The sequence below is a fragment of the Hippichthys cyanospilos genome, chromosome 6 (assembly GCF_059441005.1).
Source record: "Hippichthys cyanospilos isolate Australia breed blue-spotted pipefish chromosome 6, RoL_Hcya_1.0, whole genome shotgun sequence".
Lineage (NCBI taxonomy): Eukaryota > Metazoa > Chordata > Actinopteri > Syngnathiformes > Syngnathidae > Hippichthys > Hippichthys cyanospilos.
In genome coordinates this window covers 9,148,298-9,220,386 of record NC_142374.1, presented here as the reverse complement: position 1 = coordinate 9,220,386, position 72,089 = coordinate 9,148,298, and the positions used below count along the sequence as shown (strand labels likewise).

The following is a 72,089-nucleotide window of genomic DNA, read 5'->3' as shown; positions in this document are numbered from 1 at the left end:
GACTCTAATGTCGAGGTGGGCGAACGCATGAAGGGATGGGAAAGAATACATCTGGATGGGAAAAAAAGTCTGAGAAAAGCCGGCCTCCACAATGGCAGTCACATACAGAATCGTCAGCTATGTGTTTGGAAAAGAATGTACAACTAAAGGATTTTTATTGTTTTTGTTTTTTTTGTAGACATTATCTTAAATATGAAGGTAAATGAAAAATTGTAAAAATTTAGGACATATAGGAAACATATAGGACCAATCAAAAATTTTGAAAACATCTTGAAAATGGGTCTCGAAAACAGTAGGAGTTCAAGAAATTTAAGCTATTAATTCAAAAATGAACAGTGAAAGTCATTCCAGGTGATAAAAGCATCATCCACACCATAAAGCTGACTGAGGGAATACTAAGATGTACAATAAAGTTAACTTGTCAAAAAGTGCGTACTTTGAAGAATCTTATTTTTCCTGTGTATCGTTATCTCGTTATAAAACATTTTGTTTAACATATTTCTTTATATGTTATTTCCATCGTTAATTCTTCACAATGTCGTGGAAAATTCAGAAAAGTTTTTAAATCATGAAAAAATTGTGGGCTGCAGTATTTTACTCTTTGATAGGTGTATTGAAGAAGACGTTTTGCTGTCCGTTTAAATTTTCTGCCTACGGGGATATGTTGAGATGCTGTGGGTGCCCCAACCCAGGTTCGCCATCATGCTGTAACGGGATGAGGTCCAAGCGTCACCGCCATGTTCATTACTGAATTGACTCCGAATGAAAAGTCACGAAAGACAAACTTCTGGCAGATGTACTCTTCTCCAACTGTGTTCCATTGTAAAACTGATCAAGAAAGGACACCATCCAGCAAGTTGAAGCCACCCACTCTGTTCAAGCATTGTGTTTGTCCAAGAAATTTGAACGGTCGGTTCGCTGATTTTGCCTCATGCTGCGGTACCCCAGGATATCAGAGAAGGTTCCACAGAGCACCCCACTGAATGACAAAAGCATTGGCAGTGTCAGCCAGGCCCAAAATCTTTTAGAGACCCATCTTCTTCACTGGAGTGTGAAATTATTTGAGCTCCCTGCTCATTATAGGATTTTAGAATGCATTATAGTTAGAGCTTTTATGGTGTGCCGCAGCATTAATTCAATTTGCCCCATTCACGCTTTCGTATTATCACGCTCAGTTCACGCTACAGGGGGAGGAAGTCGCTGAGCAGTGCACACTGGCCTTATCTCTAAGGGATATAAACTACACTACCCAGCTCAATCAGCTCCTTTTAACCATTCGTCCACCATTCCTCTTCCTTTCCTCCACACGCCGTTTCCTGTGGCAACTTCCATCTCTTTCAACCCTCTATCTCGCTCTTCATTTCCCTCTGAGCTGATGATTGATGGCGGTTGTGCTCAAAGCCCTTTCGATATCTTTCCATAGAAACATAAACGGGCGCGCAAACATGCAAGCCTGTGCACGTTCAGACACACACAGCCAGACCAAGGCTAAACAGACGTTTAATAGAAAACAATGTACGACTGAGGCAGAATGGATCTATCACTGTAAGCAGAACTTTGTTCTTTGTTTCTTCAGTGCGCCAAGGAATGTGCCAATCCGCGTGCACCCCGACAATGCGTGTGCCATTGTGCAAATGCGCAGTTGTGTGCTGAACATTGCAAACGCATCGGAGTGGAGCAGCAGCAGGAGTGCAGACTCTGACAGTGTTGCTTCAACTTAAATACCGCATGCTTGCATGAATGCACAGTGACAAAACGCACAGGAACACCGTTTAGCCATTGTCTGCGCTTGACTATACAGTACACAAAGCATGACGCACTCTACTTAAGTTGCGTGCATTGTGCTTTACATCAGCATGTGACTGATGTGTGGCTTATGGGAAATGGCAGAGGGACTGAGGCGGCGAGGATGGGGATAACGTCCTCATTTAGACAACTAATCCACTGAGCAGCCTGTGCTACGAGGACCATCATCTCCTGTCATTAGCGGCCAGCAAGATTAAACAAGATCAATGTTTATGACCCCGTGAGCAAGAGACAAATGTACTATTAAGACAGCTGGATCATTATTTTTGGTATTATCTGTCACCACAACTATGGCTATGCATGGTAATATTGAACATATGTATGTGAAAGCTATTTCATCAACTTCAGGACAGCACCAAATCTATGATCATAGAGTTTCAATGGACATGTTATGTAAAGTTCTATTGCATAAAACAGATGAAAAAATTCTCAGATTTATGTAGTTATTCTGCCTTGCTTGTCTGTTTCCATTCTAGGGGTGCTGTTCGCAAGTCACGCTGAGTTGCTGGCCGACGTAGCAAATGCTCACACGACCAACAGCACCCATGAGCCTGCACAAACATGAATCGGGGATATCACAAGTGCTCCTCACACCTTGTGTGCAGTGCGCTGGGCTTCCTACCCTCACAACTACCTGCGCTTCCCCTACCTCCATTTTCGACCTGACCACCTGCAATATGATTGGATGGCACATTGCTGGAAGTATATGACAAGCCACTGTAGCGCTTGTGGTTACACCAACCAGTTTACTTCAGTATATATATATATATATATATATATATATATATATATATATATATATATATATATATATATATATGTAGGTGGGGAACGAGGGATTGCCCTCGGCGTAATGGCCCTGGGACGCCAACACAGAGTGGAGCCCGTAGCTGACCAAACACGATAACAGATTTATCAAATTAATATCAAATTAATTACAACCTCCCAATACTCTTGTTTTCACCATATTCCTCATGCCGTGCTTTCTCACACTTATGTGTGAGGTGGAAACTGCTGCTGGCAGTACAGTCAAACAGTTTGAACAAGACTGGCGAGACAATCAGTCAGTCAGCTCACGGCCACTCCTACAGGACACCTGACTGGCTCTCGGTGCAACATCGACCAATGAGGACGGGAGTGGATTACAACTCGCGGGCAGGTATGGATTACAACTTTTTGGGATACGGCTTCCGATCAATGCATGACAGGCAGAAAGATGATAATGAAAACCAAGGTATGCATGTTTGTACATGGAATTACTGAAATAATTTACAGTTCTGCAGCAGAAAGGGCAGAAGTAATTATAGTCAATACTGTGCAAATGAAGAAAAACCGAGCAGATTCCAATCCTTCACAATGAATAAGTGGAAACGTGAAAAGCTTGCCGTTTTCTTCTTCCTTTGTTTCGTTTCAAGTAAACGAGTTTGAGAGGACTGCAGCAGGCTTTGTCCTCAGCTCCAGGTCTTGATCGTTAATGTGGGGCAGTGGCGCGTGTCTATGTGTTTCTACGGCAAAGCTGGCACGGCTAACGACACAGTGGCATCCAAATTCCATCCTTCTCAGCACATCATAGGGCACTACAGACCATATGGTGTGATTGGATCACAGAATTAAAGCCCTACTCTGTCGAGGCAAAGAAGCAGAAAACCACTGATGTTCACCAGCTAAAACCAGAAACAAATTTAGAATTGACTGTGCCAAAAAAAAAAAAAGACATTACCACAAACAGGGATGGGCATATAATTTTAACATCATATCACAAGGCAAATCCAAAGCCAATTTTGTCCACCTTCCTTTTTCACGAATAGCATTGTCTATATCCCTGCCCGGCAAACTGTCTTTTACAAGTACCCAAGAACATGCTGTCTCCTAGATGTTGTTCATCAGCTCTGAGAGGTTGTACATTATGTCTGCTTCAAATACATGCACTCTTCTAATCAGCAGTCATCTGGCTGTGAGGCAGCAGCCGACAGTGTCTCTGTAACCCAAAATGGATTAAATTGCTGAGGCGAGAGATGGACGGCATCTTCAAACACAATCCTTTTGCTTTCTTCATTTTGGTCCTGATTATCAGTCAGTGAACTTTAGCGAGAGCCTTTATCGTGACTCTGCATGGCAGTTTTATCTGTTCAACAAAAGCTGCATCACAGTGGAGTCATTATGTATCACACAATTAAGAGCACTTTTGCTCTTTCTGCAATTTCCGTCCTTTCCTCTTCAACAACATTTGTGGCATGTCAAACGTTACTGCTTTACGAGCATGCTTGGTCAAAGTTCAATTGGAAAAGCTTTGAAAATGGCTCTCTCTCTCTATGTTTAACAGTCAGCCTCTGGACCCCTGAGAGCACAGCACCAACCGTTCTCAAGCTCACTTAATTGGACCTTTGGGGTACGAAAGGTTGCAAAATGCAACCCCAAATAGATAAATAAGCACAAGATATCCCAACACAAGCTTCAATTTGCCATCAGTGCATTCTGGCTGAAAGGTGGGCAGAGTGGTTGATTCATTGCAGTGCTTAAGGATGGTCCTATCAGCCCGTGGACTCGTGCACACCTCTCTCTCTCAGACTTTGGAAACTGACAGCAACAGTATGTCACAGCCCATTCTGTGACATACAAATTGTTGTTTAAAATGTTGTTTTGTGAGCAGAGGCAAAACAGCTCTCAGTTTAATCGATACGGCAAAATCAATGCAGCTCCACTGGGAAATGCCACCGAAAGGCCGTCCAGCAAGCAACGATAAAGTAAAAGAAAAGTTGTATATGGAAAAAGGAAGGACGTTGAGGGGACATTCTACCTATGAAATCAATCCAATTTCTTTGTTCGTTACAAATCTTCCAATCCAAGCAAAAAAGGATGCAAAATATTAGGGTGAAAGTAAAGCATCATTTCAACTTAATTTCAAATTTGAATTTCAACTTCAAATTAATAGAATGACATCTACTCAGATTGGAAGAACCTAGTATAAAATGAGCGTCTTGTGCTCATTTGTCACACGAGTCCAAACCAGTTTGCAAAATTGCATTGTATGCAGTTAGGAGGTCAGTGAGAAGTTTGCTGGAGAGCAGCTGCCTCCTTGCTTTGCCAGTAGTTGACAATGTGTGTGATAATTGGCATCAATAATGTAGACTTGCATGTAGCCATGGCTGTCCTCAGTTGCCATATGCAGTATCATGCTGGCTCACCTCTTCCCCAGTGCTTACACACACACACACACACACACACACACACACACACACACACACACACACACACGCACACTCACACACACAGTGCTGTCTAATTGATTATTTGGGGCTAATGCTGAGGTCCCTGCAGTAATGAGATGTGCATTGCCCATGCAAACAGTGTGGCAGACAACATCCGCTGCATTAGACAACTTACCCTGCTTTGACATCTGCATGCTCAAACATTTTTTTTTTCCATTCTCATCCGAGTTTGCTTTGACAGATTCCCCACTCTGTTATGCCAAATGTATCAAGGCCGACCTTATCAAGCTAATTTCATGTGCAGGTCTTCACTATCTGTTATTGTGGAAGTGCCAAAAGAGTCAACTATTCACACTAATTCTACCTTTCAAAAATATCAAGTGCTAAACAATGTAATTGTGTCTGATAGCACTGCCGTTTGAATTCTAAATTACTCAAAGAATATGTGCTTCTTGTTTCTGGGTGAACAGTGCCAAAATGCAATGCCCAAATGCTTAAAAATACAGTACTGTGTGAAACCTCAATTCTTGACTGCCATAAATCTGGTAAAAAAAAAAAAAAAAGGTGCTGAATCACATTCAAAGCACTAAAGACTCCTGCAGTCCCCAAGCACCAAAGATCATAAATTGTTGCTGCAAACTCTATCAACTACCCCTCCTTATTCTGAGATTGTTGTCCTCACCTCATACCACCAATCTAGCCACCTCCATCCTGTAAACTGCCAGTGATGCATCCTATCACGGCGGTGCCATTCGTGAATGTTGTCCTCGTTGGAGGCCACACAGTAGTGAGTGAACAGGGTTTATGTAGACAATGGGACTGAGGACGCACCCCTTTGGTGTTTCTCTGTTGGTGATTAATCTGTGTGAAGTTTTGTTCCTTATCCTGACAAACTGAGGACTGCCAGTCAGAAAGTCCTGCAACCAGTCACAGAGGGTGGGGTGTAGTCCACCTCACAAACCTCACCTGTGTAACTGGGCATTCATGTAAAAAAAGTCCACTGTCAGTTAATGCCAGAAGATGATGACAAGTCGTTATGGAAATTCACATTAACTTCATTATGACCACATCAATCTCGGTAAATAGCAAAATGATTGACCCAATATTTTGGATTAATGCAGTGTTTCTCAAATAGTTGCCCCCCCCCCCCCCCTCCCCCCAGATAAATGGATCAATCAATCAATCAATCAATCAATATGTTGTCCTCTCCAAGGTACTAACAACAGATCAATTTGCTTAATGAGGAAAATGCATAACTCCTTAAAGCCAAAATTTGAAATCTATGTGGACATCAGATATCCATGTGAATTTTGGTGACGATTGTGGTTTTCTGACAATCCCGTTCGCAGCTCCAGTCAGTTCTACCAACTTTATCTGTCCATAAACATAAATAAAGATGATGATAAGTGATAAAATGATGATGATGATGATAATAATAATAATAATAATAATAATAATAATAATAATAATACATTTTATTTAAACATGATGTTCTTGGCACCCAAGGACACCATACAATTTTTTACATTTCAATAAATAAAACATAAAATGTGGAATTAATTGATTAAAAAAAACAGAAAAGGGCAGAACAACAACAACAACATTGGGTTGAGTAGGTATGCTTGAACAGATAAATTGAGTGAAATGAGTGTCTTTCTAACTGCCATGATTGTCCCACGGTATTCTTGGTGCAAAACAAGCATTTTACAATACCTTGTACAGAATCAGGGTTAACTACATGTGAACTGCACTCACACTGTCAAACGTTGTGTACATGATTGTGCTGATGCGCTATGTCATTAGCACAATACTCTATGTGTTAAGGTGAAGACAGTGTAAACTGTGGTGCAAATAAAGTGCACATGAAGGTGACATCAACAGCCGCAGCTTTTTCTTTGTGAATTCAGCCCTGACTGTATAGTTAAGTATGGTTATACATAGGGGCAACAATTTTGACTTGATTGTTTAAAATTATTATTTATCGCATGAAAAATGTTGTTATGAAATGACTACAAATTATGATGGCTGATTCAATTCTAATCAGATTGTTTTGATGTCATCACTGATGCGGCTGATGACCACTGCCCCTCAATGTCATGTTTGCATGCCACAAAGCTGTAATGTCATCTCCATTTTTAAACATCAGAGTAAACAAATTTTTGCTTATCAGCTTGGTCGCAGCTTCCCTTGCTTTTTGAAAAGGAAAACTCGACAAGAAAAAAGGTTAATTCAACATTTTCTAACTTAAAATTACAAAAACGATATCCACAATAAAGTTGAAAACATGACAATTTTGGTATCACTTTGTAAAAAATAATTAAACTTGAGCTATAGTATAGTATAGTATAGTATAGTATAGTATAGTATAGTATAGTATAGTATAGTCAGGGGCTGGCAGGGTAAGAACACTGGCAGTCAGAAGGGGATGGCAGGCGAGCGGGTAGTCAGGGGCAGGCACCCACCTTGGATCCAGACAGGTTGAACAGGAGAGAAGGTAAGGAGGCTAGGCATGGGGAGTAAGACGAACTGATTCGGACTGGCAGGAAGAGGCAGACTTTTATGCAGGGCAGGTAGGCTGCACCTGGAGGTGATTGGTCTGAATGAAAGGAATGTGGTCAAACTACTTTTGAGAGGGAGACTGAGCTGGTTTAAGATGCAGGCTGTGACAAATAACATTTTTGTTCCACTCAAAACGTGAAGTCAACATTTGAATTTGTAGTTCTTTATAGTCCATGAGGAATTACCAATTCAAATGCACACCAATATTTTGTATGTATATATGTTGCAGTATATTTTGTATTTTTCTTATAAAATTTACATATACATAAAATAAACATATTAGTAAATACGGCCTATTGCACCCCCCCACACACAAACAAACAATACTTCTTCAAAGGGCATGTCAGTATTCTTCCTCAACATACATCTAAGTAATGATTGAGACAAATTAGATACCGTAGAAAACATGCCCTTTTCCAGCTATACAGTACTGTATTATCCTGCACTCATCTGTCCTCTACATACACAACCCATTCCACCCCGACACCACAGTAGTTTGTCTTTTGTGCCCTCTGAGCAATTTAAGATTATGTTTCACCAAGCTGATCTCACATCAGTCCCATGCACCTGTCCCAGACTAATCAGGCTGCCCTTTCCTTATCGTCTTGTCCAGAATTCACACTCTCTCCATCTTTTTCACTTTTCAACCTTCCAAACGATTCTCACTCCCCCAGGTCAGTCCACCTTTGCCTTGCATAAATGTTTTTTCTGTCTTGAAGTCATGCGCTAACACCATGCAGTCAGCAGTTAATGTTGACCTTTTGATGACCCGAATAGCACTGTCTGGTAATCACTTACAAATAGATTCTCTGTGGATCTCCAGGTGTTCTTTTCGTGGGTGATGTTAAATGCTTGGTACTATTCCTGTAGTAATCAACTCAGAAATTGATAGTCACTGACTTGATGTCAACATTTTTTAAAAGAATTATTTGGTTGAAGGTTCAGAAACATAACATTACACAAACATTGTTAACTGTTACGTTTTGGTGTTATGTTTTTGGATCAAGTTAAGTGGCTATTACTACTCATTCTTTATTTGTTATTGTGAGTGAATACTCATTATTTATTATCGTCTATCAAAATTCTTTTATGCTAGCCATTAGCAATCAGCGCGTTAGGCCTTACCATTTAAGGTCAACAGAAACAAACAAGTATTTAGTTCACACATAGATATTGATATATGTACCTTACATTTGTAATAGTGTCCTTTACACGTACTTACAGATGATGCTTCAACAATATTCCATGAGCTAATCTTGCGAGTTGAGCTGCCTGTTAGCTGCTATGAGGTAAAAAAAAAACTGTAAAAACCTGTTTTCCTTCATCTTTTTCTTTGACGTCTTCTTCTTGATGCACAGACTAACTATGTTTTGTGCTTGACTGCCTCCTTTCCAGTTAATATTTGAACACTACGACTGAGCCCCTATGCAGTAGATTGTTTGGAGTGACGCATTATGTTAATAATACAGCCTTCGTGCTTTTGGGGACGTTCACATCCCCCTTTCATTTCATTTGGGAAGCTCCATGTGAAAAAAAGCTTTTTAAAGGAAGCCATTTAATTACTAAAGTAGTAAGTGGTTTTAAGCACACGGATAACATCAGGCATTAGGCCACCAGGTGGAACGCCAACACAAGAAATTGAGTCAAAGGTCAAGACGGTCTTTGCATATAGATTATATAGGTGCTGCAACATTGTTCATGTCCAGTTCCACTTAGAAATAATGGATTATTACTTTACTTTAGTCACAGTTTTTTATTGGAAATGATCCAAAACTTCTGACATCCTTCATTTCTGGGAGAGTCTTTCCCTTCCTGTCACTGCAAAACTGTGTAGATCTGCAATAAAGATTCCAGCGGACTTGCTTGAAGTTTTTTTTGTTTTGTTTTTTTCCCCGAGCTTAATTAAAAATAAGTTAAATCCTTATCTATAAGGAAAACATTATATATAATACACATTTGAAATTTTCTGACAGACCTGGTGGAGGGTGAAACAAGAAGATGTTTGCTGAAAAAAAGCATTGGAATATCTGGAGCTTTAGCGGTGGCTGTGTTTGTTGCTGCTGTTGTTGTAGTTGTTGGTCTGTGCTGTCAAAATAAATGATACTGTGTTGGGTCTATTTATGCAAAGGAACCAGAGGGACTAATCTCAAGGAGGGGCCAATGACTGGAGCCATATTCTGGAGAATATTACATGAAATTCTCCTTTCCCGGATCATGAACGTGTCCTCCAGCATGACAATGACCCACAATATATTGCCAGGGCAACTAATGGTGCTCAAGAAAAAGAATATTGAGGTCATGGAATGACAACGTCAACCTCCACATGTAAATTGAAGGTTTGAGTTTCGATGCAGCAGCTTGATAAAACGCACAATATTTTATAATGTGTGCATTGTTTTTGTTTTTTTTTGTTTTCTGATAGTATCTATACTTATATTATTTATTTTATAATCTGTAGCCATCTTCAATAAACAAGAATATAGTTAGGTTAGTGTTAGGGTTAGCAAATAGTTGTTCGTCTATGCGTGTCTGGCGATTGGCTGGCAAACAGTTCACCAGGTTCCCCGGAAATTGTCCCGAGACAGTGAGGATGAGAGGCTAAGAAAATGCATGGATTAATGGATGGATGGATGTGAACAAAAGTCTAAATTGTACAGCTCTTAGATTCTTTCATCTTTGAGTGTTCCACTGTTCTTTCAGGAACTGTTGAATATTACCAGTGCACAGTTGTATGAGTAAAAGCATAAACATTCCCGTGTCCGCATCATTGAATTATGTAAATGCAGCTGCCATAGAGGAAGGAGTATCTGCAAGGGGTATCTGCATCAGTGTATGTGCAATATGTCGCAAATCCATCATACCTAGTAATAATTTAATAACAATTAATTATTTGGAGTACTTTTCAAGCGCTGGGTCCAAAGTGCTAGACAGAATATAAAACACACTAATAAAATAGGAGAGCAATAATAGAGATTTAAGCAAATTATTTGCTATTTCCACCAGATTTATGAAAAAAAGAAAAATGTCAGTTTGAGGAGCATTTTTCAATCATCATCAATCTTTTTGTTTTATGTTTTCTACTTTGATTTTAATAATATACTTTGAAATACAGTCAGCCCCCGGCTTACGAGCACCCTGATTTGCGAACAATTTGCCTTACGAGCGTGGATCAGGGAGAATTTTTGTCCTCCGCTTACGAGCAAACCTCTCGCCTTACGAGCATTCCGACAAACCAGCCATTGAGTATGTAGAAACGTTCTCGCCTAACTGCGTCAACATATTCAGCAGTTGCGTCATCTACAATCATTAACAGATACTTGTGGCGTTAACGTGAACGCTATTGGTATTACAACCTCACACTGACTGTCTCACTCACGGTGTCTAAATATATTACCATTTAAGTGTAGTGTTTGTACAGCTAAAGGGAAAAACAGCTGACATGAAATTAAATGTGCCGATTGCAGGACAAAGAATTGTCATTGGTTTAAATGTGTGTTTTTTTTTAATTAATTGTCAATACATTCCAACCGTTTAAAAAAAAGTGCGAATAATTATCAGTCAGTCAAGGAGACGCCAATATGCTATTGGTCGATTAAGGTCACCCGGTCTCACTCACGGAGATGCTATTGGCCGGCGTCACACGTCAATCACAGAAATGCCGATATGCTATTGGCCGAACGCCTTTATCTAGCTTGATGGGACAGGATGGAAGGAAGTAGAGAAAATGAGTGAAAAACGGAATGTTTTGAAGACTTTGCAAACTTTATCTGTTAGACATAGCTTCTAAAATTACTAGCAGCGGTAAAGGAAGAAATAAGAGGATGATGTTTTAGTATCTCCGTGATTTGCACCATGACTGAAAGAGTTACTGTAACACTGTAAGACCAATAGCCTATTTGCGTTGCCGTATTAACTCAAAACGTTGATCTCTGCACCCTGTTACGGGTGGTATTACAGTGCTGTATAATGGTTGCTTGACAAAACTGCATGTCATGTTAGTCGGCGACCTCCCGACATGCTTTGGGACAGCGCCATTGTTGCAATTCTGTGAGTTGAAACCAACAGTGAACTGACGCTCGAACAAGCCATAAGTGTGGTGCCTAGTTAATACAACACACACAACCTCACCTCCGCCTCCACCCAGCTCAATTCACGTCGGGAAAAACAGCTGACATGAAATTAAGTGTGCCGATTGCAGGACAAAAAATCGTCACAGGTTTAAATGTGTTTTAATCAATAAGATGTCAATACATTCCAACCGTTTAAAAAAAAAGTGCGAATAATTATCAGTCAGTCAAGGAGACGCCAATATGCTATTGGTCGATTAAGGTCACCCGGTCTCACTCACGGAGATGCTATTGGCCGGCGTCACACGTCAATCACAGAAGTGCCGATATGCTATTGGCCGAACGCCTTTATCTAGCTTGATGGCACAGCTGGTTGGGATGGAAGGAAGTAGAGAAAACCCTGACTGAAAAAGTTACTGTGACACTGTAAGACCAATAGCATATCTGATTTGCCGTATTGACTTCGAACATTCATCTCTGCTCATCTCTGCTTATCTCAGCACAAGTCACGTCTTTCCAAAGGTAAAAGTCATTTTTCCTTTGTATTTGTTATTTAATGTAACTGTACAGTAGATTATGTCACTTAATATTAATATATGTATACAGCGTGATGATTTTACCTAAGGCTTCTGCGCGCGTTGCACGCATTCACGAATTAACATGGGTTTGGATTGCCCGCTATACGAGCAATTCGAGATACGAGCGTAGCCGCTGAACGGATTAAGTTCGTAACCCGGGGGCCCACTGTACTGCTACCTTTTCTAGAAATGCCCTTAAAGTCATATTTAATCTACAGATGTAAAGATTCAAGTAAATATACATTTCCATATTCATTGTTTTCAAATAGGGCACCACCGTGGAAAAGTGGTTTGCACTTCTGCCTCACAGTTAAGAGTCCCGTGTCCAATTCTTGCTGGGACCGGCCTCCCTGTGTGGAGTTTGCATTTTCTCCTTGTGCCAGCTTGGGTTCACTTAGGGCACTCCGCCTTACTCTCATATTCCAAAAACATACATGGTAGGTATATTGAACACTCTAAATTGTCCTTAGGTGTGTTTGGGTATGTGAATGGTTGTCCGTCCCTGTGTTTTTTTTTTTGTTTATTTTACCGATACAGTATTGGAACATTTACTTTCTGTGCATCAGTGGCTGTTTGAGTTGTATTTATTGAAAATTCAGTCGGACAGAACAAGGTTTGTGAGGGGACTGACAGAAAATAAATAATAAAACGAAAATGAAAAAACAACAGAGAAAAAAAGCAGAATCACGCATATGTCAGGTTATGTGTGGAGGAAAAACAGTCCCACACTCTTTGAACACACTCCAAGAGGAAACTGGAACATGAATGGAGACAATAGTGGTAGACAGCCATCCAGTGTTTGTGGTGTGTGTATTAACACCGTCACACGTACTATTTGTCACCTTTTGCTATGCCAGCATAATGAGGATGGACAAAGTTGAAAATGATATCAATATGGGCAGACCTAAAGTGGTGCACCAGCCTTACCAAGGTGGCCATTATCAAACAAGAGGAGAAAGAACAAGTGGGTGGCCCTCCTTAAGCTATCAGGACACAGCACCATTGCTGCCGATCCTCCGCAGAACACCCTGAAGACCCCGCTCACAAGTGGAGGCGAATTTGGCTCCTTATTATCTCTCCTTTTTATTAGTCTTCATTCGGCCTCTCTTCCATTCTGCCATAATTGATTGGACCAATATTAATGGGCCGTTATCATGATATTTTAAACTTTACACGTAAACTGTAGGTACGCCTCTGTCTATGATAATACATCAATTTCAGCACAATGTTGATTCAAATCCTTACGAAATAAGAGCTATTTTGGTGGCTATATTTCACTCACTGTGGGCATGGGCAATACAGGGTGGTAAGTAGTGATGCTAACAACGTGAGGAGTCTGAGGACCCTATCCTTTTCTAAGATCGTGTGGTATTCATAGGACAGTCTTTTTTATACTCACTTGAAAAAAAAAACAGATTCTTTTTATCATTTTTGTTTTTATCCATCTACATAAAAGGAGTTTTTTATGTGACTCTCTATTTTACACTACCTATGTTACATATAAAATATATCCAAATTATGAAGGGTATGCACACAAGCAACCATGACTACAGGAATACAACTAATATTTAAATTAAACTCAGTACGCAAAGTCATATTATAAGACATTGTCTTCTTTTTTTATTTAATTTCCTATAACCGGGTAAAATGCAAAAAATGTGGGGGAGGGGGAGGAAATAAAAGGGTGAGAGTAAGTAATAGGCATGATGCTGCGATCAGATAGGAAGTGAGAGCGTAAGACGAAGAGAGGGAGTGTAGACGATAACCCCTCTAACCAAATGGATCCACAGTAATCCCCACTCCAATCTGAGGGTTGCATTCTACACCCCCAAAATACTGTAGGTGAAAACCTACCATATAGAAGTGCCCTTTTTGAAATACACTGTAAATATATGTTTATAGCATTTACCTCTGTCATGAGCCTGTGTGTATGGAAATCTATTTTGTCTGTATAGGGTTAGATCATAACAAATGCACTTAAACCCATTTTAAGGTCTTCAAACACAATCAAAATATTGTCCAAAAATGTTTTTATTATTATTATTAATGTTGTTCTAAAAAAATAACCATTATAATTTGAATTACACATAAGATCTAAATTGTGATCTAATAAACTAAACCATGATGTAATAGGGGTTTACCATTGTCCAAATGATTATACACTCAGCTATACTCTGCAAACTATAGAGAGGCAGATGTGAAGGTCCTTTCCTTTATTCTGCTTCACAGATTTCCCTGCACCATCGGTTCAATACTTCTAACCAATCACACAGCATAGCATTTCCTTTCTCATGTGAAAAGAACTGGATTATTAGATGGAACCACCAAAGAAAAGATTCTCAACCAGTGCAAATCAAAAGTGGCACCCTCTCTGGGTCCGTGCAACCCTTCAGTGGAATAACTGTCCAAGGGTTCCCTGACTCCCTCACTCCCAACCATCACTGAACCTGGCTGTTCTGAGTCATGGCCTACTTCCGTTGCTTTTACCTGTTTTTCTCGTATTGCAGAGGATGAGGCCGGAAAATATCACATCACCCCCCGATTTGGGGTGCAGTTATGTTGCCGTTTAGAAGGCAAATGTCTCCATCAACTTAAGAGGAGATGTACTCATGCGGCCATGGAAAAAAAGGTTAGCATGGAATGACCAAGACAAATAAATAAATACGTATGCCTCATACTTCCGTGATCACGGGTTTGATTACGACTCCAGCATCCCTGTCTGAAATTTGCATGTTCTCGTCATGCCCACATGGTAGGTAGCAGCTTCAAATTACCCTTAGTTGTATTTGTGAATATGTTGTTCATCTACGTGTGCCCTGCGATTGGCTGCGAAGCAGATCAAGGTGTACCCCACCTAATGCCCGTAGACAGATGAGCAAGGCCCTAACATTTCTGCGCCCCTTGTGAGGAGAGCGGCTGAAAAGATGGCTGGATGGACGGATACCTCATGTGATATGACTTACTGAGGTGTCAGAATTTTTCAATTGAACAAGGAACATAGCTGTTATAACACTTGAATTTCTCTGGCAATTTTTTCATGACAGAATAAACAGTCTTAATATAAATGATCAGAGTGGTATTAATGTAGTACTACACTCCGTTATGTCCTCATGTGTGTAAATGATGCACCCCCACTTAATTAAGTGGCCAAATGCTTTTTGATTAATAATTCCTAACTAAACAGGTAATTATTTTTACGTCCATCGACAGTTCCAGTCCACAGTTTGGAAACACCTTCACATTCTAATGTTCTCAATTACAATTACAGTTCATAAAACATTATCCACATCAAAAAGCTGACTGAGAAAATACCAAGATTAGCAAATCTGTTCAAAAGTCGCCTACTTTAAAGAAACTAAATTATAAAAGATATTCTGTGTTGTTTTTTAAAGTGTGTTTTAACCAAATAATTCCATGAATACATTTTCATTATGTTGATTACAACGACTACTAAATACTATTATTAAAATTACATTTTTAATGATAAATAAACAGTAAATTAGAGAATATTTCCAAAATTTTTCCTTGTACTGTCAGAAAAAAATAAAAAGTGCAGTCATGAGTAAAGCAGATCCTATTGATATATTTGTTTAGTTAAAAAAATATAAAGTGGCATAATTAAGTCAGCTCTTATGATAATTGTATGCAATGTCTGTACATTATTTCAAAAACTGCATATGCAATGCCTAAAAAATGGCATGGTCTGGTTTAATAATTTTTACTCACTATAAGTGATTGATAATGACATAAAAATGCAATCAATAGAGGTGATACGAAAATGCCGGTGACACATGACTGATGCATCGGTAACAGTGGCAAAACCTTTTCTTCTTACATTCTATAGGAATTATTTTTAATTTATGCAGGATGGCTTTTTCATATATTTGGTTGAATTAAGTGCTTCAGAACTGTATGTACTTTGAGAATACTGTAGTGCCAAAATATTACGTTACTCTTGTAAGTACTTTGTTTGATAATTCAAGAGAATATATACACACTCACTCACACATGGCTCGTGTTTCTGGAAGTCCTTCAAATGGGTGTCCACAAGAGCAAACATTTTGCTGTCATTCTTTTACAAGGTAGCTATTGTGTGCACTTTGCAAAGCGTTATTGAAAAGTCACTAATAGTGAGGCTGTGGGTAATAAAAATGTTAATAAGAAAGAAAAGGTTCTGACTGGAAAGTCATCAACAGTAATAGTTCATGTTATAATGACAAATTGGCTGTATGGAACTATGTAGACCGAATGGAAAAGGAAACAATAATTCCCTCCCTTCTGAGTCCCGAGTCCTTACATACAGGACTATTTGTAAGGTCAGCACGCAGGAAGGGTTACTTGACTTGAATATTCCTCATACCGATTGTAAAGCTCTCTGTTTGGCATTCAGAATGTAGCTTGGAGACACACCGACCATTTTGAACTAGCACGAGTTCAGTATACGAAGCAGCACATGGGGCCTTGTTAGAAAAGATTTCTTTGGTCAGTTGACCAAATCAAACCACATTCATAAGTCATGCAAAGGCAGATCCTTCTTTTCTGGCTCCACAGTGTATACTCACTTTGACATGAGTGTACATATGGATTTGTCCCTTGGGTGGTACCCTGTGGTGCTGACTGTTTGGAAACATGAATTCCAGTAATAAGTCCTATTGTTGTGTGTCTCAAAAGTGTGAGCTGTGCCAGAGAACCCTCAGAACGACACAGCAGCCCGAGAAGAATGAAAACCGAAAATGTATTTCAATGAGCTAACCTTCCACTTGGAAAAATTGATTCATTTGTATTTTAGTGACAAAAGATGCATGCGGGAAGGTGTTGTTTAGTAAACCTACAGTACGTGATGATGGCATAAGACCAGCTAAACACTAACATACATTGAGCAGATGGCCTTTTTTATTTTTACTGAACTAGGCATTTTTTTTTGATAAGCTGTTCTGCAATTTGATGTTGCAGTCTCACAAAATTATTTCAACGAGTCCTGAAATTATTGATGAACAAATTCCAACAATAGCATGGCAATAACAACAAAGATATTATCTAATGCCTAAATACAAATCAGATGTGAAAGACTGCTTTAATCAGACAGCCGGGTGCAAAGATTTGGGAAGAAACATGTGAAAGAAAAGATCTACCCTCTCAGACAACCATCAGGATTCTGCACAGACAGCTGTACTAAGCATAAAGGACATGCCAAGCCTTTGATCAGGAAGGGAGAGTTACCATAGGTAGGAGAGATCAAATGTGGAAAGGTGTTTGAGTGTCTCTCAGGCTAAATCGGCTTATTTCACCTATACATCTGTGACAAGATATTGTCAGAAATCCACCTAGCCCCCCCCCCCACATCCCCCTCAAAAAATCTCCAGACACCACTATGCAAAAAAGGACTCAATCAAGTATGCAATTATAATCCGACGCCCACTGTGCAATGAAACAGCAGCAGGCAATGCAAAGGAAAACAGGGTCCAGTGTGTCTTGCAAAGCACAGCACAGCACAGTAACAAGACGTTAATTTGCTTTGTCTTCTTTTCCTCCATTCATCTCAACATCACCTGCCGCAACATGCAAAAGAAAAGCAGCATGAGCAAAACATGAGCCCCACCTTTCCACCACTAATTTGAGGGGTTTCAGACTGTGCCAGTGCGATTTCAAATCCCTCAGCCAAGAGAGTGAACGAGAGGAGGATTAGAGGGGTAATGCTAGTAGATGAGAGCAGGAGGGCCACAGTGGTTTGCCACTCTGCAAGGATTAGCTCCCAAAACTACTTCACAGTCACCAACTATGTCAATCAACCACATAATTCAGACAGTCTACCAAAGACCCTTCAACGAGAACAAAAAACATCTCCTCGCAACAAATGGATGTATGACTTCTTTGAAAAATCTTGAAAATGGGTTGGAGTTGGAGATAATTTAGTTTTGCAAAATGGCTGTATTCACACTGAAATGTTAGCTTATGCTGCAATGGTAGAATCAAACAGATTCATCGCAGGGTAAACCACAATCAACATCTTAATAAATGTGAGTAAATTAGTTAGGTGGAAAACCTACAATCCTGCTGTGGTGGCTGCTTGTATTTGTTGTGCTCAGTTTGTATTTTGCTTACAGTACTCAATTGGCATTATTGATTGTGGTAATAGTATAATTAGTCTAATTTTCATCACAAAAATCAAAAGAAACATTGTAAAATATATTGCCACTTTTTTTTTTGTGTGTGTGTGTGTGTGTGTGTGTGTGGGGGGGGGGGGGGGGGGGTCGTTTTTAATCCCCTCCTACAAAGCTAGAATTCAGATTCCCACAGATTGGCAGGTACCCACAGGGCAACTGTGCCCAACAAAGCCATTTTCCGAATTTCCAGATCTCAACTTCTCACATGTCAGAAGCACACCTGTTCCAGGACTTCTCTTCTTACTTTCCGATTTCTATTTTGCCATGGGCGAGACGAAAGAGAAATGCACAATCTGTAATGGGTTACAAAAGCCATCTGCAAAAGCGAAAACTTGAGAAACTAGCAACTAATTGTGTCATTATTTGAAAGTGGAAGAAAAGACAGATTATGACCATTGATTGTCCTCAGTCTCGATGTCCATGCAAGAGCCCGCCTTGTGAATTCAAAATGACAATGGAGGTAAAGACAGGCAAGGAAGCAGCCTTAACGTACAAGTAGAAGTACCTTCATGATCTGGCCGCATCAGACCAAGTTGAGCTATTTGAGCTATACATCAGACATGCTGTGTTTGGCGGTTGACAAAATCTGAGTTTGACCCAAATAACACCATCCCCACAGTCAAACATTGAGGTGGAATGATTATGTTTTGGGTCTATTTATGCAAAGATATATTTCTCAAGGAGCAGAATGAATGGAGCCATGTACTGTAGCATACTACATCAAATTCTTATTTCCTTGAGTCCTCCAGCGTGACAATGACCCAAAACATACTGCAAGGGCAGGGGTAGGCAAACTTTAACACTCAAAGAGCCATTTTGACCACGGAAAAGACAATACTGGGAGCTCTCAACACTAGATAGATAGATAGATAGATAGATAGATAGATAGATAGATAGATAGATAGATAGATAGATAGATAGATAGATAGATAGATAGATAGATAGATAGATAGATAGATAGATAGATAGATAGATAGATAGATAGATAGATAGATAGATAGTTTTTTTTTCCCATCATGTAGAGCCTCAATATAAGGTTAAAAGAGCTGCATGCGGCTGTGCAGTGGTTCGGAAAAAGAATATTGATGTCATGGAGTGGCCCCATCAGCCTCCACATGTAAACACAATAGATAACCTGTGGAGGAAGTTGAAGGTTTGAATTTCTAAGCAGGATCCTGATAAAATAATCTGTAGCCTTCTATCATTGTCAATAAACAACATTATTTAATTTTTTCAAATATGATCAAATGTAACATGCAGAAATCAAAAAGTATTTCCCTTCTGTGTTTACACTGATTGGCCACAAAGTTACTTACATATACACAATGAGATCCCAAAAAGTAGATGTAAAAAAATATATAAACAAAAATTTAAAAAATGTTGTATACTTCCATAAAAATGCATCAATGCTCAATTTTGTCAACACTATAAAAACGGTCTTTCAACATTTTGCCATTTGCACAAGGGTTTCACAGAATTAACATGTTATACTGTATTTTTTTCATTCTCAAAAAACGTGTCTTATTTTAGTCAAGTGCAATCAATAAAGGGGATAACCGTCCATCCATCCATCTTTTCCTCATATTCTTTTCTTCCACCTATCCTACTTGATTTTGGACAAGATGACCTTACACCCTGGACTGTCACATAGAGAGCAAATTTAAAAAGCGTTTTCAGTGTTGATAAATGTAGATAACAGAACAATAGAGTAGTCTCCATGCAGAAGAGACATACTGATAATCTATATTATTACTCTATTACTAACCTCTTGAAATAAGGTTGATTATTGTGAGATTAAAGTGCTATGTGTCTTCAACTATAGGCTTTTTTTTCATTTATTCATAGTGACATATAGTTCGGGCAATTTGCTGTCTTAGAAGTTTTGATGAAGGTTGAAGGTTGTTTGATGCCCCCTTTACATGACTGCAACCAGAGTAAATTTAAACATACGCAATGAAGGCAGACGCGGAGCTACATGATGGCCATGGCTTCACATCAACATTCTCTACCCAGCCTTTTGTCAAGCCCCGCACCTAGGGGAAATTTTCCCTAACTGTTCATTTTTACTTGCATGCAGTATTTGTAGATTCATTGATACTTACGAGTTATTTATATTAATTGCATGAAAAGATCTAAATTTAAATAATAAAATAGAATAGATTATTTCATAACGTGCTGATGGGCACAACACAGCAGCACAACATTCACAACTCTATACCACAAAATGGAGTAAACATTTCTTAATCCCAGCTGCTTTCTAGCGCTACAAACAAATAAAGTGGCTAAAGAAATTAACTAAAGATAGTTACGGCAAGGTGTATGAACATGAGACGCTACACATGAAAGACAGATGTACAAACACGCACAGGGACTGACAACAATACGAACATGACTACACAGCTAGGGACTGATTACAGACAACGGGATGCCACACAGTCAGTCAGCCATAAAAGCAACCAAATCTGAAGCCTATTTAACAGTGGTGGTTAATTGCTGCCACTGGTGGCTTTCCTCAAACCAATTGTCAATCAAGCCACTCTCCCCTGCACCAATTGAGGATGAGGGCTGCCAATCAGGGAGGAGCAGGTGAAGATCTCCAGCACACACACACACACACACACGCACACGCACAAATTAACACCCACAACCCAAAAACACATTGAAATGGCCATGAAATATCATGGGCCGTAGCAGTTGCCTTTTGCTGTTACAAGTTTCTAAGAGGAAGCTCTCGATTTAAAAAATGTGAGTAACTCCTGTGCACCACCATCACAACCACAAATAAGAGAATCCATCCTAATCTGTAGCTGTTCATGTACTAACTAAACCATTTCTGGCTAACACATTGGACTGGTCGCCGGTCAATCACAGGACACAATTATGGAATTTTTTAAAACTACATGCATGTTCTTGTATAATGGGAGGAAGTAGGAACATTAAAAGAAGGATGTGTTCATATGGATGTGTATGAACTTCCATGTGCACAAGGGATGTGAGCGGTGAGTCCATATATTGCCCACCTTACTGTTGACTGTTTTGCTCTCTGTACAGCATTTTGTGTTGCATTTCTAATGCTATATAAGTAAAATTTAATTTGAAAAGACCACACGGGAAGAGATTTAAACACTATATTGTCATATCTTAGTCTTATCCAAATATTAATATTTTGAAAAATTATTACATTAGTACCACTATTGATGGTGTGAATCTAAATTGAGCATTACTTTATCATGCTTCTCTTGTATTGGGCATTGAGGCCTGTCAGTGGTTAACAGAGCCAGTGAGGTTATACTGCACAGGAGGCACACCTGTGGAATGAGACCTTGCTGCATTGACAATTCGGTGTGGCTGTGACCAAGTATTTCAAAGGACCGTGCAAGATTTGTTCATTATGCACAGCAGCAGTGTAACATCTGCTGAATACAGGAAATTGTCTTTCAACACCACATTGCACATAAATAACTCTGAAAGCTATGAGGTGCCCGCCTTATCTTATTAGCCTAATAGGGCAATATTTGCATACCTCGTTTGTCCTGAATCTTAACAGTCAGCTCCACGAAAGGTTCTGACTCCCTATCCAGCCTTCTGGTGATGGTGATATCTCCACTGTCGTGACCCACGGACACAGGGGAGCTCTGTGAATCCGGGTGGATGAGCTCAAAGCTAGCTGATTGGAACCTGTTGGGACTCAGGCTCGTTATGACCGAGCCGATGCTGGCATCTTCAGACACGTTGAGGGAGACTAAGCTTGTCGGGTAAAGTGACCCCCGAGGTGCGCGCCTAGCCCTCTGTCGACCCGCGTTTTCCATCCACCTACGCGGGGAAAAGGTGATCACCACGTATTTGCTGCTCAGTGGTGGCCAACCATGATCTGTGGCAATAACAGAGATTTCAACTGGGGACTGGAGCCCGAGAATAGAGTCCAACAGCAAAACTTCGCCGGTCTTGGGGACGACATAAAATGTGCCGTTTTGGGGCAGTGAAGTGTATGACAGTTCTGCGTTCTTGCCGCTGTCTGCGTCAACAGCTTTAAGCCTGTAAACAACACTCCGAATCGCCGCGGTGTCGTCTAAAGTTATGTGCACGGCTTCTGGATGACAAAAAGTCGGCTCGTGGTCGTTTGTATCCAAAACGTTCACTTTTACCGAAGCTACATCCACAAACACAGAGTCTGACGCGCAAGTGTGGCAGCACAGCGCGACTCTCAGCAGGTATTCTGAGCGCACTTCCCGGTCCAGGACTCTGGAAGTTTTTAACAATATATTCCCCCGCTTGTGGTGGGCGAAAGCGTGGAAATCCTGGCTACCGTTGCCGCACACTTTGAGGAGCATTTCCGACACTGGGCACCATTTTTGCGCGTTGATGCGCCTCACTGGGATGCTCAATCCGTTCACTTTAGAAGCCGCCGGGGAGTTCTCAAAAATATGGCCGTGGAAAAAAGGCAGTCGCTCCGGTGTTGCGTGTCCGACTGTTGGCGTCAAAAGGCAACGCAAGAGCATAAAAACAGTCCAAATCATCTTGGTGGCAAGTTATATAAAAGCTGCATCCAAGAGCCTCAGGGAATAGAGAGAAAATTAAAAATAGAAAAAAGATTTCCCCTCATATTTAGATATCATCCTTCCAGGAGACACGTTGAAATTAAAGCTTTTGCATGCTGAGGGGTTCGTGTGTTGCCCCCACGCAGCCCAGCGTTGTGCAGACGGTCCACAGCGCTGCAGGCTGTTGGCTGTGCTCTCATACAGCTTTCAGAAACACAGCACCGGACAGTGCCAAGCGGTGGGGGAGGAGTAGGAGGGGGGGGCTACAAGAGGGGGCGTGCTGGTGAAGCAAGAGGGGAAGCTGCTCTTCTTTGTGCCCCACCCTTCGTGATGGTCAACAGCCCCGTTCACGCGGGGGGGGGGGCTCTTCATGCGTTCGTGTCACAAATCCGCCCTGAGATTAAAATGTTCTCGACAGAGGGGGGGAAAAAAAAAAACACTCAGAATGTCACAGATGAGCAAGTCGAGCAAACACATATGTTCTTGTAAAGCGCTGTCTGAACTTCCAACACTGCCCTAAATTTGCTTCATTGCACCTTGCGCTGGAGTAGTCGAATAAATCTTGTGAACTTATTTGTTGTTACGCTTTGTGTACAGTAGTTAGGGATAAAATGTGAAGGAGAGTGAAAAAGACAATTTAGCTATAGAGAGAACAAAAAGCATCTGTCATTGCCAAACTGTTGCGGTTCCCGTTAACTGCGTTGGATGGCCTATTTTTTGTCATTTAGTTTTATTTATGTATTATTTATTGTTGATAAACCAGCTGGATGGTGGCAGAGTGGTTCGAACTTCTGCCTCACAGTGCAGAGGTCGAAACGTTCACTTCTGGCTTTGGCCTTCATGTGGGGAGTTTACATGTTGTTGCCAAGGCTGCGCGGGTTTTCTCAGGGTACTCCGGTTTCCTCCCCTATTCTGAAAACATGCATGCATGGTATATTGAGCTCTCTAAATGTTTATATTTATGAGAATGAATGGTTCTTTGTCTTTGTGTGCCCTGCAATTGGCTGGCAACCAGTTCAGGGTGTATCCCGCCTACTCTCCGAAGACAGCTGAGATAGGCACCAACAAGCCTGCGACCCTTGTGAGGATAACCTGCAACCCTCATATGGATAAGTGGTGAAGAGATTTGATAGATGGATGTTTACAAATTATATTTGACTTATCTGCCAATATTTTACCATCTTTTTTTTTTTTTTTTTTTTAAACTGGAAAACCAAAATATTGCCACAGGTGATGCGAAAGTAATTGGAGCATTCTGTATTTCTCTTGCGTGGCTGCAGATATTGAGAGTATTACTTGAATTCGAATACATGGATTTAATACTGTTACACTTACTTTTGAATGACCAACCTTTATAAATGTATACATTTTGCGATAATCAACATTTTCATATTTAAATATACATACTGAGATTTTCGATAACTCTCTCTCCATACATTTTGGTTGTGATGAGGGGAGGTCAGAACCGCGGTGAAACTACTCTCCCGTTTATTTATGGACAGCGGGTATGGGGAAAGGGTGGTTGGTGGCCGTTACCTGGGCTGGACGCGTAACATGTGGAGCAGTCATCCATACCCTGCCGGAGGACTGCATTGAGAGGTGGTGGCTGACACATCCGGAGGTGCAAGTGGTGGAGGCCTGTGCTGACCCATGGCCTGACAGAGATGTTTTGAATGCCTTTCAACAGGAGTGGCAGAAGCCGGAGCAGATGGCAGAAGCTGGAGCTTCTGCCACAAAGTTGTGAGATTTTCTGGGCCAATGTACCATGCCTTCCCTACCCATGGATGGCTTGCTGTTTCCCCTTTTGTTCCCTGACAGGTGTCCCTGGCACGTGGCCCCTGGCCTGGAATGGTGGTGGAGGACTCTTTGGAGCCTAATGGACTGCCAATTGCATATTTGGAGCCATGTTTTGGTTTGGAATTTTCTTTTTAAAAAAAACAAAGAAAAACATTTGTATCCGTTTTATGTGTGACTTTCAGTTTTAGTTTTTAGTGTTGGACAAATTGGCAACGAACCAGTGAATTGTTTTTTGTGGACACATTTGCGTGGTTATTTAAGCACTGCTCTCCCTCACGATAAAGGGACCAAAGGGTGGTTAATGGTAGTTTTGCAGCTTTGCTGCCACCCCACCCCCATTTTGACAAGTATAACTGGCAACTTTCAGGCTGTCAGCACCAAAGCGTGTAGAGTCACTTTCATCTATTAAACTGCCTTAAAAAGATAATCCTCCTGCTCTCGCGAGTTGATTGAGAACACTAGAGTTCCGCAAGATGGAGGATAATTTATGCTCGAGGCAGCTCTAAAAGCTTGTAACAGGTAGTATACAACAAATAATTTTTTGGCTCCCCGAATTGGTGGTTCAACGTGATTTTAGAGCAAATTTGTGTTGTTTGTATTGCTATTCAGCTGCTGTCGCAATATGCTTCGAGGGCCAAATTTGTGTCAAAATACAAACGTTCATGTTTATTATTACTTGGGATGGTAATGTTTATTTTGAAGTCCCACCTCATGGCGGCATGTTTTACTGTCAGAACAGTAACAAGCTATTGCCAACACAGCCAAAAGAAAATAAGATCTTGTGCTCTGCAGGGACGAGAAATCTCATGCCTATCAAATCTTGTGAGATCGTGTCGCACAATATCTCCTCACACCCCTACCTGGTATCATTCAAATACTGAAAAACCTGAGCAACCAAGAGTAATTTCTATACACACTATTGTGTTTCTGGACTTTGCATCTTATTTGTACTAAAGAGCTGTTGAAGCACTCCCACCACTGTCTTGTTCACAACCCTCTGTCCAGTCCTGTCATATCCTGTCCAGGTCTTATTGTTACTTCTTGTGTCCCTTGCTTACAGGGCACTTCCCTTGCAGTCGGCATGTTATAATGAGAACCCAGTTTCTATGTACAGTAATTGTATAATAGTAACAATGTTCTTTATTGCCATTGCGTTGTTTTTTCTCTGTTTTCCCTCTGCATCGTCCTCTTTAAACATTATGCTGTTCGACAGCCATTTCAATAAATATCCATCAAAATCTAAGCCACCACAAGAGAATATATTAAGCTCCTCTGGTGCATACAAACTGTTACTACATAAAGCCCACCATTCTGCATGCCCAAGCAGTAAGACAGATAAAAAACATTTTGCCATGAAAACAGTTTTTAAAAGTCGTGCGTGTTTTGGAATCAGATTGCTTGCCCAGATGAAACCAACTTCAGTAGATGTGAAGAAAGTAAGGTCTGACTTGCATGCCATGCTTGACATGCTGGAGGCAGTGTTGTGGTATGAGCATGTATGGCAAGGAGCAAGCTCACTGTTTTTTTTTGTTGAGGATGTGACTGCATGCTGACAGAAGTGAGCAGTCAACATCATTTATCTAGCACTTTCATAACAGTCACAGCTGTAACAAAGTTCCGCACACAAAACAAAATAATCAGAACAATAATATAATCCTAAGGAGCCAAACTGAATTTCTACTTCAATCAAGATACCCCATAGGCATTCATTAGGAGTGACCAAAGTGGATAAGATTAGAAATGAGTTCCTCAGTGGGTTAGCCGAGGTTAGATGTTTTTGGCACTAAAGTTAGAGAGAGCAGACGTTGACGCTTTGCACATGTCCAGAAGGGAGATCGTGTGTGTATTCGTTGAGATGTCAGGCAAAAGAGTGCTAGAGGAAGACCAAAGAGAAAGTTGATAGCTGTAGTGTGGGAAGACATCATGTTAGATGGAAGGATAAGGAAGATGTGCTAAGATGGAAAAGGTTAAAACCATGGGGTGACCCTTAATGGGACAAGCTGAAAGGCAAATACGTTTGCATTGTTTGAGGAATGTAATTGCTGGGATCATCAATGTGGTTTTCAAAGTGTGCATGATGTCATTCACATTTCCTAGAAGCTGTGTTTGAAAGTATGACAGCAACTGTAGCTTTATGACAGGCTACAGAATGGTATGGTATGGTATGGTATGGTATGGTATGGTATGGTATGGTATGGTATGGTATGGTATGGTATGGTATGGTATGGTACGGTATGGTATAAATGAGGTGGGTCATGCGATATATAGGACTACCCTTGACTCCAATTGAGCAAAATGTTGCTCAATGTATGTTGTTCATAGTTGAGCAAACCAAATGAACAGTAAAGAAATTGAACATTGGTAAATGGTCAGCTCAGTGGACAGTTTACTTGTTTATTTTTGTCTGTTAATTGCAGAGGATTTGAGGTTCAAATGTCAGCCTGAAAAAGCACAAAAGACATCAGCACAGACTGTTGCATCTATATAGAAACTGAAAGTGACAAATAACTATGGACTCAGTTCATCTTCTATGATGTATTTAAATCCGTTTATAGGAATTATTTTTTCCATTTGCTCGGGAGTAGATGTGCAAGGACGCTGTGCCTTAGCTCTTTTTATAAAACCTGAAGCAAAATATCTCCGACGATTTAAATCTTGCATTTAAGGATGTCGTTTGTCTTTAGAGTGTACTAACATCTAGTGCAGGTGTCTATAGATCTACTTGAGTACAATAACTGCCCAAAGCACAGCATCAGTGTTTCTCAATCAAAAAAGAAATGTCCGTGCCAAGTCCTATATAAAGTAAGCGTAAATATTACATGGTCCTAATTGTCAGATGAGGAGATGCTAAATTGGAAATCTCAGAGGCATGCCTGTGAGTCTGACATCCTGTCTTCTTACTTGGCATACACAGATCAATATTTATATGCTTCTACAGCTGGTTGCTGCATAGCATATGCATGCATGTCCATTCCATACAAAGTTCGACTTTAGTGTACTCAGTTTGAATATTTATCAAAGTCTGGCTGAAAACTCCGTATCAATATAAAAGTGCAATCCATCACTGCAATTTTGCACAATCCACTATCTGCAGCAAATTGTTATTTTCAAGGCAATAACCAGAAGTGGGCCCCTAGATATTTCTGCTTCACAGGCAGCAGCTGGAGCACAAAGCTCATATTGGTTCATCACTGCGGTCTTTTACATGGCACAAGCTGTGCGCAATGTCACTACAACACACTAGCCATCCCGCCTTCATCGGTGTTTTTTCAAGCAATGGCCTGCGATCGAAAACAATTGCAATCATCACCGAGAGAAATATGACAGAGGACCAGTTAATAACTGACCACAAGACCTCAACGGCAACTGTCATACTAATTTGAAATGTTGGATAATCATCTCCATCCGTTTGTTATCAGCTACTCCCTAACTTCTCTTTGAACTATTCAATGAATGCCAATCAGATAATCTATTTTTATGTAATCTCAGCGTGTAGGATGATACTAATTCGGTCACAAGCCCTGACCAGAGAATCAGGGTTGGTTTACGTGAGAGCAAACGCAGTTGAAAGACCGGCATGCACACAAGATCCACACAGCCTTAATGATTATTTTCTTTTAAGATGGAAAACATGAAACAGTCTCATCGTCCATCTTTTCTAACAGATAACGAAGAGCCGGAGGGCTTTACGAGGATATACTGGTGAGAGCAGCCGATAAACATAGAAAAGCTTCATGCTTTCTTAATGAATAATTGACTAAATGTATTCCCCTCACTCACACCAAGACAAACATTTCAAGACCAATATATCAAAGATAAAAAAATAAAATTAAACAAAATTAAACTTTTTGTGACACAAGGGTTAAAGATCCGGGTGTGCAACAACCCTGCTCAGCTTAACTCTGGCAGGATGTACTAAAGGGCAAAAATGCATATAGAGAAATTACGGAAAATACATTAATCTTCTTGAAAGAAATGTTCTTGCCAAATTAGTAGGCCCATCACTGGACCCCACATAAATGCATGGGGCAAGGAGCAATTATTATTATCATCTTACAGATAGTACTTTGCGCCGTATTTATGATGATCAGATAGCTACTGCTTTAAACTGGCACATCACTGTATGTACTGTCATTTAGTTTGTCCAATATACCTGCCATGCATGTTTTTGGAGTGAGAGAGATCCCACACAGGCTTGGGGACTACATGCAAGCTTCACATAGGAAGGCCGGAGGCAGCTGGAATTGAACTTGGGTCCCTTAACTTTGAGGTGGACGTGTTAACCACTCATCCACGAGCCACCCAATACTATTTATATATGTTTTTTCCAATTAAAAACGTTTTCTTTCATTTTAGAGATCTGTGCTTTAAATGGGATGGAAGGGCGCGGGCATTTTGGTGAGTCTGTCATGGTCCCTAAAGGCCCACCATTAGCCACAAGTTTGCCTTTGAATACACAGAAAAGGAAATCCATCAACAAAAATCAGTGAGGGCTTGTCAAAAATTCTTCTCAGAAAATGTTTAGAACCTCTAAATGATTTGATAAAGTATGAAACTTTGTTTTTCTTGTTTCTAGTAAGTGAATCTGTTGCAGGGCAGTATTTCAGAAAAGTCAGCCATGCATTCCCCTGCTAGGAGTCATTTCTGGCGCCATCAAAACGCTGACAGGAGCAACAATACTGAAGTGTTCGTTCTAGTGTTCTTGCTCATATGAGTCCCTTAGGATATCTTCTCTCATCAGATCCTCGGGCAAAAAGCAGTTAAGGAGCTAGATAAATATAAAGACATCTCTCCAATGTATTAGGTACGGCTAATTAGATTTGATCTGTGATCCCCCCAAGGCTTCTACCACCCACCGTAGTATTTAAACTGTGCTTGAGTTGAAAACAGCATCATTCTGAATTATGAAGCAAAGTGTGCAACCAGGTTCGGAATTTACTTGCTCAAATAATCTTCCAGTGCAGAAAAAGGTTCTCAGTGCCGGCTGTTGCACAAAAACAAAACACCTTCCGACCCCACCACCTCGTTTTTGTCCATATATTTATCTTTATTCAGATGTCATGTTGAATAGAAGCAGGACTGTATTTGTTTGCTTCAACATTCTACATAAAAAGAAAACTGGGGTGAAAGGAAAAAGTCTAAAACTAGTGTATGAATGCAGTGTGTTATGTGATCGAAATCTACGGCATGATCTCTTGTTTTCAAACATGTGTAAGCAGTTTAATGCACAATTACTTATAGGCCGTCCTTTGTTTCATATCGATGTAGAACCTTGGGCGATAACATTTAAAAGAGATTATAAATACGCTGAAATCAAAAGAGAACAGATTTTTCTTGGAGTGGTGGACCTGTAGTATTGCCTCTATCATTCACATATGCATGAGACCAAACACATTCCCACCCCTCATTAGCTGTGGTTAAGCCACGGTTCCAACTGTCTGCATCTCATTTAGCTTTAATTTTTTTTCACAGAAAATTGTCAGGCATGAATTGGTGTTGCTGGTATTAAAATAGATCTCCTGTGTGTTTGGGCAGGGAGGAGCGTTGCAATTTATTTCAAATCCTGAAACTCTATTAATGAAACTGCACATAACAGGATGTGTCGTAATTTGAGGGATTGCAGCTTTTTCAGCCGACTCCATTCATGAGTATGTTTATGTTGCTGGCAGAGGTTTTCAAATCTGTGTCGTTCCTTTTCTATGTTGGCTAGCCTGTTTTGTTGAAACGATTCCCTGTTGACAGACTGCGTGAAAAGATTTCTTGGTGTATATGTGATGATTTCTGTATGCTGTCACACCCCAGCAGTTTTGTGTAGACAACAGCGCGGGTGTCGGTCCAGGAAGGTATACATCTCCTGCAATGTTCTTCCTTGCATCAATTGTCTCTCACGCCTGCCAAACGGCTTCCCTGGAGCAACGAAGCGGCCTTGTCAAAATTACACTCCTCCGCTCACTTTGTGTCCAGTTGGACAAGGATCTCTGGCGCCCTCATCTGCATTTTTGAAAGACGACAGTATCTAAAAGCGGTTGAAATTGGCTTTGCCAGTGCGTTTTACGTGAGGCTTTTGGTTTGGAAATTTGACACCTATTAAAAAAAATAAAATAAAACGGTCGTGTAGTTACCGACTTTAAAATTAATTGTGACTTTATTTATTATTAATATCTTGGTCTTTCAATTGTGTCAATCTGCTCTTTGGTACTAAACAGTGTTTCATTCATATACAATCAATTATTGCATAGCCGATTATGAATACTTACAGTAGCGTAGTTCTACTTGACGACCAACAATATAATTTTATTGTGGCTTTGAAGCGTCACTCATATGTCGTGTAGTTACCAACTTTAAGAAAATTAATTGTGACTATATTTATTATTAATATCTTGGTCTTTCAATTGTGTCAATCTGCTCTTTGGTACTAAACAGTATTTCATTCATATACAATTAATTATTGCATAGCCGATTATGAATACTTACAGTAGCGTAGTTCTACTTGACAACCAACAATATAATTTTATTGTGGTTTTGAAGCGTCACTCATATGGAACATTGTTGTTGTATTTTCGGAAGACCATTTATTCTCACTCCAGTGTTAGACACTATGAATGCCTTTTACCTCGATCATTAAAAAAAAAAAGTCTGACAATGTAACAAAGTGGGTAGCAAAATTAATTGCCAGCTCTATGGTGCAAAATTCCACACTAGGGAGAAAAACAATATTAAAATATGAGTAATAAATGCATGTCACAGATCTTTTTACTTTGTGGAAGCTTTCTATGGATTTTGCATTTTACAACAAAGACAATAACACACTTAACAGTAAAAAGTGTGTTTAATAGAAGAATATATTGACAGTACAGTACAGCAATAAAAACACTGCCATATCGCTCCTATTATTCATAAATCACCCAGCTGCTGCTCAGCTTACGAAACTTAACAGTAATAATGGTTTTTGTACAGTAAAGATAGGAAACACGACACGGGGAGAGGCTCACAGAGCTCTTTGACCATCACTTTCCACTGACAGGTGCATTGTTATGGAAGAAATTTTTATCGTAATCATAAGAGCAAGAAGGAACAGAGACACAGAGCTTTACATGCTTCAGTAAAGATTTGTGACAACCAGAGCATGAGGAACAAAGGGGGGGTAGAGAAAGCAGCGATCAACAGCCACAAAGCTCACAGACAAAAATAAAAAATCAAATCAAAATATAGGGACTACTTTATACGTACATACGCAACTCATACATGACATGTAATTATTGATGTTTTGGAAGTCACTCATTGCACTGCCAAATCATCTTCCTTCACATAGTCCATCCTGTGTGAATTCTGTGCCTTAGTTTGTGTATTCTATGAGAGCAGTCATATTTCTACAGAAAGACTCTTTCCGCAGCTACCGCAGAATCCTAGGGGCTGACCTATCATCAGTGACTGTCTTGCGGAGCTTAACGCCCCGACGTATAGTCACCAACATGTCCACGCCTTCTTGGGCTTCAGAAGACGGTTCCCGGAGTGGACACTGAGTGGAATCCCCTAATGATGAGCTGGGGTAGGGGAACTGACCCTCACCAAGGGCATGAGCACTGGCCGCCAGCTCTCCTATCTTTTCAACCAGACTGTGGCGGTTGGCGGCTAGCATTGAGTCCTCCTCGGCACTGTGGGGAGTCATGCCTTGGGCCTGTTGGGGGTAAGAAGTCCTGTCTACGCCTCCACAAGCCACCACTGAGTCAGGAAGGCTCCTTTGGGAAGGAGAAGCCCTTACGTATTCACTAGCATACGGATCATCCGGGTAGAGCTCTTCATTGCATGCGCGATGCTGAGATGGGCTGGCGTACCCTGGTGAGTCAGGCACTGTGGGAGTTTTCACCGGCACAATGGGAGGTCGTATGGGAATGGGGCCAGATGTGGAAGGTGTGCGTCTCACGCCAGTCTTGGAGGAAGGCGTCCGCCGAATAGTAGCCGTTCCAGAGGCAATGGTTCCTGTGTTGCTAACCCTGGCGCCGTTGGAAACACCCTGCAGTCCCTTGCCTGCGGGAAGTCCTGCTGTGCTGGCGGGCCTTTTGGTTTGAATCATGCGGCGGTAGCTTTGAGCGATGTTACTGTGGCGTGGGATGGTGGAAGACTTGTCAAACTCTGTTTGTGCCTCAGTGTCAGCATCCCCATTAAGAGAGTAGCACTCATAATCAGACCCTAAAGATTATAAAGGAGGAATTGATGCATTTGTAAATGTCGAACTGCGCAGGTGAATTTAATTGACTTTTTTTTTTTTTTTTTAAGGTTACAGTTCTTTTTACACAACGTGCTGTCCCCTGACAAGGAGCTAAACAGAAAAATCCACAAGAGGTGTTTGATCCATGAACCATACATTTCGAGGACATCTACTTCTAGTACTTTCTTGTCTTCGTGTCGCTGTTGCAATCTGCCGATAACACTCTAATGGTCGCTCCCTTTTGAGTGGATCCTTTCTAAACCCGTGTGCAGTATTTTTTTTCCAATCCTTTGATCTTTACTTCAAAGTAATTTTACATCAAAGGGAAAGCTACAAAAGAAGACACTTGGGAGCTGAGATTTCACCCAGACGGTGACATCATGGTCATGTTCAACAAGGCACAATCACTCAGCTATCACACTGCCAGGAGTGTGCCATGCCTTGGCTAAAATACTGAGAGTGAGAGTGATGTGGAAGAAAATGATCCAAAAACAATCAAAATACTGCACAAGGGTTAAAGCATAACAATATCTATCCCATTTTTGGGGTGCTGTATTTTTCCTCAAATATATCCAAGCATCCCAAAATTCAAGAAATTGTAATCCCTTTGGACCTAAGCATCACTCGGGAGGAGTTTGCGTGTCTAAACCAATAAATACACCTGCTCTTAAATGACTTCAAAAAGGTACACATAAGTGCTCTTTTTCATATACAAAACCCATATTTATGCTCATACATGTCAAATTAATTTGCTTTCTATATAATATCAAGTCACAAGCGATAACATTCAAAGTTACTGTAATTCCCCAAATATAAGAAGCAGTTTTTTTTCTCCCAAAAATGAAGGCCAAAAGTAAGTGTCTCCCATAAACGTTTTTTTATTCAACATTTGAGGACCATTTAATCTGTCAGCCAAATAAACCGACTTCTGACGCGCAGTACAGTAGTGTTCCCTCGCTACTTTGCGCTTCACTTTTCGAGCACTCAGTGCTTCCTGGTTTTTTTTTTGTTTTTTTTAAATCGAATCGTCATCTCACAGCAGCGCATGATGCACTGCAAGATTCCCATGCTCAGTCCTAACGTGGAGTCGGAATCAATCTAACAGCCCCAATCTTGTTCAAAAGAAAGCACTTTTGTTTGAAACTTAACCACTGCTCTTCTACATTTGGCACTATATAAGGGCGTTTGGCAAGAAATCTACATGACTCAGTATCTGCTCTGTGTTTGACAGCGCGCGGCCACAGGCGCATGTGCGCACTTCAGCTATATCTGGCTCTTTGAGAGTATCCATCCATCCATTCATCCAGTTGCATCGTAGGAATGAGTGAGGGGAGGGTTAGCGGAGGTGCTCTGTGCTATTTTATTCGTTTGTCAAATTCATTTTACTGTGTCAAAATATGTGCAATATAACCAGGAAATGTATTGGTAAATTCACATCACCTGTTGTTAATTTTGACGTCCAGCCAGGTCCTTGCTAGAGAACAGCAAGTTGTGCGAATAGTACTAAAAATTGAAATTTCACCTTGAGAGGGAATGGTGTCCTCAGAACATGAAGGAGTGTTGGTCTGGGTGCTGTAGCCACTAGAATACTGAAGTGAGTCTCTGCTGCTTTTCTGCTGCTCTATGCTAAGTCCTCTGGTCAAGACCATTGCCAGAGTGCTGGCTGCTGGTGACAGAGGCTCCCCATGCTGTAAAACAACACATGCAAATTCCAAATGCATACAATTGTACATCTTTACATCAACCTTTTGTCATGTTTTTATTGAAATACAGTACATGGGTATGTGACAGCAACTTAACACACACAATCACGAACTGCAAAGCCACCACTGTAAATTCTACTTTTTTATGCAGTAACAATGCCACAGCCATCGTACGCTTTTCTTTTTAAGGTGGTCTTTGTAGCTCTAGGAGCCGGCTAGCCTGAGTCCTAGCGACTGTTTTTTATAGGATCACATCACAAAGCTACCAACATCCACTCACTGCCATAAAAAAACATCATATTTAATCACTGAGAGAGAGAAAAAAAAAAAAAACGCTTGTCAATTATGCTGTCATTGTATGATACTGCACAAATCTCCGCTAGCCAATTATGCTGTGATTGTATGAGATGCCACAAATCTCCGGCATTAGAACTAGCCGCTGTGGTGCATTCAAACGTCTTTGAACATTTCAGACAGACAAAAAAAAAAATCATTAATGCATTAAACATTAATAACTGCAAATGTCTAAACGATCCCGTCCATCTATAAAAGATGATATGAATATTGTCAAGAATAATAATAAGGGTAATACTTTTTGATATTTTACTTTTTTATATTTAAATAAAAAACATGGTCTATTCAGTCACTTATGTTTGCGAAAGAAAATCAAATTACTATGTCTGTCTTTCATTCTAGTGGTTGGCATATCAATTAATCTAAATGAACAATTTACCTGCCTTTGTTGCATAAAATTATTTTAACATTTAAAACCTGGAGCACATTTACATTAGTCCTCTTTCAACAGGTGTTAAAACAATGAACAAGAATTACATTGAGGCATATATTTTTCAATTTCATCATTCATTTTTTTCATTTTTTTACCTTAGCTGTAATCATTCCAGGGCCAATTCTAGCTCGGTGTGTATCATCTCCTTGGATCCCAGAATACCCCTTCGGACTTGATGGAGATTCCGCATCTCTAGATTTTTCTAGAGACTCTCTCCTGCGCTGCAAAGTGTTGGCCAATGACGGATCACACCGGTTTGATCTGGCCCACTCCTGGAGCAGCACATGCAACAATAAGACACCAACCAAACAGTACCATGCCACAATTTTTGCTATGACTCATGAATCATTTAGATGTCAATGTAGTGACCGAGTTGTTAAAAAGAGTGAGCCACCACAGTTTAGCACATCTTTATGAGAAAAAAAGATGAGAAAACTGAAGGTGATGAGCAACAGAAAGGTGGCTGTAAGGTTAATCCAAACGATGTGCAACACAAGAAGCAAAGAAGCAACCGAGTCGAAAGAGCAAGAACCCAAACGTAAAACTGCAAATGAAAACAAACCTTCCAGCTAGGGACCTTTGATGTGGGTGAGGGGGTGTTGGATCCGGGGGAGTGGTTAAATGTGGGGGACGCAGGAAGTATGACAGACAGAGGCCTGATGGTGCCAGTGTGAGAGAAAGCAGGACGGAAGGTGCCGAAGGATGAGCATGAGCCAAACTGCAGAATGACACACAAGTCTGAGTCAGAGTGCTCACCATCCACAAATAGTCCAATTGCATCCAGGCCACCTGTGGACCTCTTTGAGCTCGAGCTAACAATGACCGTACTGTACATATTTGGAGCTGGCTCATCAAGGAGCTTGACTAAATGGCGACTAGCATGCACTACTAACCGCAGTGGGGGAGTTGCATTCGCCGACAGACTGGCAGGTTTCTGAAGCCTCAGAGGAGGCCGAGCTTGTTGATTTCTGGGAAAGAAGATGGAACAGAAACAGTTGGGGAGAGATGAAAATCGAGCGACAGAGACCAAGGTGTAGGAGATGAGTGCACAATGAAGATGTTGGAGAGGAGCGATGATGAGTTTCAGGAGAAGGGATTCATTTGCTCTCCGAGAGCATCTACACAACATTCATTATCTATTTCACAGAGAAACTGCAATTTGTTCACACCACATCACCAGAAGAGCGTGAACAATTGAAGCGCCTAAATGCGACACAAATAACCTCAGCAGTCACAAACCAAAAATATGTGAAAGTGATGTTTTGTTTTTGTGCTTTGTCACTGACTTGCGTGACAAAATCTTGGTGCCTGCTTGCACAGGACTCAAGCGTACAGGTTGAGGTCGCTACCTGGCTGGTGATGTCAGAGGGCATTGGAGAAGGAGGCTTAGAGTGGGTGTTGGCATCCTGGGAGACAAATCCTGAGTCATGAGAGGAGACGCTGCTCAGTCGATGGGCACCTGCAGAGGGCATCTGGAGGAGACTGTTGGTAGGGCGTCCAACACATGAAACCAAGTAAATACTGTAAATAATTAGCTGTGAAAATGGTCTGTTTTATTTCTGCTGCCCCTTCTCATCACAATGTTCAAAACGTGATTCTTATCTTCCTTTTGTGATGTGCTCGCTTTGGGACTCCTGAACTGATACATGATGGGTTGCCATAATTAACTTGTCCCCTAACCCAAAATGTTTCAGACGTTGGTTCTCAAACTCTCATGTTATTCCACACCTAAGTTATCCGAGGATGCATTTGTAAGACGGACTGCGTGAAACCTACATAGAGGACAGTGATGTCAGAACAGATAACACGTTTCCCCCAATTGTTCTCAACACAATATACTATCCCATATCATTAATTTATGTGCCTATGAAGACACAAACTTTCTTTTTCAAGTAACATGAACAGCCTTGTTAAACTGGCATATTATTCATGATTGCATCATGGTGCAAATTTCTTTTTGTGTTAAAGTTCTAAAGCTTTCAGCTAATAGATACCATAAAGTAAAAAGTGCATCACGCTCAAAAGTAAGTTTAAACATGTCCAGTTTGGATGTATGTTTTGCGAGAATGTGCCTGTGTTTAGAGTTTACCTGCACATGCTACTCTTTCTGGAGCTGACACTGCTGGGGGAGGAGGGAGGTGTTTGATAAGACCAGGTAAAATCAGAACCTTTCAGGTCCCGAATAACCTGTGACAACACATACAACGACAGCAACAAATAAATATACTATACATAAGGTAACATGTTTTCAAAAGAACAGGATGCCGTACATTTTTTTTTCGGCAATGCAATTTTCAACCATAATAATGAATATTCTGCCATGCGCAAATACAGTATGCACTGTTGTAAAGACAGAAATATTAATCCAGTTGTATACCTGCTCTTGTATTATGACGTGCAAGTGTAATTAATAATGTGATCAGTTAGTATTGTGACCTGCAGTCACTTATATGTAGTTTTTCCCTAAATAATGTCTGCCTTACAGTTAATTTTGTAAATTACTGTTTGTCTAAAAGCAGATTTTGTCCTACGTAACATGACTACGATGCTGTCACGCTTGGTATGGATATTTAAATAATTTGATTTGTGATACCTGTTCACTGGCTGGAGGAAGTTTGTGTGGGTCTTCAGTTAGCAGTGTGAGGTCATCCACAATGGCCTGTAAGTGTGTCGTCTCTCCTAGCATGGCAATCTCAACATTCTGCAATTAAAAAAAATGGAGCTTACAGCATCTTACCCAAAATACATTTCAAACACAACTTTTCACGTTTGTTGACAAAAGTTAAGTGGTGTTCATGGTTCCTCACCACAACAGGTTGCAACAAGTTAATGAATGCACAATAGCGTCCTCTCTCTTCCAGAAGAGCTCTGCGCACAGCCTGCTTCTCCGTCTCCTCCATGAGCAAGTACAGGTCGCTAACATCTTGCATGGCACTGTCCAGCTGCGGGCGCAGATTTCCACGCCCTGTGATGGGTTGAGGCCAGCATGCGTAGGGACACAGAAGAAGGGCGAAAATAGAGTGAGGATGTGCAAATAGAGAGAGAAGGAGAGACAGAACAAGATGGGAAATTATGGGGAGGGAGATAAGAGTGCCAGCAGTGTAGCAAAGAAGGGGAGAGTAAAAAATAAGAGATGATAAGAAAACATAATGAGAAACTGTTTATTCATTTGATGGGTTCATGTACATGGTAATGGGAAGACAATGAAGCATGTCAGAGATAATGACTTGATACAGCGTGACTGGTGATGACTCAAAAACCCTTGAATGGAGTCCATTAGAAAAGTGTTAATCAAGGGCGCAGTACATTCTACTTTGACACTATATGATAGATGAACAGAGGCAATGAAGAATGAAAGGATGTGATGTGTAGAGGAGCGAGGTGCCGGCTGTTTGATTTACAACAGACATAGAAAGCCAGTTGCGTGAATCTGTATACAAAAACTCCTTCAGAAATACATTATGTTTCGTGTTGATAATTACAAGTCACCATTAAGTTGTCATTCACATTAATATATGTTTTGCCTAAGGTTTATTGATGGCAGTGTCAATATATTTTACATCAATTTCATGTATTACTTGTAAACCTCGCTATTTGTTAAACGAATGTACAGCATGGTATGTAGTATGTACAGGTTTTAACATTGTGTAAGTGGACCTAATGCTGCGATCGATGATCAATGTTTAGTTTGACAAATACCACCGGAATCATATGGAGGTATCTCTTAGGTCAAACTCAATTTGTTGCAGGTCAAGGTCTAATATGTTCAATAAAAAATGCATTTTTCCCAAAGGAAATAATAGAAAATGGCACCATCATTAAACCTTTATTAGCTGTACTGTTTGGTAAGTAAGGCCTGTGTATGTGTATGTTTAGTAATTAGTACTATTGTTGACTTATTGTCTACTGAGTGATATTGTACTAAGGGGCCTAGACAGGGATGTTCCATTTCTACTGCTAAGGCCATTAATACCATTAACCGCAAATAGACAGTGAGGGCAAAAGCTTTCTCAATGGCTGTGTCAGACACCCAGACAAAGTCATTTATGGATGGATGGATGGAGGGAGGGAGGGGGGGATGGATAGATTGATCACTTTCTCATTTAGATTTCTCAGTGAGAATAAAAAACTTTTATGTAATGAAGTGATGAAGTCTGTGTTCAACATAAATGTTAAACATTACACTATCTGCCTGAGTTATGATGGATGTGATGCCTTGAAGAACTACGTGCGTTAAACAGTGCATTGCGCAGCAGACCTACCAAGAAGCTCTAAAGTCGGAGGATATAGCCAGAAAAAAAAAATCAAAGACAGATTGGGGGTTGGGGGTTAGGCAGGGGGGAGAGAAAAACAAGCCATGTTAACAGCGCCAAAACAGGAGACGTGTTTGGAAAATGTTGTACCAGTGGTGTGAGGCAAATACTTTAATCGAGAATTGTTTCACTACGAGGTATAGAAAAAGAACTTTTTTCTTCTCAGTACTGTGTAATAGCTGACAAGGAGTGAAAAGCTTCAAAGCAGACTGAGAATGTGCCAGTTTTTCCTCTCATCGGTTTGCTTGCTTGTATATTGTAACTCACGCATCTACCCCAAGATGGCGGTAGTGCATCTTAATTCGCAAAGCAGCCAGTAGTGGAGCACAGCTCATGAGACTCTTACCTTTTCTTGCCTTTTTCTGAAGTTTGATGGTATCTAATGACTTTCGTTTGATTTCTTGGCGTGACCGCTTGTATTCTGTTAAACAACAAGTCAAACACAAACGGAAATGTTTGATGAATTCCTTATTTTATCATTTTAAAAAAACTGCTTTAAATATGTTTCCAATACATTCACCTTTGGCATGGTCCTTGTCCAGCTGATTGGCTGTTTTCTTCCATTCCTCTATTCTGTCCTGGAGTGGCGTGACCAGGCCTTCCATCAGAGCACTATAGCGATAAGATGACACAGAAATTGAAGGACGTGTTGTAAATTGCTTGATCTATCTTGCAGGAAACACTCAGGGAGAGATGAAGGCCAAATGAGATGGAATGAAACCTGGGACTACAAATTCTCCCTCGAGGTGAGGTGAAACAAACAACACTTAGTTGACACATACTTGGTAAAGTGGCGCAGTTTTGCTTCAATGCTGCGGTGTCGCATGCACATCCTGGTCAAAGCAGAACCAATATCCCTGGTGGCACCTTCAAAAGAAGAATACACTGTACATTAAAATGAAGAACATATCCCATGTATCCCATGTCCTCACAAATCCTCTGATTTTCTTTTTTGTGACTATTATTTCAAAACAAGGGCCTGTCGAACAAGGGGTGTTAAAAGAAAAAGAATGAATGTTTGATGTGTTCTTGTTTGACCTGCAATTGAAAATCAAGAATGATATAGTTCAAATGAGCCCATACAAGGACACAACACAGTGTATTTTCTATACAAACAGAATAGAAGGCGGTGGACATTGGAAAATGACCAGCATCCCAAGGCAGAATGTATTTAGCCCAAGGGTTCTAACGGAATATTTACTCTCATAAAATAATGCCAGAAACAATTAGCAGATTGATGATACGCAGTATGACACATAAGGAATGCATTTTCAAAATATAGTATGTGATATAGTATAAGTCATAGCAGTTCTCCCTTCACAAGACGGCTTTCTCCTGCAACCACAAGGTAGCAATTGTAAAACCAGACCATAAATGCCACATTTACGTGGTGAAAGCAACTATGACACTAGCCTCAAAATAACGCAATAACTGCACTTGAAATTTACATTGTCCTCTGATATACTAAGATTGCAGATGTGATCTGCACCACAGTGTAAATGACAGCTTGTGAGAAGTTCTTACTGTACTTTTCCTCTCTGCTGAAGTGTAATTAAATGGAGTCTTAAGCCCTAAAGCTCAGACGGGCCGGTGTCTCACTGATGGTTCACAGGCTAGTGTAGAATGTAGCAACATTGATCCTCTTGTAATCTGGGCCACACATTGCTAATCTTAGGCTCTCCCACCATTTCTATAGTCCTAGTCAAGATTTGTTTGTTGCTGAACGTGTGTGCACTGGTCCCCCGTACAGATGTGCATGCCTGTCTGGACAGGTGGTACGATTAACCAATCTCCCCCCCATCCGCCCCAAAGTTGTCAAGCCCTTCTATCCCGGAGGAAAAAGGAGGGAACGTAAGGGGATATCCCTCTATTCTTCCTTGGTTGCTTTGCCTTTCCTGTTCTCTCTGTTTCCTAAACACCATTCACGCAGGGTGGGGAGACAGAAACCGACTCGAAACCTCCCTGCAAAATCAGGACATAAACTCAAAGAAGAGCACTGTGCTCTAGATTGTCTTCAACTGATAACCGTGCTCTTTTCTGGTAGTTATATCATAAAAAATGTGCTACTCCGAGACAAGGACGACTACACTTTCAACCTTTGAAGTTCAAAGATGCTCATTTCAATGAAACATGGTCATTGACTCACAGAAAAGTTATACAGCTGTATTAAACCCTATAAGCATGTGTTTGTATTAAAATATGGAACATACATTCACTGAGATCCAATAACTGATAAATGTTTTTTTTACAGGGATACTAACATTATTTAGCCTTTAAAAAAAAAAAAAAAGAAAGAATATTTTCTGTTATAAAAACCCGAAATCTAACCCTTTCCCCATGTACAAGAAACACCCTTAGAAACAAATGTTCTAATTGCTGTTGACTGAAAATAACATCACAAGCTCAAGGCTCTTGTTACAACCAATCGCGGCTCACCTGTTTTCGGGCATTGGTAATGTGACTTTGGCAAGCTAAGCCCTGATTGGTTGTCACGTGACACCTTTCAGTTGACAGCAAGAGGAAAATTGTTCATAAAAAATACTTTGGTTACCTAATTTATTATAGACAAAATAATAATGTTTTACTGCGAAATTGCTTAAGTTTAGAATCGCTTGATCATGTTCATGTTCAGTTTGGTTGCAGATGTCACCATTGTTCTACATCTTTATGAAGCTGGTTTTTGAATATGGTAAAAAGCAAAATATTTGCAGAATCCTTGAGAAAGTTGATGTATTGCATGTGTCGTTCCTAAGAGTAGAAAGCTCTTATTTTCTCACAATTTTGGTCAATTCTGATTTTATGTCTTCGATTCGATTCAGAATTGATACTGGATTTAAAATGGGTTTTGACTCAAAAATGATTAGTTGGAAATAATTTCTGCATCAGTCTATATGCAAAAATTTGGCATGAGCAACTTCAGTCTGCTTTGCGGGACAGAATGACAAATGGGGACATATACGTCTCATTTTTTACATGTATTACATTGTGAATTGTAAGGAAAGCTTTTTTTTTTCTTTTTGAGTGTGTCTCCTGAGTACCGGACTAGGCCACTAGGCCTTGCATAGAGGACCCTTTTTCTGTCTGAGTTTCAAATGTCCGACTGCATTTGAATGTACCCTGTAACTAGCGCTAAAGACTTGAGTCGTATCTTACAATGACAGCATATTGACTAGTGATTTCTAAGTGTCCTTAATTAGCCTTTAAATATGTTTTTTTCTTTTAAATAAGGGGGCAACTTGCAGGAAAGCAGACAGTCACAGATGTGCATGCAAGGCACATGGTCACAACCGATGTATCGCTCTTGAACTATCGCACTGCTGTGAAATAGTCCACCACACGGTATGGGAGCGCAAGACAAATGTGGACACATCTTTTTAACAGACCTTTGCAGAGTCACTGCCAGGCAGCCACGAGCTCTCCTAAAAGTCTTGTCCACACCTGTGCATTCCCCTTCCTTTTTTCCCTCCATATTCTCCTCAGTCCATCTCCTCACTTCGTTTGCCTCCCTGAGGAGGAACAACTGACAGCTACATCCTGGGAAGGTCCAGAGGCATCCTGGCCATATCCGAAAGCCTTTCTGGCCTCCAGGCACACAGGACAGAGTCTGACAGAATGAATCATTCCCACAGCTCCCTTGGATGTGACAAACACACACAACCAAAGAGAAAAATGATCTTTGTCAAGTCAAAAAAAAAGGCAGCCATCTATTTTTGCTTTCTATTTCTTGCTGTTAAAATATAACATTTTGTACAAATGAGCTGGGGAAGTTATTATTCAACAAATCTTGCCCCCTTCGGCTCAAGAGGAAGTTGGACCAAAAACCCATATGGGAATGGACAAAGTCAAACACGGGCTAGAATGGAGGGAAGTTGTTGTGCAAGTCATTTATCTAAGCGCAGGCAACATCCGGTAGTGACCCAGCCGTTAGTCAACGGCTCAAAATCCAAATTTCCATCAGCTTTGCTATGCCTCTTTTAAAGTGCTTGAAATTGCTGACAGCACAGCGAAGCCCATGGTGGGAAAATTGCAAAGCACCAGTGCTGAGGTCCAACTAAGTGTGGTCTAAACATTCAGTGAGCTCTGGTTCTAATTACCTTCCCTAATTCCTCTGGGAAATGGGAGTCCCTTCATAGGCCTGCTATATCTCATGGTGCCCTGCCAAGGAGCCAGGAGCTACAGTGCCGTATTCCTGATGTTTTCAATATGGGAGATTTAGTGAACTCTCTCTCTGCCTCTTAAGTTTCAATGGATTACTGATTTGGAGCGAGTATAAGATAAGAAATTGTAATCGGTCCTGCAAGCACTGTCCTGCAGTGTCAGTTGACCACTTGCTCTCTTGTTCTTCTTTCTGTGACAATAAATGGGTTTTCAAGGTCTAAAGTGCAAAGGCACAGAATATACTCCATGGCTGACAGACATCCAACCGACTTTTATCCACACCTCTACAGTACAGCTGTTGCTGAGCTCAGGAACTTCCATCATCTTTGAGAAACAGCTATTCTTGGCATTGGGATCTTGGCCAGTGAGATGACTGTGACTGGAACGGACAGTCAAGCTTGCTGCCTTTAACCTCTCACCCTATTAAAGTGCTGCCCAACGTCAATTGACTGACACGCAGCAGAGGCATCTGAGGGATGAAAGCAGCTGGTGAATTGAGAGAGAAGCAAAGGGGAAGATGAAAGAGGGCACAGACTGATCCGAGGTGCTGGCTGGCGTTAACTGCTCATCAGGAGATTTTTGGCAAAATTGTGCAGGTGCAGCAGACAGGCAGTTAGGACTACAAACGTAGAGCATTCTTTGTACTTGCACATGCCATTTAACGAGAATTGTGTAACATTTTTTAGTTTGTTTTTTGTGAGCATGCTCGATTTACAGTTTAGACTCTAACTCGCTCTGGCCTTCCTGTCTGGAGTTTGCATGTTCTCCCCAAGCCATATTTCCAATTCCAATTTCCATATTAAAGACATTATCCTTGTTACATGATGTCAGCTTCATATTCACGGTTGCGTTTACTTCTGTTGTGTTTTGATGTTGTGGAGCGTAAAACATATATATCCTTTTTCTTTCTGGATTTTTGTATGGGTTTTAGTATTTGAAATAGAAATGATTGTCAAAAAAATGAAACGCAATCTTTTTCCGCCTATTCTGATCAGATTAAAATTATGGGTTTTTTAATCTTGTGATTAGGATCTGGACATCCCTAACAACTAGACTGAGTTAAAACTCAGTTATATTTTTAATCCATTCATCCATTTTCTATAGCCGCTTATCCTCATTCAGGCTGCTGGCTTGCTGGTGCCTATCCAAGCTGTTTTCAGGCAGTAGGCGGGGGACACCCTGAGCTGGTTGCCAGCCAATTGCAAGGCACATCCAGACAAACAACCATTCACACTCACAACCACACTGAGGGCAATTTGGAGTGTCCAAAACACCTATCATGCATGTTTTTGGAACGTGGGAGGAAGCTGGACTAACCGGGGCTATTTAAACCTGCAAAGTCTCTCACCCTTCGTGGATAAAACTACTGTCCACATGTCTTTTTTTAATTGAGGAAAATCACTGCCACATGGATCCGGATAGTTTGGTTTTATTCGTTTACAAGCTTGCTAGGTTGCTAGGCAGCAGTAGTGTTGCCAAATTACATCCAGTCAAGTCAGGACTTCTGTCTCTTAACGTCACCGGCGACAGTGTCTTTGGCGGGAAATACAGTAGCATGTTGACATAAAAATCGTTTTGAGGTTTGCTACGTGGATCTGGACCATTTGGCAAATTTCCAAATTTGGCATCTTTGGTGTTGATGGGAAAAAAACACAAGCCTATACATGTAGAGTGGAGAGGGGAAACCGGAGACACTTGCTGTCCGTTTGCAAGAACCCCGGCTGTGTTATGCCGCAGATAGAGTGTCGGTTACTGGACAACAAACTACCGCCTGAGTCACTAGCGTCTCCAATAAAAGAAAATCTATTGCAGAGAAATAATGTATAAATATTTCTTGTACCACTAGTTTCAAGATTTTTACAGAAACACACCCCAATCGGACCTTCTATTTTAGATTAAATCCTATTTATACCAAAACTGCTTAAGTAAGAAAATGGGAGCAATGATGTGCTATATTTACTTTCTCCTGCCTGTGCGTCACTTCCTAGCATCTGTCTTCTCTTACCAGCGGTAACATTATTGAAAGGCAGAGGAAACCTCCTCCGCAACGATTGTTTTAGTCCACACATGAGGAGTCAAACACACTCATCCTATTGTTGTCTGGGCCAGAGAGCACGCACAGCAATTTCCACATCCCAAGTCATGACCCGAGGCACTCTGAGAAGCAGACAGACTTCGGTTGTGCTGTTATGTGCTGTAACCATGTTCTGGAGAGCATTATGTGGAGAAGGGGGGGACAAGGGGGAGCAATATTTTGTAGGTGGAACCTCCTGTGAAGGAACATAAACGTTTTCTAAAAATAAAGTCAGCTCCTTGTCTAAATGTGTTTTTCATTGAGCTTGAAAAGGAGGGGGTACTATGCTCTGCAATAAATCTAAGGAGCTGCGTATCCACACGGAATTGTCCACACTCGATCCCCAGACAGTGAAACATACACTGAATGACCTTTTTATGTCATAGAACGAACCCAGATGTACCAAAATAGATGTATTGACGAAAAATATTGGAAATACCAGAAACTATACAGTTACTGTGCAGTTACTGTGCAGAGTATGTTTGCATAGATACTGATAGGAGCATCTATAACTATAACTAACTATACATATGTTGAAGTTTTTTTTAGTAGTGCTGTGGTGCGGGATTTTTCACACGTACACATGTGCCTTGCCTCTAAGGTCGGCAAACTGCTTTATACATTGGGCAAAGTCATTCCGCAAAAGAATAGCCTTCGTGCCAAACTTATTAACGTCTTCTTAGGACTAGTTGTTGTATATCCCGATAATAATCATCAGAACAGTTGGAATTTGATAAGAGTGGGAATAGGCATTGACAGTGAAGTGCCACCAGCTCTTCACATCATCAGTTGTGTGCCCCGGCTTCCTTGGGTGGTTTCTGCTAGGATTGGCCCCCCACAGCTTGATCAGACCTGCGTGTGTGTCATGCAGTCACCGCATAGTCATTTGGCAGCCCATGTTGTATCTCATGTTGTAGCTCTTTATTTGCCCTCCGTTGGGCCGGCAACTTCATTCAACAGCCTTGTGGTGGACCTTGCCTCAAACCCTCTGCAGCCAACCTCCACTGGCCACACCTTCACCTTTCAGCTTCGTTCCTTGGCCTTGGACCACAGGATCAGGTATGGTCATAAGTTGGTTGTTGCAATTTGTCACAAGTAATTGTTTTCCTTTCCACACCCTTCCACTTCATCCAGTGGCCTTGCTGAGCTTAGGAGACAGCTTTCACACACCTAATTTCACCTTCTTCCTCACTTGCTGCACTTCCTCCACTACCATGTGCTACCACTTTGACGGAGTTGCCCTTTGCCATCTGGGTGTTGCTGCTTCCAAACTAAGGCCCCCTCTACCATGTTGGATGTGCCCCACGATATCCCGGTGTCTGAGGGCAGTCTTTGCAGCTGCAACGGCTACAGATGTCTCGACTTGGGCATTGCTCTGACAAAAGAATCTCGGGTTTCTTTGAGAGTTATCGCTATCCTCGTTTTGCACAACTAATTAATATTTTTACCATTTTCTTGGTCATGTTATGCACCAAAATTTACCAGAGACTAAATGTTCTCATTAAATTGGTGACTAAAAAAAAATCTCAATATTTTTGCCCAGGCCTGACAATGGAAAAGCTGAATAACTGTATTGCTGTAACTGAAACGGTATTTAAAGCAGTTTAATAAAGAGGTTATTTATTCTGTTTCACATCCTTACTAACGTACATACTGCGGTTCCTCTAACCCTGTTCTGCCTCACAAGTTTGCTGAGCTACTCATTTGCAAACAATGCAGAAAACAATACTAACAGGTGTGTCTGCTATTTATAACTTAAACAGCAGTAGTGCTTGCCACTTTTACTCCACATGATGTGTTAGGTGTACTAAAGTTTTGCTGAACATCAATGCTTTTTTTGTTGACAGGGGTGATTGGAAACCGGAAATATGTATGTCCATATCCACGTCCTCCCAATACACACCTTTGACTGCCATTGGTTTATACAACAGAGATACAAGGGATACTAAGGTCAGGTATAATTTTTACTCCCCCAAATTTGCTCTTATTTGTGATTAAATCAAAATCTGAAAGTCAATTATAAGTATCAGATGGGAAAGCATAGTTATATATTATAGTTCCTTATTATTCTCAGTACTGTGGGCCCGGATTTAATCATACTGATGTTGACAAATGGCTTTGAAGATTAGACCGTCAGATGGTGCACTTCCACTTCACAAGAGAGGCTCCTTCAATTCATGTTGTTTAATATAATTTACAAGCGCCTTTTTATTCTTTGGCTTTTGAACGAAGTATTAAATTATGTGTTTTTCATTTTATCTTTCTGGGTGTCCTGTAATTTATTTTACTTGTTTAGATTATATATGGAACAAAATCAAATAATCTCTTAATTTTGGTTTTACACAGCTCTTTTTTTTTTCTACGACTGGTATCTAAAAGCGCTTTATAAATAAATTCTAATTTAAATGGATTGATTGAGGATACTTCGCAGGTGGAGCTATAAAGAATAAAAGTTAAAAAAAAAAATGTAGAAATACGTGTAAGCAATAGTTACTGTAAGCAAAATATGGCAAAGCCAGAAAAGTGAGTAGTGTTCATCAAGTCAGTACTGTGTTAGATTGATGTAAAAGCTTCAGATTAAAACAGGGGGGGGGTCACAACAAATGCTGCCATTTTTCCAGAGGCAGACATACTTTAAATGTGTTTACAAGCTCACACTAGATAAGGCACCCCTTTTGTCTTTAACAGAAACAGAAAAAAACAAACACATAGGAAATCTGAGCTATTTTTTATATAACTAGTGGAAGTATGCATAATATTGTTTTCTTTCCCCATTCACCATCCTCCTTCCAACTCTCTCACTCTCGTGTCACTTTCCATCCAGAGTTCATGTGCAAATCTTTCTGAACAAAGTGTTCCCCTCAAGTCTCATGTTTGTCTTCTTAGTTTGGTATTTAGCCTCAGAATGAAAGCTATGCTGAGCCTAAAGATTTGTTTTCTCTTCAGATATTATCCTCCCCTTTCACCTATTCTTTGCACAAATGTTCCAGTCTTTTTTTTTACTCTGTTTTTCTGCATGTGGGCCATACAAACCTCAACGAGAGTGGAAGTCTGACATGGAGTATTATTCTGGGAAGGTGTATTGCAATTGCACAGATTAATTTTTACACATTTAGGTGTAAAAGGTCCAAAACAAATTGGACTCCTACTTACGTAATACTTTTCAGTTATCTTTTACTGGAATATTGTTCACAACTATATTGTATAGCATATGAATGTAGGATGGTCCTGAATCATGTAACCGTCACACAGCAGTTTCTCACAGACGTTCCATAGATAAATACATCGTACATTACATATCTTGCTATCATGTGCTTATGATGCCACATTTTAGGTAGTAGAACTATCGTCAGCCTTCCTACCCACTACACTATATTTACTGATCCAAACTATACTGCAGCAAACCCAACCTGACTCAGCCTCTTGCAATTGAGGCTTAGCAGGCTGGGGGTTGCATTGCGATTGGCAGACACGGGAGGGTAGTGAAGATTCATCCATTCAAGCGGCCGTTTATCCAAAATCCCCCCAAATTATTTTACTAAGTCAAAAGGACATAAGATGTAGCTATAGCTACCCAACTGTGGTGCTTACATGCAATACTCATCCGAGGCTTCAAGTATGACATGCTGAGCCTGATGGATGTCAATCTTGGTCACATGCACACACTCATTATTTGTCATGCCCATTAAAATAGCTACAGTGTTTAGGACAGTGTGGAGAAGAGTAATCCGCTGATCTCGCTCTACACGACGGCTCGTAACTCGCCCATGCCAGCTTGTCCAGATGGCGGGTAGGGATATCCGTCCCATCTGCCAGCCCAGAGAGGCACAGCGTACAAGCAGATTATTACTTCACTGACACACTGATCTACAAGCATGCCCCTACACCGCAAGGAGTAAAAGCATGGATTGTAGTCATTGCAGTTGTCAACCAAAGGGACATTTTGTATCGGTTAGCACTCCACCGTCACTGTCTGGTGCACAGATGTCAAAATATAGGCAGAACACACACGTGTACGAATTTCGTTCAACCTGGAGGTGGCCGCTGAGGTGGGACGACAGACCCGTCTGAGTCTGTGTGTTATAGAGTTGGGCTAAGAGGATTAGCAAAACGCCTATGGAGAGCCTGGATGCCAAGAGCTGTGGAAATCCCACTGCAACCACAACCCCCAACCGAACAAGACTCACCCCACTCACTGAAAAGATGGACCACGGATGCACTACCCTTACGGAACATTGGTGATCCACTACTTGCCCTTTGACCTCTCTCTAATAGAATCATGTTCAAAATGCAAATCAAGTCCACAAAAACATATGTTATCAAACATAGCAACTGCAAAACACCAAACACGGAGAGCAGCACTCTGTGGAAGTCTTACATATGCCACACATCAGTTTAATATGGAGGGATAAAAATGGTCACCACAGAAACCAATAGTGTGATCAACCTAAAAATATAACCTCTAACCAGAGTGAGCCTCAGACGTATATCCATGGAAAGATGGGTGTTGAATCATGAACCCGTTTTATCTTTAAAAGTGGCAAAATTCTCTAAACACAACTTTGGGCTATGTGGTTAATGGACTTTTATCGAACCCAGCTGTGATCATTCGTCAGACGACTCTTAAAACACAGATCCACTGACGTGACGGCACCAAAAAGCCTGTCATCTGACTTCTTCCTGAGTCTCCATAAAACACACACAACCCTGACCATAAACCATAAATGGACTCCACAGGCAAGAGGAAGCGGTGAATATGGGACACAGAGCGTGGCAGCTTGACACATCAACACACACACGCATACAAACACACGCAAAATGCGCACACACACACACACACACACACACACACACACACACCTAATATAAGTCAATGGCTATGAGGCACTCTTAGGTTATTACTAGTAGGTAAAGCTGCACAAGTGGGAAATCATAAAATCCTTTATAAACTGTTCTGCCTCTTTGGACTCCAAGAGGGAAACTCTTATTGGAGGGGAATGTTGCTTTTTTTGGCCAACCCTGTGTTCATTTGCACAATGGTGGGCAGGGGTTGATTTTAGGCTAGTATGTCAAAGGTAATATATATATACGGACGGACAGACGGACGGACGGACGGGCGGGCGGGCGGACAGGCAGGCAGGCAGATAGATAGATAGATAGATAGATAGATAGAAAATGGGTGGATGGATGGATTATTCAGAAAAGCATCAGATGTAGCACACCAGAACCACATCCTCTGTGAGAGTTATGAACTACAGCATGCATGCTTGGGTGAGTTATCTAGTACTAAAGCCTAAATTGGGATGGAAGCATAACGGTAGTGGTCTATAATTCAATGGCGGTGTCACTAGTAGGTGTTTATAATATAATGAGAGTCACATTAAGGGGGGAACATGAAACCCAAGCCCTTATTATGGAGATTAAAGTGCTAGCTAGGTTCCCATCAAGGGTCCAATAACCAAGTTTTGCAACCACATATCTGTGAACAATTTATGTTCAAAAATAATAGGTTCAAGCACACAAAATTAGTGCTGGTCTTTGTTTTTCCTTTTATTATTGGTGCACCCATTCGATTTGCATTCTACCATTATAGCATTTTTATAGATGAAAATCCTGTGTGAGCTAGCGTTGCCTGTGAGAACCACTAGCGATATCAACGTGCCCATCAACGGCTCTACGTCACAGTTCATGCTTCCAGAAGCCAAGAAGGAGCAACTATGGCTACCATCATGGCATCCCAGACAGAAAGTTTCAATGAGGTCTAATACCTGTGACCAGTGCAACAAAATTATGATTAGATGACATTTTTCCCGATGAACTATATATCGAGTATTTTTCCCTCTGAGTTCCAGAGGTACATTTAACAATTGTAAACATTGGTTTTTATTTTGACTTTGTTCCCGCATGGACCCTTAAAGTTTTTATTGCTAGGCAAGATTGTGTTCATGTTTGTTTTCCCTTAATGAAAACACAAATGTGTGGCAGACATCGATTACCTGACAGCAATTGTGTTTACTTGGTATGATGTGATAGCAGTGATTTTGACGACTATCCCATGTGAGAAACAAGGTGGCCTCTTGAAGTAAAAGTCTTTTACATTTAATGTGATGTTGATGTACAATGTACTGATAATGTCATTAGGTACAGTAGGGGGTTTTTTTGGGGGAGGGGGATGGGGCTTGAGGAGAGGTCTCATCATTTGTCAGAAAAAGAGGCGTCTTGATGGATTACGCACCTTTTCTAATCCTGAAGTTAATGTCCCTGAGACGGGGACCAGTCGAGTGAGTGGGCCCTTGAGTGGAACACTAGATTTTAGAGATCCATTCAACAATCTCTCAGACCGCTCTGCTTCATTTATCATTCTAATGTGATTAATCTGATTTGGTTGTTTACTCTGTATTCTTGCATGATGTTAGCAGAGACACAAAAGGTAGACGTGACAATGCGTAAACACGCTTCAGCAAGTCGACAGAGTGGGACTACTGATAGTAGCTTTTTAAATGCATGTCGGCATCTGACCTGAAAAGATCAGGTATCCATGTACCAGCTGTTTGCCTTATATGTATTGGTATGTCTGTGCACATGTTCCTATGGTTTCATTAATGCAAGTGTGTGCATACCAGTAGTGTTTCCATACTCTTCCGTACTCATGCAGGGAGTTTTGGCTTTCATATTGCGCTCAACGATCACCTCCACAAGAATCTGGCTAGTCTGGCTAGTCAATGTCTAGTCTGTCTGGTGCTGCTGCTAGTTGGGCAACAAAGCAGCTCAATGGACCTCATTAGGACCAAAGACACAAAATGAGCTTGGATTGTCACTTCTGTGAGTAGCCCTACTTCTAAACCTTGCTCATCCTAAGAGTATAGTAGTAGACCCGAGGGTCAAGTCAACTGTGAGCTTATAGCTTATTAGTGGCATTTGTGGAGCACAGTCTCATAATTTACAGTTTGTCTTGCAACGGTAAGAGTCATTAAAAAATGAATGAAACCAAATGTACATTAACAAGAAGAGGTAACAGGTTTTTTCTTCTTTTTTTTTGCTTTCCTGCTCACAGCACTTTTGCCCGATGACAGAGTGCACAGGCCCCGTTCATCACTGAAAGCTGCAAATTATACAATTTGCTTGTATTGCACTTAAGTTATGTCTACCTAGGTGTATCTCGAACTTTTTCTTTTACAAAGGTCACACACATCTAGAGTGAAAATTGATCACATTGGCCACAAATAGTTGTGCCCTTGGTGGAATTTGTTACTGCAGTTTTTTTCTATCGCTGAAACAAGAGCTTTCAGGATTATACAATTCCACGCTCAGAGGCTTGCAGACCTCTGATCACTTTCCTGACAGAACATTTTTCTCAACTTCAAAGCTCGGCATGGCACTGCTTATCCCAGTCGGCAGTGTGGCAGCAAAGCACGAGTTTAGCATTGAGAGTAGAATCAAAATAGCCATGAAAGGTTAAAAAGCAGATACAAATCCAAATGACGTTCGCCTCTTTGGCCTGAGATTCATGCTGGGTGCATGCAAAATGACGACTAGAGATGGACATTTGATCTTGAGACAAAATGAACAATCATTGAAATACACGGCGTAAAATATACTGTACATTATGCATATTACTGTTCAGAGATCATCCTCTTTCACTTTACAGAAGATTTAACAGAATTTTCAAAGAAAAATTAGCACTAATGATCATTTCAAAGTAACATTTAAAGCAGCAAAGTGCGATGGTCAAACATGTAGTATAACCCACATTTTCAATGTTGAAAAAAAATAAAAAAACAGCTTACCTCTAGAGTTGGTAGCCATGTCCGCCACTTTCTGAAAAGCATCTAAAAAGGCCACAGCTGCCAGAATTGTTGTCCTGAAATGATGTTGATATATAACAATACATGAATTCACAATAAGAATTCTCTTAAGGTCAAGTTTCAGATAAAACTGCTTCTCACCGGAGTTGAGAATGCAGTTTTGTAGCCTTGGCACTGAAGTCTTCCCACACGGGGTAAGAGCTCTAAGAGAAGACAGAACAAGAAAAAAAAAAGGCAATCAAACATAATATTCGTAAACATCATATCTGTTTAAACTTGTTACGTGACTACAGCTGCTCACTTTCACACTGGTTGAAGTGCATTCAAATAGGGTTGTGACAGTGCAAACAGTCATGGGCTTCCTACCCTGAGGCAGTAAATAGGTCAAGGAACTTAAACATCCTCTTCTTTTTTCATTGCTGTGAGCTGCTTTTTAAATAGCTCATCTATTCTGTAAGCAAGATACCCAGAACTGCTTCTATCATTATGTACCCCGATGCACGTCTTTTAAGAAATCTGCAGTGGATTTAGCCCAGGTTAATCAGTTATTGCCTTGAGCTAAAAGAACAGAAGCTAAACATGAAACACATTCAAGGCCGGATCCCCCTGAGGGAAGGGGGAAGCCAAGTCCGAAAGATTCACTTTTTACTGACAGGCCACAACATCTAATGAGAGCCAAAACATAAAATATTCTGCCGTTAAAAGATCACAAGAATGGCAAAAGTGCAGCTCAAGAACTCTGCCAAAGCTGAACTGTTACAAGGGAACTCATTTGTGGTGGGCCACATACTGTATGTATTCGTTTGCCCATCTGTTTTAGGAGTTAACATGTTGCTTCCTGGTTGTGCAGAGGATGGTGTACAACTGCACATTTTTTAGGTCCGTGGGAGAGAAAATAGGCTCCATCATGACTTAAATGGCAACGGAAAAAAAAATCCACCTCAAATCCACCTCACTCCAGTCCTGCTGTGTGGAGTTTGCATGTTTTTCCCATGCCGCCGTGGGTTCTCTCCGGTTTTCAGCTTTTGAAAACGAGCAGGCAACATTACAAAAAAGCTCTGAGCTGGCAGTGAATAAATAAATGTTACTATTTCGATTTGCTCAAAGATGACCAAACTGCTCGTTGCATGCTTTCCACATACAATTAAGCTGCGCACTTGAAAAAGTTTATTTTCTTATTTGTTTGTCATAAATGTACTGAGAAATATGAATTATAATAATAATATTTTAATATTAATTTTTAATTTGGTCAATAGTTTTTCACATAATATTTAGGTACTGCAGTTTCTTTTGAAATGACAATGTATCTGGTTCTACATTTCATGTTTTTGGTTTCATCTTATTGTATACAATAAAAGTGATAGAATTTATGCTAGCTTCGAAGAATAGCAGTTATACGCATGTTTTGTTTTTGAAAAAAGGCATGTTCCTTAAGAAATCAAAAGTTGATAAATGGAAAAAAAGACAGTTTCCCTTTGTTCTTCTGTCTTGCAAAACAGGCTGAAATTGTATGATGATTCTTTGCACATCTATCGATTGCAAGAAGTCATTTTTGATTGAATCAAATTGAAATTAATATCAGTGACAACACGAGTAATAAAAAAACAGGTAACAATGAGTCAGAGAGTAAAGAGCAAAAATGAAATGCTGTGGAAGATCCAGAAGAGGAACAAAACAGACATGATGAAGAGAAACATACAAACACGCAACGTAAAAAACAGACTTTATATCAGTGGTTGTAATATGAAGAAGATGTTGACGGATGCTACATACTGTATAAGTTCATTCTATAGTGTCTATACTATAAATTTTACTGTGACATTTGTTAATATTTGTTTTTGGTCTTTGCTCATGTTTTGTAAATGCAGTTTGAACCTTAGACTTTCTCTGTCCTTTTTACTGCGCAATTTTGGCATGCCAAACATTTCTGTTGGGAACCATTGTTTTTAAGTTTTGCAAAAATGAATTGAAGGGATTTAAGAAGAGTTGGGCAAATTTTTGCCTCATCTTGACCAAGATAACCGTTTTTCATCTTGTTTTTCTTCACTGCAAGTACAATGGTATACCTTTGGTTTAGGAGTGCCACAACTTTTTTTGAGGGTTTTTTTTTTTTTTTTTGGTTTGTGCTAGAAGCCAAAATTTGAGTTATGAATAAAAACCAAATGCACTACCACTTGAGTGAAGTGAGAAAAATATGGAGCTATGAAAATGCAGTCATGTCATTACCGGTTTGTCATGGCTGTCATCTTATGACAAAACAAAATGGATATTTATGCTGAATTTAATAGTTTTCTATTAAATTACACTCAACTGCAACACTGCAACACCTATGGGTACCTAATGTCGATTCAGTGATCATGTTGATCAAGCCTCCCTTTTGCTTTTAATCACTTGACAGTAACTCTTGCATTCATTTTAGAGCATAATTTGTCACAAAAGTCAAACAACATACTTTGCCTAGTAAAATGATTCAAGCGCTAACGATCTACATGGCCCCATCCCATCATGCAGTCTTCTCTGCATATGACTCTCTAACAGGTGTCTAATTAGCTTGTCGGGCTTGCAGTCACTCCTCAAGGAAGGGTATGATGCCAAGACAGCTGAAGGATGCGACAAAGGGCAAATGCACATGCATACAGACAACCCAGGTGGAGGATGTCACGTCTCTTTTCATTCATAGCCACAATATGAGGATGATGCAGATGTCATCCTTTGAGGTTGTACACCGCAACTAGTTAAACATCATTTAAGGTTATATATTTTTCTTAAAAATTAAGTCTTGAGACTTAAGTAACACAAAAACCTTTATGTTAACTGATCACCATTCCAAGACGTATTCCAGATCGCCTTGGGTGCGCAGACGGACGGATGGAATATATGAAGTGTGATGATGAGAAAAGTGGTCTGTCAGAACTGAGTTGCTTCGACTTAAAGGCCTAGAAATACCAATCAGACTTTGGAAGCCGGTATGATATGTTTAGAAAACACCGTTGTTACGTCAGAGTCAATGGGAGGGCATTTTCAGCATAATGTTGTGACATTTGATCACTCTTCTTGGCTGTTGGCTACGGAATCAGCGCGCAGGGCAAAAACTGGTGACTGGCAAGGATAAACAGTTAGGGAAAGCCTTGACAATTTTGTACATTGTCACAGTCTGTATTTCAATGTTCAATATATGCCTGGACAAAAGAGGGAGATGATTTGTCACTATGGTGGAAGATAGACAGGAATTCTCTGATGTTACCATAAAGGGTATGGCAACAAAATAAAGAGACACACAACGGGAAGGCATGGGGACGCAACTGGATATACCGGCTTGGATTGATGTCAGCATTGCACGATATCGTGTCAAGCGCATGAGGGTTTGCTTCACCTAGAAGTTCATCGTGAGTGAAAAAGCCCTTGTAAAGAGTTTTCCGGTTGGCTTTTTCTAAAAATGAGAAATTGTGATTACAACCGCCAATGTCATGGACGGATATTACTTCCCAGGCATGCGCAGAAATTACTTAATAGTCAGTGCCGCTGTCTGTCCGTGTGGCGGTGTAATTTACATATTTTTTTCCAGAGACAAGCAGGTCATGCTGATGCCACAGGGGATAGGCATTGGTCACATTTGGCCAACGTTGGGTCGGTGTATCGGTCTATATAGATCTTATATCCATCCTATCCTATCCAAGATCTTAAGGCCTATTAAGAGGGTCCATGGTATAGGTGAGGAGTTGGGTGACTGTTTTTCTTCACATGAAATCCCTTTTTCCAGAGCTTCAAATATTTGTTGACCAATCATTTTACATTACTTCAACCCACAACATAACTTTCCACTCCCTGTGCTTCCATTCCCCTTATAACGGCAGTTACATAATCAGCAAGTGCGACTAGAATTTGGATTTGCCTGTGTGTGTACAGACAACTGTGAATTTTGTGTGTGCTTTTCGTGCAGTAGCGCTACTCGCTAGACAGTAACGTTAATCAGTCTTATGTACACAATTGAGATCACCACAGGAAACTGTGGGGTCTGTGCAACCCCTGGGGGCAAAGCTGGTCTGGCAGGCTTGTATTGGCCAGCCAAGCGGCAGGAATGAGGTCAGATCCCTGTCTAGGACAGTGGACACGGACTGTGCTGACTAAGGACTTCAGCCTCATTCATCTGCCTTTACAATACTTTTTTTTTTTTTACTGAGCCTGTGTCTCTGTGCAACCAACACAAAAGGAAATGCATGAAATGAAACCCGCGACTGTCATTGGGTGAGAGCTAATTTGGTTGGAGCTTGACAGAGGGTCCATAAATAGTCGGACCAGGCACCACGCCGTTGCCAACAAGCGATCAATAACAAGTCGGCTCGATGCTAGACATAGTACTTGCAAAGCTCTTGTAAACATAAAATAAGACAAGCGACAGCAACCCTTTCGGGAGGGTCGTCTGTCTCTCAGGCCTAATGAACGTGTTCGCACTTTCCATCTGTTGTCGTGAACAACCAAAGACCACCCGGGTTCAACTTCCTTCACTTGAGACCTCCTCCCCCAACACACAACAAACACATGCTTGAATCTGGGTCGGACATAATGGGATGCAAACATTTGCAGCTTTGGAAACTATTTCACTTGAGTGTGTAGTCTAAACAATAGGCATGTCAAATCAATTCCACCAGAGTGCACATTATGTAATATTTTGAGCTGCTTTTTGTATAGAGGGTTGTTATATTATTAAAAACATTCATCCCGGTCTGACATTTTAATCTGGTAAAAATGTACGAGCTGGGATGAAAGAGGACTAAGGTCAACCACGAGAATATTTTTATTGGGGCAAAAAAAAATCCTATTAGTCATAATTAGTGACATTTCCTTTTATTGAACTTGTTTATGCGTGTTATTAAACCCCAATGTAAATCCATGATCAACCGAGTTTTCTTTTAAATGAACGCAAAAACAAACAGCTAAATTTTGTGTTTAATAAAGGCCAGGCATGTTTACTTACCCACCCACAGTAAGCATGAGACCTTTAATAGAGGTACGATAATCAAAGTAGAACATATTTTGGCAAAGGTCAGTCATTTGTAATATACTGTATAATAAACACTCTAAAGAAGTAAACGTTCATGATTGATAGTACACACAGTGTGTTTTAAAATAATATGGAGCCTATCAGGTAGTACTTGCTGAAGATGTTTGAAACTAACATGGGTGAAACCTGCAGCACATTATGCAAATAACACAAAGGAAAACATGTTTCATCTCCCACTCTGTCCTGCAGGGCTGTTTGCAAGTGAAGTGGAGGAGGGGGTTGAGTACAGACACAAAGGCAGTAAAATTATTTCTGATCACAAACTGTGCAGCAACAAGAAGATCATAGACTAGTTGAATGTTTCCTTTTACCTTCATGTCGTTGACGATAGCCTGGAACAATCCGCCCAGCGCCCCGCACTCCTTCTCCACAGACTCCATGCTCTCAGAAATTCAAATTAAAAACCACAATAGACAGCCTTCTCAATCATCAGACACCTTTGTTGCACGCATCCGACTTAGACGTCCTCTCGCCGGGCAAAGAGCGGACGCAAAACCTCCGATCAGCCGCCGTTGGTGCTCCGTTCGATGGCCCCGGGCTAGGCTTCGGTCAGGCGCACGGGATTGGATGGAGACGGACGAGGTCCAGGAGGCGCGTCCTCCGTCGGCGAGGAGAGCTAGAACCGGGAAACGTGGAGGGCACATGCACAGTGGCTCCACATGATCTCACGCACACTCAAAAAATAAGAGAGCTCAGTGGTCCTGGGAAGAGGGCAGGAGGTGCTGGAGGCGCGGGTTCGAGAAGCGGGTGCGCGCACTGTTGTTAGCTGGAGCAGCAGATGTCGTGGAGCCTCCAGTAACACGATCCATGGGAATGGAAAGGGGGGCGGGTCGAGGGTTTTTTCGGGTTTAGAGAGAAGGTGGAGCGAACAAGGAGAGATACCCCTCCTCTCTCCCTATACCCTTCACCCTATGCAAACAAAAAGTGAAGCTGCGTGTTCCTATTGGACAGCTAACAGAGATGTAAAGCAGGATTTCCCCTGTGTGTACGCGCGCACGCGTGCGCGAATGAGCCTGTATTTAAATGCGCTCGTGTTAATGAGGGTCTTTTTGTTTTCAGGAAATATGTGGGCCATGATGATCGCCTCTTGACATCGGATTAGCTCACATTTGAAAAACAAAGGACATGTTTAAAAGAATGACACTAGCCATAATAGAGGAGGCGACTGAAATTTGAGTGTGCACGGATGGATGGATGGACGGACTGTGACTGACGAAGGTTTTAGAAATATACTCAATGTGTGTACTTCAAGGTGCCACTATATTTGCGTAGTATGACAATAACACACAATTAGACACAATATGATGATGTTCTATTCAACGCGATTGAAAACTAAATTTCCTTTTTTTGTAGGTTAAACCCGGAGACCTGAAGCAAGGGGATTTATTAATCGATAACAATATGATATTAGCAATTGGCTTTCTTTTTAAATAATAAAACGGTTTTTATTTCTTAAGTTCATACTGTGTATGGCAGCAAACAGCATTTTTTTTGTCTAGAAGCAAAGCTAAATTGTTTAAAGAATTATTGAAATAATAATAAAAATACTGTATGATCTCCTGTAATGCTTCCGATCTAGAAAAAGGGAGATTGCAAACGATACATACATTTAAATTTTAGTTCTATGACGATATGTAAATGGCACATAAAATTGCATAAATTCATCAATAAAATGGTATGCTATAGCCTCCTACCCAGAGGAGACAAGTATTATTTTATCTATCAAACATATACTGACTGCTTTTAGTTCCTGTAAAAAGCAGTGTTAAATATGAAAAATAATCTCAACAGGTTTGTATAATTTCAGACAAGGGCACTTGCACAATACATTGTGATCAGGAAACCATTAAAATGGTTAAGGTACTTTGAGGGGAGACTTAGAGAGTTTCATTCTTTTTTCTCTTTTTTTGTTTTAGTTTAATTTGTTTTCCACTGGTATTAATTGATTGACACTGTGCCCGTGCAAAAAGGGTTTAGTGCGGTACCTTTAGGAGGTCACCACGCTAAATTCCTGATTAAGACCAGGTTCACATAAAAGGATTTGTTCACATTTAAAAAAAAAAAAAAAAAAAAAAAATTCATTTTGGGCAGACCTAAATCAGTAACCCCAAAAAATCTGTCATATTACTGTTTTGGTTTTGTTTTAGGTTTGTTTGTTTTGCTCTCGCCACCACCGTAAAACTCTCACATTTATACATATGTAATCGTTCAAAAACCCAGAAGTGGTGGAGGGTTGTAAAATTTTGACATGGGCAAGAAAAAAATTGCATCGTAAAACACTTTTTTGGGCATTTGGCAAAGCAGCTTTTATGCAAGAAAAAAAAAAAGAAAAAACGTTTTTTTTTTAAATTTATGACTTCTTTATGACTTCTTCCACCTATATCTCTCCTGGGTGATTCTTTGATTGATTGGCTACATTCCATTTACGTCACAGTCCACCAAGTCAAATAGCTAAAGCATAGTCCATTTACTCCAAAAACATGAAGGTTTTTCGTAAAAAAAAGAAAATGTAATAATAATAATAATAATAATAATAATAATAATAAAAACACTCAATATTTGGGATAGTCTTGTTTTGGACATTATTATTTGGGAAAAATCCCATTTTTTTACACACTTGACACATGAAGTCCATTTGAAAAGATAGTATTATAAGGCATAAGCATGTGGGGTGAAAGCGCAAACGCCAGACAATAATAGCCCAATTATCTTAGTGTGTGTATTCAGTCTACCTTCCTGTCAATTACTCAACTTCCACACACAATCTCTCATCAGTATGGCTTCATCTACTGTACTGTGTAAACGTTTCCCGTAGGAAGAAATAGCCACAGTCCACGGTGAACAAAATTTAACATTGACTATATTTCAGATACTATTTCTGATAGCACAGGCCTCTTCATAACAATTTGTTTTTCTTTTTTGGATGTTTCAGTAACGTTTTGCTAAGAAAATTATGTAAACAGTTATTACATGAAACAGTTATTAGTTGTAGACCCATACCAGAGAAAAATGCAACTTGTTTCAGGTTATTTATGGGGGAATCCAATCCTCTGCTATGTATAATCAAAGCAGGACCAAACAAGTGAAGAACGCGTGATGTCTGTAACAGTAGAACAGAAATTAACACAAGCACAAAGAGAACATTTTTTTTTTCATTCTTTTCACTGTTAACAAGTGTGGATACGATTCATTTCCATACTATGCAAGCATATGAACTACTGTCTGTAGGGTGATAATAATAATTGACCCCCCCCCCCCCCCCTGCATTTATGTACCCCCTTAGGTCAACTTATTTGGCAAGAACATTTCTCTCAAGAAGATTAATATCCATCCATCCATTTTCTAGAGCCATTTACCCTCACAAGGATCGCAGGCTTGCTGGAGACTTTGGGCAATAGGCAGGTGACACCCTGAACTGGTTGCCAGCCAATGGCAAGGCACACAAGATGAACAACCATTCACACACCCAATCACACCTAAGGACAATTTCGTGTTTCCGATACATCTGCCCTGCATGTTTTTGAAGTGTGGGAGGAACTGGAGTACCCAGGGAGAACCCACGTGAGTTTGGGGAGAGCATGCAAACTTGACACGGGAAGGCCGGAACGAGGTGGATTTGAACTCTGGTCCCTGAACTGTGAGGCGGATGTGCTAACCACTGTTTCACCAAGCCACCTAGCTTTGAAACCATTTATGCTTATCTATCAATGTATCAGGGTCTATTGGTGAATACATTTACTAACGCTTTAGTGAGCACACTTTCTTCCAATAGTCTAAACAGGCTAAAATGGTTTTCTATTTTTAAGTCCTAAATAGGCAAAAATGTTCAGGATTTTAGAAACATATAAGCAATAGTTGCTGGGGACAATTTCAGCCATTATGCCTGTTTAGACTATTGGTCAAAATCGGCTGCTGTGCCCATTAAAGGGTTAAAATATATGCAGTTTGACTGGTCCATAGTAGGAGATTTTGGAAATTTTGCTGGCCACGTGGATGGACATGTTAGAAGTGTGATCCAAACGCTGGCACCTCAGGGAAAAAGGAGGCCTAAAATGGAAAAAAAAAAAAAAAAAATCCCAGATGCTGACATTCTTCATCACCACCATCATCACCACCCCAACCTTCCCTGGAAAAACAGCATGTTCTGTTCTTTGCCATCCCACTGATACATGTGCAAATTTGCAAGTGCTTCCATAATTTAGCAAATGGCTTCTGTTTCGTCTCACTCTCACGTTAAGTCTATCCAACTGAAAGTAATCATATACCTCAAATACATCAGGCTCGTGGAACTCGTGGATTTTTGAGGGGCTTATGTAACAGATTTTGGAGACGCTGACATCGACAGTGCTGTTTTGAAAAGAATTCACATTTCATCCTATTCAAGAAGGAAAATGGAGTGCAATCTGCCAGTTTCTTGTGCTGTTGATTGTTTTTGCAATGTGAGCAACCAAGGCTGGTATATTGTAGCCTAATGTTATGTAAGGTTACAAGGTAGCGGTATTAAAGCCAACGCCTGTTTAGTTTCCTTGTCTCACATGCTGTTGCACAAGGAAAAACGTTGCACACCCCCTCTGGATGGCATTTAAGGGTATTAACCGTTCCCAGCAAAGTTGGCCTTGTCGAGAAGTGTCTCCTTTCAATGCCAGAAGAGAAACACAGAGCTCCTGATATACAATGACCTCTACCCTTGAAGCAAGGTCCGTCCCATGATTTAGCGCGAGCCCTTGTCTAGTCTGGTTTATCTTCCCAAGTGAGGGATCAAATCCAAGAAACCTCTGTTAAAGTCAACACTGAGGTCACCAGGTCTTGCTGCCACTTGACCATAAAATCAATCAGGATTTATTCTCCTCATAGTTCACGTCATATCCACTTAGTGTACGTGTGTTTGTGTGTGTGTGTTTGTGTAACCTGCAGCTGGAGGTGAACTGTTCAAGCCTGTGGGTTTAATTTATTGTAGACGCCTTATCACTTCTCATCATAAAGGAATACGGAACAATAAATAAATGCATGCATACATACATACATACCTAAATAGTCTGATGTATTTCTTACAGTTTATTATTATTTGTTCAAGATATCGTAACTCATTAAGTATTTTAATGAGGTGTCTGAGGAAAGACTCATACAGTATAAACTCGTGACTCCCGGCAAAATGGTCTGCATGTGTCAAAAATATAAATAAATAAAAGTGAGTAGTTCAAATGCTTTAATTCAATACTTAATTCCCTTTAAAATGATATATAATAATCTGAAGTCTCGTCACAAACCACAACAAATGGCAAATAATTTTAAGCACAAAATTCATTCATCAAACTCTGCATGAAGATAATATGACTTTATTAAAGACACACACACACACACACACATAACTAGCAATAACAAAACATTAAAGTAATTTAAAAAGAAAAAAAACAAGAAATTGATGATGACAAATAACCATGTTTTTTTTTTTCCAATTTCATCTGTTGGGGGCGGGGCAAATGTCCTCAACTTCTAAAGACTTAATATTTTGGATGATGCCCTTACTTTTTACTGGAACTTACCTTGCAGTGGCCTTACAATACTTCCTAAAAGTTTGAGGTCAATATATTTTTCCGAAGGGACTGGTCGCAATGGATTTCTGAAAGATGTGCCAACATTTTGGGAATTCAACCAAGCAGCATTCAAATTGGTGTAACTGTCAGTTTTTTGTAGGTGCCTGTGTATTTATATGGCGTTATATTTGTGCCACAATTACGCACGCGTGGAAAAAATTTTGAGTGTTGAAAATAAAACTGAGCGAGCGAAAACAGATTTTGAGCGCAGAAAAAAAGTTTTTGAAAAGAAGTTTCTCGCTCAAAATTCCTTTTTGCTCGCTCGCAATAGCATTCTCGTTCGCGATACTCCTCCCTCCCTCGCTCAACATCGCGTTTGCTCAACATTGAGCTCTCACTCATTCGAGTCGTCCTCCGCGCTCGCTCAGTTCTGCTCACGCATTACGTTTGTGCCACAAAACCAGCCAATCAGAGCTTGTAAAAGCACATTGATTGACAGCTTTGTATCCAATGAGATTGCTTGTTGTGTTCACCCGGAACGAGCAAACGAGAGTGCGTCACATCGACGTGGGTGGAAGGGGTGGGCTAATATTATTAAAGTACAAAAACTAACAGGGTATTTCTGTCAAATGATACAATACAGTAATAATAATAATATTAAAAGTAAAACCCTTCTCCAGCCCAAGTCCATGTTGACGCACTCTAGTTTGCCCTTTTCAGGTGAACACAGGGCAAACGAGAGGGCGTCAACGGATAGCGTACAAGCAATCTCATTGGATACCAAGCTGTCAATCAAAGTACTTTTAAAAGCTCTGATTGGCTGGTTTTGTGGCACAAACGTAACGCGTGAGCAGAACTGAGCGAGCGCAGAGGACGACTCGAGTGAGCGAGAGCTCAATGTTGAGCAAACGCGATGTTGAGCGAGGGAGGGAGGAGTATCGCGAGCGAGAGCGAGATGTTGAGCGAGAGAGGGCTATCCCGAGCGAGCAAAAAGGAATTTTGAGCGAGCAATTTCTTTTTCTGTGTTCAAACTCCATCGGCGCGCGCTCAAACTCTTATCATTACACGCTCAATAGTTTTTTTCTTGCTCTCAAAATCTGTTTTCGCTCGCTCAGTTTGATTTTCTCCGCTCAAATTCTTTTTTTCGCGCGCTCGTAATTGTGGCACAATAATAACGCCGTATATTTATATCATTTTAAAGGGAATTACGTTTAGAGTTAGAGTGTAGGAATAGCTATATTTTCGTGTTTTGACCCGCAAAGTCTTTTTTCCCAGAGCCGGTCATATTTGGTTCTTGTGCTTTTAAATAGCTTGTAATAGTATAATTTACACCAAGAAATGCCAACCAGTAAGGTTTTTGACAGTGTACTCTGAAGGGAGGGATCAACGCTAAGCAACTCTTTTCAAACAAAAAATAATGAAAACATAGAAGTTTCCAGCCCTTGTTAGGGTGATGCTCACCCGGTCTTAAATTGCTTCTTGTCACAGAATGGTTTGGAGGAGGACCCAAATGCAAAGAAGTAGGAAAGTGAGGGCACTCAAACTGCTAAAAGGTAAAGAACATGAAAAGGCATCCAAAATACAAAAATCAAGTCCAAAAAAAGTCTAAAATAAAAAGGTAAAAAATTACAAACAAACATTGTGAAAAAGACTCGTCTTGGACCAAGAAAATCAACAAAACCAACAGCAAATGGACCATACAAGGACAATAAAGCACACTGTAACTGCAGTCACATTCTTTTAGGATATGGAGACCAACCGGAAGGATGATCAACCTTGTATACTAAACCCTGGACTAACATTTATGCCTAATACCTATTTAATCTATACACAGTGCAACACGGCCTCCTGCTATAAAAAGTGGGTCCTGATATTTGAGATTGAGCATACATCTGCCCCACAAAAACAAATTCGCAATAGTTTTCCTGTGACATAGTCACCGAATATGGGTATCTGCCATATGTTATACAGTGTGTGAGGAATTTTAACTACGGCATACCACAGAAATTAAATAGCTCATAGAAATGAATATCCCACTGTTGTGTAAAGAATCTAGACAAAAAGCAAAAACAAAACTGATTATTGAGGACAAATCGACAACGAAACTGCAGTGTTTATCCCAGTGATGGTACATGCAAAAGGAACCTGTGTTCAAATCCAGCCGGCGCCGACCTTCCTGTGTGGAGTTTGCATGTTCTCCCCGAGCCCGTGTGGGTTCCCTCCGGTCACCCCGGCTTACTCCCACACTCCAAAAACGTGCATGGCAGGTGAATTGGACATACTAAATTGTCCTTAGGTGTGATTGAGTGCGCGGATGGTTGTTTATCTCTGTGTGGCCTGCAGTTGGCTGGCAACCAGTTCAAGCTGTCACCAGCCTCCTGCCCGAAGCCAGCTGGGATAGGCACCAGCAAGCCTGCTACCTTTGTGAGGATAAGTGGCTCTAGAAAATGGATGGATGGATGGTACATGGACTGCTTTACATGGACTCTCTGAGACTTGATAAATACAAACCACCGTATAGTAATTAGTTGAGCAGATGGCCCTCATCATTCCTGAGTGTCAGAGGGTTGTTCTCCAAAGATAAAAAGCTCTACATGTCAACACATCACAGATGGACAGTGATGTCTTGGGAAAAACGAAACGTGAAGAGCTTTATATGCTGTTTACTCTGTGTATATTTCAGACATCTTCAAATATGGTTGGATGGCTAATGAATGAGATCACACAAATTCCTGCTTTCCCCTTGGCCCCTGTGCATCGCTGTCCATTTTCTCTCCTGCACTCTCCCTTTCTAGCCTCCTGTTTTATAAACATTTTCAAACGGCCCCCATTTCTCCTCCTTTTCCTACAAACCACAAGTGCTAATGCCCCCTGAGAGCTTTGAAACACTTTTCCCCTCAACAGTAGAATATACTCCATTTCTTTGCCCATTCCACTTGATTCCTGAAGGATCCCATGTGTGTTTCTGTATACATTCCACAAAGATTAGGACACTGATACCAGCAAAGCCACGTGCTCTGTCAGAGCAAGTTGACAGGAGCCTGGCTGAAACTGACAGAAATGTGAAGATGAATTCTGCAGTTACAGTATCCCAAGTCACATGACTGACGTTAGAGGGTTTTCCCTTTGGCCTCCAAACACTCCGCCAACACATCGGATTGGGCCAGAAAAACAAATAACGGCTGGAAATGATAAAAATACTCACAATAAATAGATGCACAGCGGCCATCTTAGTATCCACACGTGACTTTGCCTTAGCACCCACTATACTGGCTTTTCAGGGCCTTGTCAGGATTTCTGTTTGAATAAATAGCTTGAAGCAAAAGAAATCAACTTTAAAGCAAAAATGTCAAGTCGAGCGATTGGCTGGTGGATCACTTCAGTGTGTAACATACTTCTTGCTTATAGATAGCGGGGATAGGCTTCAGCACGTTCGCACACTTGTGAGGATAAGCAGTTCTGAGAATGGATGAATGGGTGTTTAACAATGAATATGACAAGCTATTGATAAATTTAGCTGCATCCACACAAACCTCTGCTGTGGCACAGCTCTTCCAGGAAGTGGTATTCTGTTAATACATTTCTTAGGTGGAAAAAGGAGGTCAGAAACCCTTTGAAGGAGATTGCCAGCAGTATGTTTAATTAGAGTTGAGTACGTGTTAAATGTGAATGCTCAATTACGTTCTGTTATTTGATGCCGTTTGTATCTGCAGAGTAATCACGTTATTTGAGGTGGTTAAGAGAGGAGTTTTCAGCATTTATACTAGTGACGCACCGAATGTTGAAGTTCGGTTTGGCCACCGAACATTTTCACCTGAAAATGTCAAATAATTGCAATTTTCGTTCTCGGCCAAAAGACATTTGAAACCGAAACAGAACATCTGATAACGTATGTCGTGATGATGGAAACCCAGCAAGCATCTGTGTGAATTTCACACAAGCACGCAGCAAAGAGGGGCCTCGCTTGTGGTAATTAGCATTTAAGCAGGTTGAGTGAAGAGCGCTGCCGAGCTTTCCTGGGACTTCACATCACACCCCAACTGCTGCTGGAATGCCATCATCAAAATAAACACAGTAAATGAGCAGATGAAGAGCAATGCAATAACCTAACTAACTGTTAGTGTTTTCAGCTAAATATTGTCATTTCGTTACATCACTAATTTAAACACTTGTCAACAAACGATAGCATTCGTGTAAATGCTTGTCTCACAGCATTGACACAACAATGCCCACGTCACAAGCCCTCTTCTGTGAGCAAAGGCAGACATCTGTACATTTTCCGTACAGAAGAGCCATAACAACTCACATGCAAACTGACATCTGGAACCAAGGGAACTTAATGTTCACAAATACTCTGCGGTGTCAAAACATAAATCAGTGTTAACCCGTGACATAAACAAGGACAGTGTTTTTCATGTATATCTAATGCAGCTCTGCAAGAGTCCTTGATTCCGTTTGTCTCATGAGCAGCCAGGACATGACAACCCGAACGATCAGCAGTGTCACTGTTAATGCAGTCATTTTGATTTATTCTAATTAAAACTAATGAGCAAATGGTGAAAGCAATGAAACTTATTGGGCCAGCCATTCTTTTCTATAGACAAATGAGACAAGCTGAAGTGTTGTTGCTTGAAGCTCAGCCTCAGATTAACACGACGGATGAAGCATCGCAGCAAAGATGGTGTTGATCCTCTTAGCAGGGTGATGCCTGCCTCCCCCAGAAACACAATGTACTGTCAGATTCATCTTTACGCTGACCAGGGTCATATCAGTTGTTTTAGCATTTCTGCAATTCCACGTCTACTCCCTGTTGCGGTCAGCGTACGAACGGTCCATGTGAGCCATGCATCCAAATGTGAATGCCATACATATCTGTATATGGATACACACGTGAACTCTGAGGAAAATGTGACTTGACACGCTCTGAAAATAAACCGCAGGGTCGTGACAGAAAAAGGGAGCCTGTCCATGTGCTGCTCCTGTGCGTTGGAAGGGAGGACTTGCGCGGAATGTTTTTCCGCCTGCAGTGGGAACAGCAGAACTCCCTGACTTCTAAGTGAACCGTCAACTGCGTGTGTGATTGGGAAGACACAACAAGTAACACAGAAATTGGCTCGGAGGAACTCAGGCCCAGGAAGGAAGCGCCCCCTTGAGAGTCATCCACCCTGGGGTCACGTAAGAGAAGCTTGTTAAATTCAACACCCACCAGAGGAGAATGCAAGGGAAGCAATAAGCAGAGGCCAAAACAGCAGGGCAGCATTTGGAAAGAATGTAGGAATAATTGTTATTTGGGTCATCGGTCATGTTAAATACAAAAACAAAGTTGGGGGAGTGCAAAGCAAAAAACTTGCAAAAAAACATGCTTTCAACAATCAAAGCCAATGTTCAAATTGAAAAATATTGCACAAACACATATGCACTTTACAATATTCCCGTGGTCTCTACCCTGTGAGGTGGACGTGCTAACCAGTCTTCCACCGTCCCGCCTTTTATGTATTCATATATAGTGGTGCTCTCTTTTTTTTAAGTTTTCAGCCAGACATCTCTTATACTCTGGTTTTTGGCAGCCATCAATGAACAAATTTGATGTTTCTGTGTTATCAAATCCAATAACTTTATAAGCTTTCGGTCAATATGTTTGACCAAGCCAGCATTTTTTAAAATAATCAATTATTTAAGATAAAATACAAAAACAAATGTAAAGTGGTCGCAATATCCTCTGTTGTGCCATTTCCTTCACACTGAAATAGAAATTAATCCTTTGAGATAATATATTTTGTTGTCACTATTAACATACACACAGAGACATTGTTACTTGAATTTGAGCAGTCTACTGTATGTTTGCACATAAAGTCCATCTTAAAAGCATTGGACATCTTATTTAATTTGTAATGTGGTCCTATGGTATTTGTGATACGGATTGAACAACCAGAATACAAATGTAACAAAAGATTTCTACTTTTCTCAAAGTGCTCATTTCTGTTATGAATTACAGGTTCCATTGTTGTGCCGTTTTTAATTTCCTCTGTGGGTATTTTCCCAACAGCTCTCACAGCACTCTCAGCCTCTAGTTTGAATTTCCATGTTTTCATTGGCTTCTTAAGCAGACGTGGTTGAGACCAGTGAAGTACGCTGTTGTGAATTCTTAATAAATGATTGGTTTTGTCTGTGAGCTCCCTATTGGTTAAACAGGTTGAATACAAAATTCAATACAAAACATACACATTCTTACTCATGCTCAAATGAACAACTGATGGTTGGTAAAGCAATGCAGCCTGGCCGACAACTTTTGCATGTTTTTTTTATTAACAAAACCACTCAGTCATCCATGTACAAATGCACAATGTGCTTATTTTGTATTTTGTGATTTTTGTATGTTTGCCTCTGTGTTTTTATGGCATGACCAGCAATGAATAATGCTTTAGTTTGTCTCTTCTGCAAAACCTTAAGTTTCTTTTCAACAGTCTTGCACAATGCACAACATGAAGTCTACTGTATAATTCTCTGAGACGCTACAATTAAAATTGCACGATGAGTTTCAAATATGCACTTGCGAATGAGTGTAAACAATGAATGTGGGACGATACAGGCTGTCATTCTTAAGGATGTCAGAACAAGCAAGGTCACACACATGAAAGCGTGCCCACAAAAATCTCCCACAAACATGAAATCCCAATCTGATTAAATACTTAATAAATCTTATGACCAAACAAATAGAGACTTCCAAAGTAATTATTGTTCTCAATATGAATCTATTTAAAACTATTTAAAGTACTTTGTGTGTGAGTAAATCACAGGCGTACCCAAACCTATCACTTGAGTTCAAAATAAAGCGCAAAATGGAGTGACTTCATTGTCTTAAGTTAATTATATACAAACTTATGAAATTGAGGTGCCAGAAGAACGGCACAATTTAAAGCTGCTCGACTAAAACAAAAGTGAATAAGGTAAACAATGGCTGGAAAATCAGTAGGACAGTCGCAATAACCCTGATAAAATCATTTAAAAAAGGGGGGAAAAAAAGAAATGTAGGCATGTTATATCTTACAGAGAGGTTTCCTTGGATGCTGGCACAACAGGCTTAAAAGTTAAGATCTCTGTGAAGGTGTGGCCTACAGAAAAACAGAGAGTACAACACAACCAGAGTAAATGTTTTTAGTTGCACCAAAATTGATTCCCCCTTCCCCGGATCCTTACGTTTCCACTGTTCCAGGGGAAGCTCTGTGTTGTCCAGAGAGTGGTCATACGGCTGAGCTTCCGTCTCCTCCTCAGGTTCCCGAAACTCTGTGAAGTACGGCAGCAAGAGGGCGTCTGCGGCCGTTGCCCTGCTTTCCGGATCCAGTAATAACATGTGCTCCAGCACAGACACAGCTGAAAAAATGAGGTGGGACAGGAAATCAATTTGGCAGAAGAGGAAAAATCTATTGCAAAGTGAGGAAAATCTCGTTTGAAAGTACACGTGTACTACCTTGTGGATTGGCTTTGGAGAACACTTTGTGAAGGTCTTTCTTTTCTACTTTTTGAAGACTTTTGATGTAACATTTGGCCTGAAAATAAACGCTTGCAGATTAATTCCACGATAACCCAGTTTCATATCTTGAACCAAGTCTGCATTTGTTTGCTGCTGCGTAATTTTAACTCACATCATCTGATTGTAGTTTTGTTATAAATTCTTCAGATGGCGTCCCTGTGATTTTCATAATTTCAGTCAACTGATCAAGGTCTG

At 40.6% G+C, this 72,089-nt stretch overlaps 3 protein-coding genes across 6 annotated transcripts in view; all 3 read right to left on the bottom strand.

The window, feature by feature from the left end:
- Positions 1–23,120, bottom strand: part of LOC148422079 (neural-cadherin-like) — a 119,243-nt gene extending 96,123 nt beyond the window's left edge. Inside the window, exon 1 of the mRNA XM_088416960.1 lies at positions 21,907–23,120. Within this exon, the coding sequence (XP_088273086.1) occupies positions 21,907–22,900 (994 nt within the window). The 5' untranslated portion in view covers positions 22,901–23,120. The remainder of the gene's footprint in view (positions 1–21,906) is intronic.
- An 8,408-nt stretch (positions 23,121–31,528) lies between these two features.
- On the bottom strand, positions 31,529–59,701 carry mtss1la (MTSS I-BAR domain containing 2a). Of its 4 annotated transcripts, none has more exons than XM_088417408.1 (15): positions 59,141–59,701; positions 53,909–53,970; positions 53,750–53,823; positions 40,513–40,597; positions 40,251–40,342; positions 40,077–40,151; positions 38,225–38,382; positions 38,011–38,118; positions 37,507–37,604; positions 36,767–36,899; positions 36,311–36,385; positions 35,980–36,135; positions 35,513–35,689; positions 34,450–34,615; positions 31,529–32,908 (listed from the first exon to the last, which is right to left on the bottom strand). In XM_088417408.1, the coding sequence occupies exons 1-15, from the start codon at positions 59,207–59,209 to the stop codon at positions 32,112–32,114; spliced, it is 2,325 nt and encodes a 774-aa protein (XP_088273534.1). In that variant the 5' UTR covers positions 59,210–59,701; the 3' UTR covers positions 31,529–32,111. The 4 variants fall into 4 exon arrangements, with proteins under 4 accessions (XP_088273534.1, XP_088273535.1, XP_088273538.1 ...); XM_088417409.1 differs by lacking the exon at positions 35,980–36,135 and adding an exon at positions 36,174–36,206 and having other exon boundaries at positions 59,141–59,698; XM_088417412.1 differs by lacking the exon at positions 35,980–36,135 and having other exon boundaries at positions 59,141–59,696.
- Positions 59,702–70,646: 10,945 nt separating this feature from the next.
- mapk12a (mitogen-activated protein kinase 12a) overlaps positions 70,647–72,089 on the bottom strand; it is an 11,811-nt gene continuing 10,368 nt past the window's right edge. Inside the window, exons 9-12 of the mRNA XM_088416318.1 lie at positions 72,007–72,086; positions 71,832–71,910; positions 71,561–71,734; positions 70,647–71,475 (exon numbers count right to left, since the gene is read on the bottom strand). Coding sequence (XP_088272444.1) covers positions 71,408–71,475; positions 71,561–71,734; positions 71,832–71,910; positions 72,007–72,086 — 401 coding nt within the window. The 3' untranslated portion in view covers positions 70,647–71,407. The remainder of the gene's footprint in view (positions 71,476–71,560; positions 71,735–71,831; positions 71,911–72,006; positions 72,087–72,089) is intronic.

Bases quoted from the DNA above. Each gene is read 5' to 3' on its own strand.
- mtss1la (XM_088417408.1), bottom strand. From the start codon at position 59,209: ATGGAGTCTGTGGAGAAGGAGTGCGGGGCGCTGGGCGGATTGTTCCAG. The intron at 38,119-38,224 runs GTGAGGAACCAT...TTTTAATTGCAG, and splicing joins ACTTGTTGCAACCTGTTGTG to AATGTTGAGATTGCCATGCT. The intron at 32,909-34,449 runs GTGAAATTTCAA...TATAATCTTTAG, and splicing joins GGACACCATTCCCTCTCAAG to GGTCTGATTATGAGTGCTAC.